General features: G+C 40.3%; 1 long non-coding RNA gene across 1 annotated transcript; it reads left to right on the top strand.

The window, feature by feature from the left end:
* Positions 1-12,014: 12,014 nt before the first annotated feature.
* On the top strand, positions 12,015-66,885 carry LOC143653292 (uncharacterized). Its single transcript, XR_013161227.1, has 3 exons — positions 12,015-12,112; positions 19,294-19,488; positions 66,721-66,885. It is a non-coding gene; the product is annotated as an uncharacterized LOC143653292 (long non-coding RNA).
* Positions 66,886-72,089: the final 5,204 nt, after the last annotated feature.

Raw genomic sequence — 72,089 nt, 5'->3', positions numbered from 1 at the left:
AGGGGTCTGTAACTGAGAAGTTGGAAGCCAGGGGTCTGTAACCGAGAAGTTAGGATTTAAGGACTGATAATGATTACTGAATTATTATATAGATACTCCTTTTTGCTTTCTGGTATACTGGAGTAGACAGAGAGAAATACCTGAAACTTTGAATTGTAATCCAACTGCCTCAATCTCTGACAATGATTGTATAGTCCTTATCTTCTTTCCCCTGTGATGATAAAAATCTTGCGACTGACCTTCACTTATACCCATTTACCCAGCTTTTTGACTTTAGAATCTTGTAATCACTAAAGACGGCCCTTAATGTGTATTAATGAAGGGTCTTGGGTGAGCCCAGAACTAACCCACCCCAAGTCCAAAGTTATCTTGATAACTGAGACTGGATCTAAGCAAAATGGGCCTGATATAAAGTAGCTTAGACTTTAACCTACAAGCCACCTATTCCTCATTATCGCATTAGAGATGACGCCCAGCCTAATATTAAGGCCGCCATTTTCTTACATACATTCTGTGACTAAGCCTGGAATCAGTCTGCACGTGCTCAATAATTAGATTACCTAATAATTAGAGCTAATTACAACATCTGGGGCCATTCTGCTTCTTAGGCTACAACTTTCAGAATTACTGCCGTTTGGGGAGACAGATTTTGAGGCCAATAGGCCATCTGATCTCCGGCTTCATACCTAGCAATAAACTTTTTTCTCTCTTTGAAACCGTGGTATCTCAGGAATTGGTCATTTAAGAGCAACAGGCAAAAGAATCCACCTCCTTTGTCCTGTAACATGTCTGCAGGACCATAGCACTGATGCAGTCAGGGGATGAGGTTCTGGCTCCTCAGAATGACCTGGACAGGAGCTGTCTACGCGTAGCTGGGGAACAGAGGTGACATTGCACATATAACCGAGGGCTGGGTCAGGCTTTCTAACCTGTGAGAGGAGCAGAAATAACTCAAATTACTGCTATCTGGCTGTGGTAGTGATGGAAGGAAGCAGAGAGAGCAGAACTGGCATCACTTGGGCCAAGCTGCCCTGGCTCTGGGGCAGCCCCAGTGCTGCTAAAGGATGCTGATCCACCAGGTAGAGACCTGAGGTCCCACGGAGCTAGAAGAAATGACCACAAGCAGTGTATGGAAAGTATATATAGAGGGAACATACACAACTCAAGATGCGCCAAAAGCTAACATGAGAAAAATCAACACTCGGAAAGTCAGGCAACAATCTCAGAGATCAGGTGTTCTGGTTTTCAGCTGCTGCTGGAGAAAATCGCCACAAGCTCAGTGGCTTAAAATAACATGGACATTAAATATCTGACAGTTGTGTACTTCGTCAGGCTGAAATGGGTCTCACTGGGCTGGAATCCAAATGTTGGCAATGATGCATTCCTTTCTGGAGGCTCCGGGGGAAAAGCCATTTCCTTGCTTTTCCAGCGCCTGGAGGCCACCCGTATTCCTTGGCTCCTGACCCTCTATTTCTGCAAAGCCACTGACAGTGGGCGAGTTCACCTTGCTCCCATCCCTCTGCCCTCCTCCTTGCCTACTTCTTCTCATGTAAGGACCTTGTGATCACAGCGGGTCCTTTGTAATGATTCAGGACCATCTTCCTCATTTGAGGTCAGCTGGTTAACAACCTTAATTATATCTGCTGCCTTAATCCTCCTTTGCTGCGTTACATAACATGCTCACAGGTTCTAGGGATTGGAATATAGACATGGGGGGTGGGGGGAACGGAGATGCTTATTATTCTGCCTAGCACATAAGGAGATTTTCTCCTGAAAAAGTGGGAACAATAGAACAATCTCAAAATGACTTTAAGATACGTGTGTAAGAGCCTCAAAAAGATTAAAGAAAGAATAAAGCCAATTAAAAAAAAAGCTACAAGGCATTTCATGCATAGCTAACCAATAACAGAAAATTAGACTATAAGGTATTGGGGTAGATTTGGTAGATTGATTAGCTTAACTCTGCTCAAGTCTCCTCCTAGTGTGCTTTCCTGGACTGAAAAGACAAGCAAACTTAAAAAAAAAAAGAACAAACAGAACAAAACTACCTTTCCCAGGCTCCCTTGCGGGTAAGGAATGTGGTGTTATTGAGGTATGGCTGAGCACACACCTGCCCACACGATCTGACTTTTGGAACTGAATTAAGTGGCAGGAGAGGCAGTAATGTAGGAGACCTCCCTTTTCTTGTGGATTTAGGAGGCGCACCTGGAAGCCCGTGGTTCTGGCTGCAATTTCTTATCTTCAAATTGCAGCCTTGGTGGCAACTTCCTGGAGCCAAGCTGCAGCCATGCCTCATGATCCCAGGAAAGCAGCCAAAATCAGAGATCTGGACTGCTCACCGAAACCCGGCTGTGCGGGAGCGGCCCCGGGAATCTCTCCCGGGGGCCAGGCGAGACCCTGCGCTTCCAGGCCTTCCAATCAACGTTTCAGTTCCCAACTCCTGGAATAAAATCCTTTTCTGCTTAAAAGAGTGAAAATGGCTCCTATTATTTACACCAGAACCCTGACCGATATATGTGCAACATATATTTCCCAAAGTTGGGAGCAGAATGCTGATCCTGTGCTGTCGCCACAGGATGCAGTGGTACCACGATGTCTTTCTCCTCTGCTGGGAAGGGCACAGACACCTGTTGAGTGGCAGCCACCCAGACCTCACTTTCCTCCACCTCTCTCGCTGGGGAAGTCACAAACACACACTGAGCGGTCATCTCCTGGCCTTTCACTAGCCCCACCTCCTCCTCTACCGGGTCACAACGCTTCGGTCTCTTTCTCTTGTACAACCTGAGGAAGGTATTAAGTCTACTGAAAAGGTCTGGCCAGACTTTAAACCCAAGAACCAGAGAACAGGCAGCCCCAGGTGCTTATCTGAATAGGAATTCTCCGTGTTAGGGTCCCCTCCCCACAAGGTGGAAGCAAACCACACCCAGACAGTTTACAGGGGTCTCTCTTCTCCAGCACGAAGTAGAGTATGTGGAGCTGCCATCTACTGACACTGACCTACAAGAAGTTTCGGGTCTGGAAGACCAGCCTCGATGGAACTTCTTCCCCTGTCCTTTTGAGTTCTTTGTGCTGTGTAAGTAACCAAGAGAGCATTTTCCCTTTCTGCTCTCTTTACATTGTGCAAGTAATAAGGAGAGCATTTGCTAAAAGTCTCTTTTGTGCTCTGAGCCTGTGTTCCCATGACACGCTCCTCAGCTCTGTCATTGTAAATTAGCTATTATGCACAGGTAAATAAGTGGTGCATTAATTAAACTTTAATTTAAATGATAAATGAGTGACTTTACAAAGTTAAAAGTTAATCACTGGACAGTTAGAAGGTGACAAAATGATTTTCGAGGGAGCACCAGAATTTCATTTTTCACTGTAATTAAACAAGTATCTTGGAATTGGTAAAACTGAAAATGTTCCTTGGGTAATAGATAAGGGTCACAATAGCATTTGGTTAATGGTATGGCCAAAGTATTTCTTTCCAATTCTTTGATGGCATGTGTCAGCAAAAAGGAAACTGTCTCCTTGGTGATCCTTTTATTCCAAATGAGAAATTCTAAAGGGAGGCACATGGGACTTAGGTTCATCTGGCGTTCTGTCATCACAGAGCTCCATGGTCATTCGAGCAGGGCTTAGGCGGCTGAGTCACTTTTTGTCTCTGTGGATTACCTACTGCTGTCACAGGAAGGGCCACCCTCGCAGCAATGCTTTAAGAGGATGGGCAGAGCCAGGGGAGAATCCAGAGCAGAAGTCTTTTTTTTTCCCCCATCTTGCTATTTAGAAAAAATAATAATAGCTCCTTTGATTTGCTGAGTAGAATCAAAATAGCAATTACTCATCTATCATTATTATAACTTCTCTTCCTAGAGCCAAAGAAAATTTTAAATTTCAAAGTTTGGGTTTACTCTTATAGTTTTTTTACATGCTATATGGGATCATACTGTATTCTTTATATATTTTTTTCTTCCTTTTCAGATCAAGACTTGAACCCCTCCAGAGAAGGGTTCAATAATAATAGGTTCCTGTTCATTTTTCTGCCTAGCACTCTTTTCCCAGGATCATTATTGCATGCTGTTTGTTTTCTTTAAAAATCGTCATCAAAAAAGAACAACTGAATGTTGCCACAGAGGACGGTGAGTCAATGACAGCAATATTAGAAGCAAAAACAAATAGATAAATAAATAAGTAGAAAAAGGTGAAGCGAGAGCATCAATCATTGCCTAATGGAAAGGTGACTTCCCGTGTTACAAGCAGGGAGCTCAGCTGTCGGTCTCCGCCTTTAGTGAAGATACAGTGTCATCATCCCTGGACGGTAGGTGATGGCATATACCTGTGGTCCCCAGGACGCCTTCCCTCGGCTCCTTCTATCACCCCTTAAATTGTGGGAAAATGGGTTTCCCACCTCATCCCCACTGAGTATTTTGCAATCTAAAATGCATTCTATAGCTCCAACTTGGTTTAGTAATCCTAGGACAGAAATAGGCAGAAATCTAATGAAGAAGTTATTGCTGAATCGGGGATCGGTAGGTAAGAAAAGAACAAGTATGTGTAAGCATAAAAAAAATTCAAAATATAGCCAAGCACTTAATTGACCAACTGTTTACTACTTCTACACTTGAATCTTCTTGGCTACTTGCGCAGTATTGTTATAGCAAAGTAAATCATTTGACATGACTAGATTTTAGGAAAAAGATGTGAGAGTCATTCAGGCAAAAAATCAGTTTGAAATGGATGAAATTTTCCATCTGAGTGGCTTCTACCAGGAAAGAATGTTTCTAGGAGTGCAGTATTTTTTTTAATCTTGTTTTAAAATAAATAATGTATAAATCACTCAGTTGTAAAGGCACTTTGATTTTATGTCTTTTAGTTTTGAGATTTTGGAATCGCTTTGTACAGTTCCAAGTAAAAGCTCTTAGATGAAACACTCGCATGGTGAAAACCACTGTCGCAAATGTGCAAGTACAACTATAAATTTATACAACACTCAAGCTGTTTGTAGTTTGCAAAATTTGCTAATAAAATACAGATACGGTGTCCATTTAATACTCTCTAGCACCAGCACTGCGTGCATATCCTGGGTACAGGCAAAAGATGGAAAATTCCAAGCATGGAGAATCTTTTGTAGTTGCAACAGTTTAATATCTTAATGAGAATTATGATAAGTAGAAAATCTTAGCTTTACATTATATGTGAAGTATGTGCACGTGTGTGCAGCAGCCTGCCCAGGCAAACACAGCTTTCGTAGTCAATAGCATTCAATGTGGAACATTTTTTGTGCTAATAATATAAAATGGAACTTAAACTGCTGCATATTAATCAAATTCATTTAAGTACATTCATTAATTTGTGTGTGAAACAGCTAAATTGGGAATGAGGAGTTTGCTGATTTTGCACAAAATACATATATTAATGAATGCTAAAACTTCAACATGAGTAACAGCTTTACAAATATTTTCATAAAGCAAAATTCTAAGGGGTAATACTGAATAATTGTTTTTGTTTTAATATTTCTACTTTCATTTCATTTTGTGTGATTTGTTTTTAAGTGGAAAAAATAAATATGGAAGAAGAAGACAATGAAGAAATAAAGGGTAAGCCCAAAAGATTGTAAAGAAACAAAAAAAGAATATGAAATCAGCCAATACTAATGTAATATTCAATTTCCTGTCTTTCGTTCAAATCACTTAATTTAAAAATACATTCAGGGCACCTTAGACTTGTTCATATACCTATGTACAAAGAAATATGAAATTAAAACTAAATTAGAAAAGAGCCTTTCACTTCCTGTATGAGACTGGAGGTAAGGTCATTGGAGTGTGTACGTGCATACTTGCATTTCTAAAACTAATGAGAAACTTTCACATTTCCTCAGAAGTCAGGGGGCTCTAAGTCATGTGTTATCAGTTAATGGTAGGCGCACGGGGGGTGGGGTTCAGTGGTAGAACCCCTGCCTGCCACGTGGAAGACCCGGGTTCAATTCCCTGCCCATGCACTCAAAAAAAAAAAAAAATCAACAAACAGAACCGTGATAATGCGATATTACAGTGGACAAAGAATGAAATGGGACCCCCACTGCACATGACACACACACACACACACACACACACACACACACACAAAGAGGTGCATGGGTGACTCAACGGTAGGATGCTCGCCTGCCATGTAGGAGATCTGGGTTCATTCCCTGGGCACATCCTCCTCCCAAGCTCCAAAAAGCAAACAAACAATTAATTACTACCTTAATAACATTTTAATTTTTACCCTGCGTGATAATTACTCTGAAGGCAAGACTCAACCTCCTCTCAGATTCCTCTAGGGCACTTAGCATAGTGCCTGGCATGGAGTATGTACTCCAATATTTAATTTAAAGTAACGATTGTAATAGCAAAATATGGCAAGAGTTATAAGAAGAGTGGAAATACAATACCTAGAGGGTCAGAAGGGTCACGGGAGGGAAACAGAAGGAGAACTTCGAGTCAGAGGCTGCGTGCTGAACTGCAGGTTCTTGGGGACAGTTTTCCCCTCCCATCCTGCCTCCAGTTCTGTGCTCTCCCACATGCCCAGTGCAGGGCATTCTGGGTGAAGAAAGAATAAAATAGAGGTGGAGGGGGAGTTTTGTAGGTCGTGTTGGGTAAACAAAAATAGATGGGTTAGAACCTTGTGTCCCAAGACACCAAGTATGTTTCATAGAACCTGAGTCTTGGGCAATGCTAGGATGGGGAAGCAGTCTATCGCAAAACAGGTTTGAGAACTTGAGAAAGACCCATGTTCTCCCTTCCTATCGGAGAGTCATAACATGCCTCAGCTTATTGAGGCCGTCTAATTTCATTCAACCCAGTGTTTCCTAAATATATTTGACCAGGGGGACTTTTGCTTACTTGCCATTGCCTGACACCCTCAGATCTGGTGTCTCCTGAACATGCTTTGAAATATATTGAGTTAGAGCATGAGCTAGAGATGAAAAGGCTGGAGAGAGAGGTTAGGGCTATCTAGAGTGAGAAGATGCTTGGAGAATCTAAGGAATCTATAATGACTTAGGTTTTTATTTTAAGTGAAGTCATAGAAGATTTTGATCATTAGCATTGGATGACCAAAATTCCAAATTAATATGGCAGTGCTGAGTGTGTGTGGGGAGAGTGGGGGCAGAATGAGAGGCTGGAGGCAAGGTATTTTAAGAATACCTTAGCAATATTCTTAGGAATATCCTTAGAAAGCTCCTGCAGTCATCCACACACTTGGTGATATGGAATGGATAGAAAAGGGGAGATAGGAGAGGCACATGGGAAGTCACAGTTTACAGGATTTGGAAACAAATACAACCTTGAGAATAAATTAGAGGGAAAAAGCAAAGTGGTTTGCAAGGCTCAGTGATCAAAAGGATTATAGTAAAATTATTAAATTTTGTCCCATATATATTTTGTTTTCTTATTAATTAGGAGGTATCTGCCAATTTTGTAACTGTGTATACTCAGTATAATGCCTGTACATCAGCATTTCCCAAACCGTGTTCCCCAAAACTCTAGTATCCTGTGCGATATGAAGAGGTGGGGAAGATAAGCTTCTTTATTTAATGACATTAAATGCTCTGGTTCTCTTCTCCTTGGAGCTTTACACTGTCTATTAGCATATCAAGAGCTCTGAGAAGTCTCTCCTGAGGGCACCTAAATACCTTTTACAAACCTGGTACTAGCCAGAATGACGTGAAACACAAAACCAATTTACTAGCAGTTCATGGAACACTGCTACTGCTGCACATTTACAATTCCTCTGCTGAAAATCCTTTTGCACTCTGTTGGACACAGGGATGATAAAACTTATCTAAAGGAAATCTAAAGGGGCCCATTGGCCCATACCTTTGCCTTCAAGAATAAACTTCAATTGTTTTGGATATATGAGGACTTTTTCTGTATTTAATGAACTTCCTCAGCTTCAGTTACCACCCCATTCTAGTTTTCCACCTTCATTGCCAGAACATTCTCTTGCGTAGCTGGCGTAGATGCCTTGTCCTATCCTTTAATAGCCTGAGACTAGATGACTCTATAATCTTTCATCATTATGCATTTTTGTCCTCAAAATGGTTCAGTTGAAACCTTAGCTTTCTCTTTCCCAGACTCCTAACTGTCCCCCTATATTTCATATCGAAGATCTTATGTTGTGGCTCCTTCTTATTCCACTCCTGGATCCTTCTGGAAGGGAAGGAATGAAGAAATGAGAAAACTCATCCAGTGAACATCGGACTGGTACTGACTATATTTACCACACTCAACATTAAGTGCTGCCTGCTGACTGGTGGGGAGTTGATGATTCTGGTTGCTCCCTGAATTCCAGTCCTATTTAGCACTTCCCGTTTTAACACCAGGCAGTTTATTTTTCTTTCTTAATTTCCCTTTTTGCATTGATCTCTGTTCTAGTTTGCTAGCTGCCGGAATGCAATATACCAGGAAGGGAATGGCCTTTTTAAAGGGGAGTTTAATAGGTTGCTGGTTTACAGTTCTAAGGCTGAGAAAATGTCCCAATTAAAGCAAGTCTATAGAAATGTCCAATCTAAGGCATCCATCCAGAGAAAGATACCTTGGTTCAAGAAGGCTGATGAAGTTCAGGGTTTCTCTCTCAGCTGGAGGCACATGGCGAACACAGTGTCATCTGTTAGCTTTCTCTCCTGGCTTCCGGTTTCATGAAGCTCCCCGCGAGGTATTTTCCTGCTTCATCTCCAAAGGTCGCTGGCTGGTGGACTCTGCTTCTCAGTGCTGCAGCATTCTCTGCTATCGCGGAATCTCTTATTCTCCCAAATGCTTCCTCTTTTATAGGACTCCAGTAAACCAATCAAGACCCACCCAAATGGGTGGAGACATGTCGTCACCTAATCCAGTTTAACAACCACTCTTGACTAAATCACATCATTCAGGGAGATGATTTAATCACAGATTCAAACATACAGTACTGAATAGGGATTATTCTATTTTTTATGAAATGGGATTTTGATTAAAACATGGATTTTCTAGGGGGCATATTTCCTTTCAAATCAGGGCAGTCTCTAATTGGGTCTGTTTTCCCACCGAGGTAACTTTTGATTCTAATATTATGTTCTAATATTTTTTCTTGCTTCTACCTCTTTATATATACAATGGCTCTCAACTAGGATATTGACATGTAATTTTTTCCACCAATAATGGAGTTTTTGGAATATGTGAACTATTCATAAAATAAATAGATTCAGACATAATATCATCCTCACACTCTGGATGCTAAGTATGGTATACGGGGCCAGGGATCCAGCTGGCCAGCCAGAGATCACACACTTCTTGTGAGTGATATGGGAAAGCCACAGGGAGGCAACTTCTGTGGCTGTTGTCCATCCTATTTGCCAAGTTTAGAAGCACTTGTATCTCACAAAAACTCTATCTCATCTTATTGGGATTGTCTGGTAGCCCTCTGGGCATATTTACTGCTTCACAGATGGTATGGAGTAATGGGGAAAACGCTGGAATCAGGTTTGGGTTCAAGTTTTAGTTGTACCTACTCAATAGTTGTGCGTCTGCAGGAAAATTAATTGATCCCTAGTCCTCGCTGTCTATAAGGTGAATGGACCTTAAATAACACCGCGAGGATGAAACAATATATCTGAAACCCCGTACAAACAGAGGGTATTATATATGGCAATAATTTCCAAACTGTATTCCTAGGAATTCTAGAAGGTCCAGGAAAGGGTTTGAGGGCCACTGAGAACAAACCTAGAAGGCTGCCTTTAGACCCTCCACCTCCATCCCTTGCCCCCACAGACATTTCGGAGCACTTAGGTCTATTATATGAATTGGACTTCTAAGGAAGAATTTTTTTCATTGACAATTTAAAAAGGTAAGGAGGATGGTATGAAAATTACTGATACAAATGATCAAATCAAGTAATTACTATCATTATAAAATGGCCATTTCACATTTGTGCAAGTAATATACATATAATGTTCAGATTTGTACATATAAGATTCATATACCCTCTGGACCTGATGTGCAATGCACAAATACTAAAAGCGTATACATCCTTTTGGTGTTCACAACATTACCATGAAAACCTATGTTTTGACTCTCAAAAGGGTGGTGGTTTGTTTTTTTTGTTTTTCAGAAATAAACGTATCCAGTGACGCTGTTCGTTAAATTGCATGGTATGAAATGGTATTGTACACGACACATGTACATGACCAACACAACCAGACATTAAGCTACACAACATGAGTTCTCTTAATTATTAGCTGTCATATTGAGATTAAATTGGGCATTAAATTAAGTTTAAAGAGAGATTAAATTGTGACATGAGGTGCAGTAAAGACACAATAGGCACTGAAAATAAAAGGCAATTATTCAGAATAAAATCACAGTATTAAGGGTCTGAATACTTGCCTGCTTTCAAATTTAAATTTAAGTTTATTTGGGTCTAAAAATAGAGATGAAAAAGTGAATCTCATTATCTTTGTCCCCAGATTTTGGAAATCTTGAGACCATAGTCTATCCCCTGTGCTTGGACTTTTATGCATGTTTAACTCAGCCACCAGGAAGTTTCCATCAGTCTAGACCATACTGGATGCTTTCCTGTGATTATTTTCACTGCCAAAGTTCCTTCCTCATAAATAATAAACAAGCAAACAGGCAAACAGCTTCTCCAGAGCAGAGTAATCTTTAGGACTGCATCTAGACCTTTTTTTAAAAAAAAAATTACCTTATACTTTTCCCTTCTGACATTTATATGTCACCCACCAGCCAAATATATTTTGTCAAGTTTTAATTTCTGAATTTTGTATTAGGAAAGTAAGTCAGCAGAGTAGTCTTTCTTTACTGAACGATGGAGTTTACCCTGGAAATTCCAATATGATGCCCCCTGTTTGGGTTCCCTTCCTCTGTCTGAAGATCAACACTTTTAAGGAATATAGTGTTAAGAACATGATGTACACAAACCTCAAATAACATTGTCAGACAAGGTATTTTAAAGCCTTAGCCCATGAGGTAGGCTTTTGGGGGCAAGGGATTATGGAGTTCCCCTTGTGAATTTTGTTTTCATCAGAAATGCCTTCTTCTAAAAAATATAAAGCAAAATGTAAAGAAACGGGCTTTACTCAACATGTATAAATGATGCATAATATTTTCTTTCAGAAACGGAACAATAAATTCACCACTTTACATGCTAGAAATATTGTGATAAACGTGTTACTTTAATACTTCCAAGATGAAATTCTATTTCCATGATGGAAGTGGCATATTTTTACTGGAAACCTTTCCTCATTTTATGCCATTCGGGGACATAGTTCTACTCCATGTTTTGTATTTCGGTCGGGCATCGATTTGAAACTTTATTAGCAGAACATGGCCTAAGCCCTCAGTCTGAGTCCCAGGGCTATAAAGAAATCGCCCGAATCATAAAAGGAGACTCTGCAAACAATGACACCTGCAGGATGGCAGCACAGGCATCAACTGCAGTGGCTGCAGATCAAATAGCTGGAAACCTGCATGCAATGGCCTCTTGATAATGACACTGGGGTGTCATACTAGCCTTCTGGTATCAGAAACCAAGCAATGGTGGCCAGGCAGTGGCCACTGCATGATGGCATCTGGGCAATGGTGGCCAGGCAATGACAGCTGGATAGTGGTGCCAAGGCAATGGTGGCCAGCAAGTGGCTACTGGTAATGGCAGCTGGACAATGGTGGCCAGGTAATGGTGGCTGGGCAGTGGCTGCTGGTAATGGCAGCTGGTCAATGGTGGTCAGGCAATGGTGGCTGGGCAGTGGCTGCTGGTAATGGCAGCTGGGCAATGGTGGCCAGGCAAAGACAGCTGGGCAGTGGTGGCCAGGCAATAGTGGCTGAGCCATGGCTGCTGGTAATGGCAGCCAGGCAATGGCATGGCAGGCACGGCAGGCAATGGTGGCCACACAGTGACTGCCAGGTAATGGCAGCTGGGCAATGGCAGTCAGGCAATGGTGGCTGGGCAGTGACTGCTAGGTCGTGGCAGCTGAGTAATGACAGCCAGACAATGGTTGCTGGGCAATGGCATCTGGCAATTACCAAATGGTCTAGGTCCCATCCCAGATTAGTGACAAGATGGCTACTTGGACTTTACTTACTCATTGGGTCCATTCTTGGTGAGTGCCCACCATGTATGAAGCCCCTTGCTAAACACATTGACATACTTGATCCATGGAGGAAGCATGCTAATTTCTAGGCAGCTTCTACCACCATTTGCCTTACTACCTTGCCAAATGTAGCTTCATCCTGAATTTATCATCATTCCTTGGGTCAACTTGTAATAGAGAAATAAGGATTTAAGGGATGATTTTGATTACTGAATCATTAGATAGGTATTCATTTTTGCTTTCTGGTATATGGGAGTAGACAGAGGGAAATACCTGAAATCTCTTAACTGTAACCTAGCTGCCTTTTTATCTCTGATAATGATTGTACAACCCTTATCTTCTGCCCCTGTGATTGTAAAAACTTTGTGTCTAACCTTCATTTGTATCCAGCTATCCAGTTTTTCAACTTTAAAGTCTTGTAATCACTAAAAACAGTCCTTAATGTTTATCAGTGAAGGGTCTTGGGTAAGCCCAGAGCTGACCTATCCCAAGTTCTGCGGTGTTTTGATGGCCAAGACTGGACCTAGCCAGGGTGGGCTGGCCTGATATGCACGGGAGATTGAATTTTGACCTGCAAGTCATCTATACCTTATTATAATACTCCACCATTTTCTTACATGTGACTAAGCATGTAATCAATCTGCACATGCTCAATAATTAGATCACCTCTAATTATATCATCTGGGACCACTCTGACCATTATCCTAAACCTTGCCCATCTTTTTCTCTAATAAAACTATCAGAATTACTGCAGTTTAGGGAGACAGATTTTGGGCCGCTAGGCCATCTGCTCTCCTACTAAGCACCTAGTAATAAACTCTTTCTCTCTTTGAAAGCCCAGTGTCTCAGGAATTGGGTCTTGAGCACAGCAGGCAAAAGAATCTCAGCCTTTTTTCAGTAACAATCTAAACTGAAATTAAAACTAAATTTTGCAAGCTCCTTTATTTTTCATCACAGCCCAATTCTTTCTAGACTTGTTAGCAAATTTTAAAGTCTGTAAGCATATGTTACCCAGATAACCTTTCTATAGACTTTATTTGACTCAGTAAACTCAAATGCCAAATGAGAAAATAAAACTATGGAAGAGATTGTGCCACAGTTTCTTTCATGAATTTTCTCTCTACTAGCCATTTTTTATTTTTATTTTTTATTTTTATTTTATTATTTTATTTTTATTTTATTTTTATTATTTTATTAAACAAAACAAAAACAAACAAACTAACTAACAAAAAACGGAGCCTTTATCTGTTATCTTTATCTCTCTTTCGGAGAGGTAAACATTTAAAATTTAGAAACGGTGGCCCGTTAAAATAATTGCCAAAGCTCAGCAGGGAGGAATGGGTGAAACAGAAACAATAACCTGCATATTTAATCTGTTTTCCCACCCAGTGCCTTCTTTTCCCCTCTTGGTATCTATCAGAATTAACATATACCAACTGCAGATTAAAGCTTTATTTTCTAAATCAGAAAAGACAAAACTTTTAGAGAAACCACAAATGCTGTGCCTTTTAAAAGCATAGATAACTAGATTATAATCAGGGGTAATACTCCTTTGAGCAAAAATCTTCCAGTTTTATTCTTGTCACTCCCTGGGGAGCAATTGCAATTTGGGGTGCACTGCACTCTCTGGCCTCCTTTGATCCCTTTATTCAGAGCTCCTGTTTACTGTATTAAAACAATTCACCCAATTCATTGGCCAGTCTTTGTTCATCAAATCAGATTTTTTGTACGTTTGTTTTTGTCAAGTACCCAGGGGTGAACTTTGCCTTGTTTTTCAGCCTTCTGACAAAGATCACATTTTACCTTTTTTGTCCTTTGAAAGAGTTGTGCTAAAGAGATTACCAAGATTAAGGGGAGTATGCATTTATTTTTCCCCTCTCCCATCCCTCCTTGCAAATGCAGAGTCGAGTTTCCCTCGCTGTTTTTCTTGTTCCAGAAAAAGCAAAGATTATCTCTTTGGAGATGCTTGGAGAAGTTAGACATTCCATTTTATAATGATGGGGTCAAGATGTTTGGATTTGTGACAATCCCTGTAGGTCCTGTTCTGATTCTCTCTGGAATGGGGAAAATGTCCTTTTCTTTCTTCCTTGCTGTGCTGTTATTTGTCAGTTGGCTGAAGCTAGAAGGTGGTGCTATTTAGCATGTAAATAAACTAACACTTTTTCCAGTAAATAGCTCTGTCTAGCATTATATGCCAGAACTCTCCTCCACACAATGATGAATTCAATTCCTGTTTTATGCTTTCCTTTCCTGTCCTTTCTCAGTGGGGAAAGGTGATCACACTGTAATTATATAAGTCTTTTCTACTGTATTTTTTTCCGATTGTGCCTCTAATTTTTCTAGTCTCCTAGAAGATAGCATTTCCTATTGCTAAGATCAAATTCCTAAGGCAGTCTTTCTGAATTAATATATTTCCTATAGTCCAGTGTTTTATAGATGATGTAAATGAAGGATGTGGCTTGCAGATCTATTTAAAGAGACGTGCTTATACTTCACTGTTCTGGCCAGATGAGTGGGCACATGCTTTTGCATTTTTATTTGAACCCCACTGAAGTTGGTCATTATATTTGAATGCCACAGCACGTCTATACCATTATTTAAAGGATCTTGTGCATTCATCCAGATAATGATTGGCATTGGCTGTAACTGGATGCAATGTTACACTATTTTAATTCTTTCTCAGGCAATGTTATCTTTGATCACTTCCTATTCACTGGGAAAAAAACCCACACAATTGCAATCCCACATTATGTTTCAACGATGATGCCAAGTACTCCCTGGAATATAGCTATTCAAGACACTTTTTCCACCCTCAGGCTGCTCATTAAAGGGATGGCAGTTTTAACTTGAATGAATAAGGTAGAGAGCAAATTCAACTCTTCTTTCAAAGAGACTCTGTGGTTTAAAAAAAAAAGTGTTTTCTCTTGCCTATTTCTTTGTTTAATTGGAAACGGTGGACACCCCTATGCAACTACGGCCATGACTCAGTATGCAAAGGATTTCCTTGCCACATTTTCCTTTTCTGTGATCCTAGTGTATGTTTTATCAAAGAATTCCAGAGAAAGTTCTGTATCTTCCCTCAAAGACAAAGAACAAAGCACAAACACACACAACATTGAATATCCACAGTACGTCTATATCGCCATCTCCTCTATGGGTAGGATGACTCCCATATTCTTTGGCTTTTCCGCCCCTCTCCTTACCAAAGATTGATTTAGCATATTCTTTTAACTCAGGGCCATTTGCGGCAGCTCCAAAACCTCATTGAAAAGCTTAGCTAGAAAGAGCCAAGTAGGAAAGAATGGCAGGGACCAGTGTTTAGGAAACGCCGCCTTCTTTTCAAAATCTGGTAGCCTAAAACCCAGCCAAACTTGACTTGGTTCCCAAATTTAAAAGGCATACATTTATTTTTAAATAAATTAAAAGGAGTCTAAAAATTTCTATTTATCTCCTAGTGAGCCATCACCAAATGGCTACACCCAAACAGAGTATAGAAGGAATTGGAGATTTTAAGCCAAGTTGCGTGCGACTCAGTCTACATCAGAGTTATCCAGCGATCAGGGAGCTAAGAGGAACAAGCTTAGCTTCCTTTGGATCACACTAGCTCTATGAGAAAATTTTCCTTAACCCCCAGCGACAGGCCAGTTCCTGAGCAGTGGCTTAGTCCTAATAAGGACTGGAGCAGTCAGCTGAGAAACAGGGCTCTGTGGATATCAGGATGAATATTCAAACACCGATAGTAGAAGGGCTAACAGCATCCAAGCCAAATCCTCCCTCTCATCAGAGCTCATTTAGTACCTGTTTTGTAAACCACAGTGTACAGGCATCCAGGAGGGTAGTAAACAAATATATGATCCAATCTATACTGTCATCGGGCTTTCGAAATAGTTGGAGACATGCACCTAACTTTTTTGAAATGATGAGAGGAAAAAATAACAAAGTTAAAACTAAATGCTAAAGTGCCACACTAACGCAAAGTGTTCGCAATACGGAAAACCGGGTGTGTGGACACGAGCTGGAGGGGAACTCGGTGCTTTCTGCGTGAATTTTCTGTCAACGTACAACTTCTCGAGTTAAAAGAAAGTTTTAAGAAACCAAATGCTAACTTGTGCTCAGTTGGCATGTAACATACTTATACTAAAAATAAATAAATAAATAAAAATTATTCATTGTTTAGTTGAAACTCAAACTGAACTGGGCATCCTGTGTTTTATCTGGCAGTCCTACCGCTGTGTGTGTCTTCAAGAGCTGAGCCTTGTGGTCCCAGGACTGCCTCCTGCATGCTCCAGCTCACATGTGCATACTGTCTTACTGTTCATAGTGTTCCCGTACGTTTTTTAAGTTAATCCTCACCGCCCAGTTTTCACATGAGGCACAAAGAGGTCATCCGATTTCCCAGGCAACCATCGCGGGCATGCCCAACCCGCCCTTCCCAGCCCCAAGCCCAGCTCGTGCTTTGCGCTGGCGCTCACGTCCCGGCTTTGTTCGCTGCGCACAGCTTCAGTTAGGTCAGGTTCTCTGCCAAGTTTCCGACTGCAGCGGCCACTTCCTGTCCACCGCTATGGAGTCACCTCCCTTCTTCATCCCTGGCTAATGCCACCATCAGCCTGCTCGGGAGGTGAAGCACTAGGGTTACAGTTTGGGGGGCGGGGCGGGTTGTGATGGTTTTCCCAGGGCTTTTCTCCAAATCACAGGTTCGAACGTTCTTTGTGAATGAACTAGCACTCTGGCTGAACATTTGTCTTGCTTATGACACTGAACGCGTTCAGGAGGATTATCAATCAAGTCCCTGGCCTTCGTTTTGCTCTAGAAATTTTCATTGTGCTACTAATGCGGAATATGGAAGTGAGAAAACGTTAACAATGAATTTTCATTGTTTTCTCCTTGAGTGTATAATGCACCCTGCAGAAATATTCAAACTATAATGTAAGAAATAGAATAGGTACAGATCTCCCATTTCTCAGAAATCATTCTTCTCACAGATTAGTATTTTTCCAACATCCTTTCCTATGCCTATACAAATATACATATTTAGTTATTTTACTGAATTGTGATTTTTTTTGTTATGCAACTCTTTTTCACTTAAATATGCATCTTGGGGCCACAGTGGCTCAGCAGACAGAGTTATCACCTGCCTGCCATGCCAGAGACCCAGGTTTGTTTCCTGGTGCCTGCCCATGAGGAAAAAAAAAATTAAAAAAATTAAAATATATATATATATATATTTATGTACACGCACACACACATTGGACACTTCCATTTCAGTACACATGGGTTTACCTTATTCTTTTTGATAGTGGCAGAAAATTGCATTATATTGATACATTTCAATTTTTTTTAATCAATACCCTATTAGTTATTTTAATAGTGTTCCTATGAGAGTTCTCCCAGATTTTTCTTATTACCAAAAATGGTACAATTTTTGTGAGTGTTTCTAAGGAATGAGTGCCCAAATAAAAAAATACGCACATTTTAAATGTTAAGAAAATTGCTAGATGACATTCCATGGATATTTGACTTATTCTTTGGGAATTTTTACTCATTCTTACTTTTAACAAGGGATATTAATTTTTATCCTATATGTGTGAGAAACATCTTCTCCAGCTTATCATTTACTCTTGACTTTGTTTATGGTATTCTTTATTGTTCATTATGTCTTCATTGTGAAAGTATTTAATTTTTATGGAAACTAATTGTCCAGCTTTTGTGTGATTTCTAATTTCATACTTAAGAAGTCCTTTCCCTTGCCAAGATTATATAAGTCCCTCATGTCTTCTTCAGTACTTTCATGGTTTTAGATTTTTACATTTAAATCTTTGACGCATCTACAATCTATTTCAGTGTGAACAGAGGGACAGAGATTCAACTTGGTGTTTTCCAAATGGCTAGGCTTCTGACTCATCTGTCAATTCCTCGTTGATTTGAAATGTCACCTTTACCCATATATTAAATTTCTACATAAACTTGAGTCTATTTCTGGACACTATATTCTGATCTATTGACATTTCTATCTATTCTGAGTTAGGATGACACATTTTTAAATGCTGAGATTTCTATTATATTCTTCTATCTGTTAGAACAAGTCTTGAACTTCCAAACCTCTTCATTTTCCATTTGCACATGTTCATTTTCACGTTGAGTTTTAGACTCACTTAATCATATTTCCCCAAATCTTTTCATTGAAATTTTTATTGGATCATATTGAATATATATTAACAATTTTTAAATAACAGAATATAATTGAGGAAAAAGCAAAAATTCCTTCTTCCACCAACCATGGCACTGACCTCCCCCTGGCTGCCAGTTTAGAGTTGGTGAGTGAGTTTGCAGACTTTGAAATACATATTTCCAGACTTAAAAACATGGATGTGCATAGACTATACAACACAAGTGAGTTCACACCAGGCTGACAGAGCATACCAGGGTAGCTGCTAATTACTGAACTATTTCCATACTAGTTGATAAACAACCGCTGTCCCCAGCCTCTTTGATGACCCACTTGGGGCTACCCCAGCTCCTCCCCGGGAATACAATTTATTATAATTACATAGGCCTTTGCATGTGTGTTTACAATTAGCATTGGTTTATATTTTCCTTGTTGTACTATTTTTGTCCTGTTTTGGTGGCAGCATTTGCTAGCTCGATAGAATGAGTTGGGAAAGCTTCAATCTTATTTTTATTCTCTGTAACACCCCTAAATGTCATAAGAGTCATCGGTTCCTTTGGCAAAACTTGTTTATTTACTATTTGGGCCTGTTACCTTTTTTTAGGGATTGGGGGTGGAGGTATACAATTTTTACATTTATCTGGAATATTTGTTCTATTTGGGTTTTTATTCCCTTTGTTGAGAAAATTGTTATGATTTTTGTTTTCCTAGAAAATCACTAATTTCTTAAAAGTGTGGCTACAGAATTAGGTTACCTTGTCCACCTCTACTACTTTCCAGGACTATTCCCCTCCTCTTTTTTAAATAGACGTTCTTTGATAGAACAGTCTTAGATTTATGGAAAAATTGAGATGCTAGCACAGAAAGTGCTCATACAGCCTACACTCGGTTTTCTCTATTATTAACACCTTACATTACTATGATATATTTGTTGCAATTAATAAACAAATATTGGTACATTTTTGTTGGCTAAAGTCCATATTTATTTAGATTCCTTAGGACCTAATGTCCTGTTTCTTTCCAGGACCCCACATCAGTTTTAGCCGTCGCCTCTCCTCGGGCTCCTCCTGGCCGTGGCACTTCTTCTGGCCATCCTTGGTTTTGAAGACCTTGACCTTCTGAGAAGCACTGGTCGGGTGTTCCGTAGGCTGGCCTCCCATTGAAATTTGTCAGATAGTTTCCTCCGGAATTATGGGTTATCGAGAAGAACACCACGGAGGTAAGGTGCCTTTTTCATCACATCACACCCAGAGAACAGACTGACCACGTGATCCATGACCTTTGATTCTGACCTCGATGACCTGCCTGAGATAAAGTTTGTCAGGGTTCATTACTATAAAGTTACTCTTTATCACCCCCATGCTCCCGCCAATAATATACACTTTGAAGTTACTACTTTCAATTTTCTCAACAAAGGGAATAAAAACCCAAATAGAACAAAAATTTTAGATAAATGAAAAAATTGCAAACCTCCACCCCCACATCCTATGAGCTTTGATGTGTAATGTTTTGATTTTTGTCTATTTTTAAATGTTCTATAATTCAGTTTGTATTTTCTTTTAAGTGTTACCTAGGAGAATATTCCTAAATGTCCTAGAGTTTAGGGTTGTTGATATCTAGTGTAATTCTATCGTGGCCAAAGAAAGTGGCATTTATGATTCTACCTTTGGGAACTGAGGTATTTCTTGTGGCATACATAATACATGAACATTTTGAAGTGCTACCCATTATTCTAGTTTGTTAATGCGGCCAGAAGGCAATATACCAGAAATGGGTCCACTTTTTATAAAGGGTATTAAATTACAAGTTTATAGTTCTAAGGCCATAAAAATGTCCAAACTAAGGCATCCAGAGAAAATACCTTGACTCAAGAAAGGCCAGCGACACGCGGACTACCTCTGTCAGCTGGAAGGCACGTGGCTGGTGTCTGCTGGTCCTTTGGTTTCTGGTTTCACACAGCTTCCCCAGGGGTGTTTTCTTTCTGCACATCCAAACATCTTTGTCTGTGTTAGTGCTGAGTTTTTCCAAAACAGTTCCCTCTGAAAGAAGTCCAGAAAGCAGATTAAGATCCACCTTGAAGGGCGGAGACACATCTCCATGGAAACAACCTAATCAAAGATCCCACCCTAAACAATAGGCCTGCCCCACATGGCCTTTCTGGGGTACAACATAGTTTCAAACCAGCACACACGTATTTAAGTAGAATGACTTTTTTCCACTTGTTGGGTTCACATCTGCATATATGTATTAAATTGGGATTGTTTGTTTTGTCATTCAGTTCCGACATGTCTGCAATTATCTTTCAATTTCTGGGAGAAACATCGTAAATTTCCTCACTATCATTTTGCTTTTGCTAGTATTGCTTTGATTTTCTAATAGTTTTTGAATTATAAAATTCAAAACAAAAATTTGTAACTAATTGTATCTTCTTATGGCTTGCATCTTAGCAAGGTGAAGTACCCTCTGTGTTCCATTTAATATTTCTCCTCATATATCTATTTTTGTTTACATTAATATTTACTCTCTAGCTTTCTTTTTATTAAGATTGCATTGAGTTTATAATTTATGTGTTAACTCATATGGTAATACTGAACATTTCCTTTTGAGAACAAGTAAATTTTGAGTCATTTTTTACTTGTCTCATTTTTCAAGTGCATTCTCAGTTATTTTATGGCTTTGTTTCTTCCTTTGTGAATGGTATCTTTCCTTCCTTTGTATTATATTTACATAATAAATCCACTAAACGTACAATCCATCTGTTATATTTATTTTATAACCAGTCACCTTATTAAGTTACATTTCTAATCATTTTTCAGTTGATTCATTTGGGTTCTTTAATTTCAGTCATAGCATCTGAAAATAATGACAATTTGCCTTTTCTCTCTTTATTGCTTTTATTTCTTATTTAGTTCTCTTACCTAACTGCATTGGATAACACTTCCAGGACAATGATAAATGACCATAGCTATGCAGCGCTCTTGCTCTGTTCCTGTTTTTAAAACAAATTCAAAACACTGGCTTTGTCATGGTAACAGGTCTATGCCCCGGTCAGAAAAAAACGTCCCTTTTCGTCCCTTTATTAGACGGCTGGAGGTTAGACAGGTCTTAGTTCATTCAGTGGCTCAACTGTGTCAAATGTACCTGAGTCTCTTGGCTTTTCCCTCATGGTAGCAAGAAGATTGCTGCAGCTCCTAGAACATCCTTCATTTGATGCAAAAGAAGGCAAAATGGCACAGAGCACCCAGGTTTGTGCTTTTATCAGGAATACAATTTCCAAAAAGCTCCCCAGCAGATGTGCACTTGGAAAGGGACATTGGAAAACTTGGTGACAGAAATATAATGACCAACTCTACAATCAGATTTTCATTTTAGCTAGAGTTGTGCAAAATATTTTTTTGAATTATTTTAATTCCCTTTGTATCTACAGTTATTTTTCTACTGTTATTTCTAGTTTTGCATTGTTGTGCTTTCTCACTTTTTTCTTGATTAGTCTACAAATAGTTTGCTTATTTTGCTGTGGATTTTTCTTTCCTCTTAATGAATCTGAACTTGATTTTATATATCAATCCTGCCAGTTCACTTACATCTGCATTTATCTTTAATAATTCCTTACTTCTGCTGTTTGGGTTAACTTCATTGTTATTTTCCTAAATACTTAATTTGAATGCCTAATTCATTTAATTTCACCTTAATGATTAGTAGTGAAAGAATTTAAAACTGATTTTCCTCTGAGTATTGCTTTAGGATATAATTTGTTGTCGTTGTTGTCATTACATTTAGCTATGTTACATTGATTGTTTTGATTTTTGTTTCTTTGGCCTAAGGGTAGTCTGGAAAATATTTGTACATTTCATAGTAGTTGAGATTTTTTTAAATTATTCCTCTTTTGCTGTTTATTTGTAGTGCTATTGCATTGTGATCAGAGAAGCTGTACAATTTATGCTTTCGTAGAATTTACTGAGGTCTTTTTACCTGAATTTTGTAAAATACAGGGACATGTGAAAGGAATATATTACATTAGATTAATTAGGTTAATTAATTATATAGATCCAGTGTTTAATTTTTTAATCTATTTATTTACTTATTTTCAGTCTATGGAAATTGTTACAAGAGAAGTGTCTTTTCTGATACTTTGTTTCAAACAATTTACCCTGTATTTCCTGCAATTTTTACTTTATCTATTTTGATGTTATATTGTTTGGCCTATAAAGATGAATAAAGCATATGTTTTTATAATGGATTGCATACCTCAGCATTACAATCCTTTTTTCCTTGAATTCAACTGTGTCTAATATTAATATTGCAAACCCTCCTTTTCTTTTGTTTGTTATTGCCTGGTATATCTTAATCATCCTTATAGTTAAAATTTGTCTCTAATAACATGTGGTTGGATTTAATTTTATCATTATTATTAAATTATTTAGAGAAGTTGTACATTTGCAGAAAAGTGATATAAAAATACAGTGTTCCCATATACCCTCCTATTTTGTACCTTTGTTACAAATTGATGAAAAAATATTAAAATCATACTATTAATTGTAGTCCATAGTTTATACTAGGTGCATTTTCCCCCCATACTACCCTATTATTAACACCTTATATTAGTGTCATACATTTGTTATACATGAAAGAACATTCTTATACTTGTACTATTAATCCCAGTCCATCATCCACAACAGGATTCACTGTTATACAGTCCCATGTTTTATCTTCTAACTTTCATTTTAGTAACACATACAACCCCAAACTTCCCCCTTTCATCCACATTCACACACATAATTCAGTGCTGCTAATTACACTCACAGTTACTTGCCACCATCACCACTATCAATTTCCAAACACTTACCATCAACCTAAATAGAAATTCTGTACAAATTAAGCATCAGCTCTCCATACTCTACCCCAAGCAATCCCCTTATAATCTTATATTCTAGATTCTAACTCTATGAGTTTACTTGTTACATTTGTCCATATCAGTGAGATCATATAGTAAGTGTCCTTTTGTAGCCTGACTTATTTCAATCAGCATAATGTCCTCAAGGTTCATCCATGTTGTTACACGGTGGGACTTCATTCCTTTTTACAACTGAATAATATTCCATTGTATGTATATATCACATTGTGTTTATCCATTGATCAGTTGATGGACACTTGGTTGCATCCATCTTTTGGCAAGTGTGAATAATGCTGCTATGAACACTAGTGTGCAAATATCTGTTCAAGTCTCTGCTTTCAGTTCTTTTGGGGATGTACCTAGTAATGGGATTGCCGGGGGATATGGTAATTTTATATTTAGCTTCCTGAGGAACTGCCAAATTGTCTTCCATAGTGACCACACCATTTCACATCCCCACCAGCATCGAATGAGTGTTCCTATCCCTCCACATCCTCTTCAACACTTGTAATTTCCTGTTTTTTTTTAATAATAGCCATTTTAGTGGGTTTGAAATATTTCATTGTGATTTTTATTTGCATTTCCCTAATAGCTAGTGATTTTGAGCATCTTTTCTTGTGCTTTTTAGACATTTGTGCATCCTCTTTGGAGAAGTGTCTAAACAAGTTTTTTGTCTATTTTTTAATTGAGTTCTTTCTCTTTTTATGGTTGAGTTTAGGATTTCTTTATATGTTCTGGATAGTAAACCTTTATGGCTATGTAGTTTTAAAATATTTTCTCCCATCGTGCAGATTGCCTTTTCATTTTCATAGCAAAGTTCCCTGATGCACAAAACTTTAACACTGAGAAGGTCCCATTTATCGATCTTTTCTTTTGTTGCTTATGCTTTGAGTGTAAGGCAAAGAATGGTTAGAAACCATTGCCTAACACAAGTTTCTGAAGATGCATTTCTCTACATTTTCTTTGAGGAGTTTTATAGCCCTGGTTCTTATATTTAGGACTTTGATCCATTTTGAGTAAATTTTTTATATGGTGTTAGAGGTCCTTCTTTCATTCTTTTGCATATGGATATCCAGTTCTCACAGCACCATTTGTGGAAGAGATTATTCTTTCTAAATTGAGTGATATGGGCAGCCTTGTCAAAAATCAATTGGCCATAGGTGTGAGGGTCTATTTCTGAACTCTCAATTCAATTTCATTGGTCGTTATTTTTACTCTGGTGCCAGAACCATGCTATTTGGACCATTGAAGCTTTAATATGCTTTCAAGTCAGGAACCATGAGTCCTTCAAGTTTGTTCTTCTTTTTCAAGATATTTTTAGATATTCACAGTCCCTTACCCTTCTAAATAAATTTGAAAATTGCTTTCTCCAATTCTGCAAAGTAGGCTATTAGAATTTTTATTGGAATTGTATTGAATCTGTAACTCATTTGAGGTAGAATTTATATCTTTATGATATTTAGTCTTTCCATCCATGAATATGGAATGTCTTTCCATTTATTTAGGTCTTCTTTGATTCTTTAAGCAATGTTTTATAGTTTTCTTATACAAGTCCTTTACACCCTTGCTTAAATATATTTCCTAGATATTTGATTCATTTCATTGCTATTGTAAATGGATTTTTTTCTGGATTTCCTCCTCAGCTTGTTCATTACTAGTGTACAAAAACACTAGTGATTTTTTCATGTTGAATTTATACCCCACCACTTTGCTGAATGTTGTTATTAGCTCTAGTGGCTTTGTTGTAGGTTTTGGGGGACTTTCCAGACATAGGATTATACATCTGCAAATAGTGAAAGTTTTAATTCATCCATTCCAATATGGATGCCTTTTATTTCATTCTCTTGCTTAATTGCTCTGGCTAGTACAGTGCTGAATAACAGTGGTAACAGTGGGTATCTTTGTCTTGTTCCTGATCTTAGAGGGAAAGCTTTCAGTTTTTCCCATTAAGTATGATGTTGGGTGTGGGATTTTCATATATGCCCTTCATCATCTTGAGGAAATTTCCTCTTCTATTTTTCTAAGTGTTTTTATCAAGAAAGGATGCTGAATTTTAACAAATGCCTTTTCTGCATCAACTGAGATGAGCATGTGGTTTTTCCCCTTCATTTTGTTGATGTGATTAAGACAGTAATTGATTTTCTTATGTTGAAACACCTTTACATACCTGGGATAAAATTCACTTGATCATGGTGTGTACTTCTTTTGATGTACTATTGGGCTTGATTTGCATGTATTTTATTGAGGATTTTTTGCATCTATATTCTTAAGAGAAATTGGTATATAATTTCCTTTTTTTGTAATATCTTTACCTGGTTTTGGTATTAGGGTGATGTTGGCTTCATAGAATGAGTTAGGTAGAGACCCCTCCTCTTCAATTTTTTGGAAGAGTTTGAGCAGAATTGGAATTAATTCCTCTTGGAATGATTGGTAGAATTCACCTATGAAGGCATCTGGTTTGGGCTTTTCTTTGTTGGGAAGTTTTTGATGACTAATTCAATCTCTTCGCTTGTAATTGGTCTATTAAGGTTTTCTGTTTCATCTAGTATCAGTGTAGGTTGCGCATGTGTTTCTAGGAATTTGTCCATTTCATCTCAGTTGTCTAATCTGTTGGCATACAAATTGTTCATAAGATCTTCTTATGATCCTTTTTGTTTTTCATGGGGTCAGTAGTGTCCACTCCACCCTCTCATTTCTGATTTTATTTATTTATTTATTCAATTTATTTATTTGTGTCTTCTCTATTTTGTTCCTTGTCAGTCTAGTTAAGGATTTGTCAATTTTATTGATTTTTTTAAAAAAATAACAACTTCTGGTTTTGTTAATTTTACTGTTTTTTATTCTCAATTTCATTTACTTCTGCCCTAATCTTTGTAATTTCTTTACTTCTGCTTACTTTTTTTATCATTATTCTTCTATTCTTCCAGGTGTTTGATTTCAGCTTTTTCTTCTTTTTTACAGTGAACATGTAGCGCTATAAACTTCCATCTCAAAACAGCCTTCACTGCATCCCATAAGTTTTGATATGCTCTATTCACGTTTTCATTTGTCCCAATATATTTACTGATTTATCTTGCACTTTCTTCTCTGACCCACTGACTGTTCGAGAGTGTTATTTAACTACCATATATTTGTGGATTTTCTAATGCACTGCCTGCTATTCATTTCCAGCTTCATTTCATTATGGTCATAGAAGACACTTTGTACGATTTCAGTCTTTGTCAATATATTGAGACTTGTTTTGTGACCCAACATGTGGTCTATCCTGGAGTATGATTCATGTGCACTTGAGAAGAATGTATATCCTGCAGTACTGGGGTGCAATGTTCTCTATATGTCTGTTAGGTCTAATTCACTTCTATATTATTCAAGTTCTCTGTTTCTTTATTGATGTTCTGTCAAGATGTTCTATCTATTGATGAGAATGGTGCATGGAAGTCTCTAACTGTTATTGTGGAGGTGTCTATTCCTTCAGTATTTAGCTCATGTATTTCAGAGCACCATGGCTAGCTGCATAAATATTTATATTTGTTACTTCTTCTTGATGGATTGCCCCTTTTATTAATATACAGTTTCCAACTTTGTCTCTTTTAACAGCTTTTGACTTAAAGTCTATTTTGTCCAATATTAGTGTAGCTACCCCAGCTCTTTTTGGGTTATTATTTGCATGAAATACCTTTCTCCATACTTTCATTTTCAACCTATTTGTGTCTTTGGGTCTAAAGTGAGTCTCTTGTAAACAACATATAGTTGGGATTATATATTTTTTATCCATTCTGCCAACATGTGTCATTTGATTGGGGAATTTAATCCATTAACATTCAATGTTGTTACTGTAAAGGTGTACATACTTTGGCTATTTTGTCCTTTGGGTTTTATATGTCATATCTTTTTTAGATCTCTCTTTTACTTTATTGCCACCTCTTTTTCTGTATAGTTGATTGTTTTTTATGTATCTGACTGATCCCTTCCCTCATTTCTGTTTTTGTATATTTTTAAAATACTGTCTTTGTGGTTACGCTAAGGTTTATATTATACAACCTACATCTATTGTATGTACTAATTTTAAAAGATGCCAACTTAGCTCCAATAGCATACATGTTCTCTGCTCCCATGTCCCTCTGTTTCCCCTCTTATGTTGTTTTTCTCCTATTTTATCACTTTATATTTTGCATGTTTGTTATCAGGAAATATGCCTTTTTCTTGTTCAATTGTATTCAGTTTCTTATATGAATTAAAGAGTAGAGCTGTATATTGAGGATCCAGTACTATTGGGTTTTGCATTAACCTTTTCTGTCACCCTTACTGATGATCTTTATTTCTTCCCACTAGTTCAACCCACTCTCTCCTGTCTTTACCTTTCAACCTGCAGAACCCCCTTTAGTATTTCTTGCAAGACATGTCTCTCCTGTGAACAAACTCTCAGTTTCTGTTTACCTGTGAACATTTTAAACTCTCCCTCACGTTTGAAGGACAGTTTTGCCAGATAAAAAATGTTTAGCTGGTAGTTTTTCTCTTTAAGTACTTTAAATATATCATACTACTGCCTTCTTGCTTCCAAGGTTTCTGATGAGAAAATAGTACAGACTTACTGAGGACCCTTAGTATGTGATGAATCATTTTTCTCTTGCTCTTTTCAGAATCTCCCCCCACTTTGGCATTTGACTTTCTAATTAGTATGTATCTCAGAGTATATCTATAAGAATTTATCTGTCTATAGTACATTGAATTCCTTGAACATGTATATTTTATATCTTTCATAAAAGTTGAGAAGCTTGGGGCCATTATTTCCTCAAATGTTATTTCTGCCCCCTTTCCCTTCTCTTCTCTTTCTGGGACACCCATGATGCATATGTTTGTGAGTGTCATGCTGTCACTCAAATCTCTGAGACACTGCTCAAATTTTGTCTATCATTTTCTCTTTCTGTTCTTCTGATTGCATGATTCCTCTGGCCAGTCTTCTAATTCACTGGTTCTTTCTTCTGTCTGTTAAACCTACTGTTGTATGCCTCTAGGGTATTTTTAATCTGTACTATTGCATCTTTAATCCCCATAATTTATCTTATGTTTCTTTTTATACTTTCAAATCCTTCTTTGTGAGCACACATTGTCTTCTTAATATCATTTATCTCTTTATACATATTTTCCTTTATCTCTTTGAATCTAATTTAGGAGAATTGTCTGAATATCTTTGATTATTCATTATCTCTGAAGTTTTTATTTGTTCCCTTGGCTGAGCCATATCTTCTTGTTTCTTAGTATGACTGTTATTTTTTGCTGATGTCTAGGCATCTGATTATCTTGATGAGTTAATTCTGAAGGTCCATTTCTCTCCTTCTTGTCTAGGGTTTTATTTGTTAACTGGCTCTGTGTTAAGGCTCTTCTTTGATACTTGATCTAACTTATTCTAGACCTTTAGAATATAGACTGTGTTTAAATGTTCACATTTTCTCAGCTCTTCTTCATCTGGTTCTTGCTCTGGATATACAATGCAATTTTTTTTTATTAATTAAAGAAAAAAAAGTGGCTAAACAAACTGTGGTATATACATACGATGGAATATTATGCAGCTTTAAGACAGAATAAACTTATGAAGCATGTAATAACATGGATGGACCTAGAGAACATTATGCTGAGTGAGTCTAGCCAAAAACTAAAGGACAAATACTGTATGGTCCCACTGATGTGAACCGACATTCGAGAATAAACTTGGAATATGTCAATGCGATTTTTAATATTGCACTTTTTGTGCAATTGTTTTACCTTCAGAAGAGAGTTTCCTTTCCTCTGTCCCTTCTCCAGGAATTTTGTCTGTTCTGTTTGTTTTGTGAAGACTTTTCTACCCAGCTCCTGTGATTTATTTAAATTCTTTCCCTCACTTACTGTCATGTTTTCCTTAAACTTTTCATTTATGGGACCTATCTTACAGCAGCTCAATTTAAAGCCCCCCCTTTTTTTTTCTGTGAGGCTTTTCCACCCCATTAAATTTTTCTGCCCTGGGAAGCCAAACGGGGTTGACCCAGAAAAATGGGTCACTCTGGAAAAGTCCATTTTACCTTTACATGTCTAGATGACTGAACATGGATTGAGTAAAAGCAGAGCAGTTCGTACCATTTTTTTCTGTTGCTCTCTCTGTGTGTGTGTCTCTCTCTGTCTCTCTGTCTTTGCCCTTGGGAGCCCTTTTTTATGCTGCACTCCACGGTGGCTTGTGTTCCACCCTGTGGCTCTACGATGTAGGTCCCTGTGCCTGAACATGTGTGGAGTTCTAACTCACTGCTGTGACTTGCTCTACAGTCTCAGTCCATTGGGGCTGGGACCTGGACCGTACGGCCACTGTGTGATTCTCAAGCCATGCAGGACCAATTGATGGGGAGAAGAATGGGGAAGCAACCAGCATCCAGGATGGAATTCTCCTGCCTGACATTTTTCTGTTTCTTCCGTTCAGCATTTGTAGAGTTTTTCTCCAGTCCCTACCATCCTCCAGAGTTCTAAGCAATTGGGATTTGTCCTTTTATTTGCTGAATCTCTGGGGAGCCTTTTCAGGGCATATCTGACATCCCCATGTTGATGAGATCATTCCTGGATTTTTGTTTTTGATCCAGTGTGTAAGTTCTTTTTTTAAAAATAAAAATTAGCTTTTATCACATCTGCATTTATTTTTATAATAGCTCTCTGTTTCTTCTCAATTTTGTAATCTCATTTAATGTTTTCTGGGTTTTTTACTTCCTTTTTTTTTTCCTTTTATGCTTTCTTTCTCTATGTTTTGGCTTAGTTTTGATTGCTTATTTGCCTGGCAGCATATGGAAGACACATAGTCTATTTTTATTTCTAACTGATGGTTACCTTTACAACTTTAAACAGTATGCATAAATCTTTCTCCTTTTATCTATTTAGGAAATAAAACAGTATGAGGAAATTAGTTCCCTTACATTTCTTTTGTACATTTTACTCCTAATTTTAATTGATATATTCTGGTATATTTAATTAGCATATATTCTTCCCAGTCTGTTAACATTACGTTTTCATTTTTGCACAAAATATTCATTCTTTTATAATAATAAGTTTCATAAAAATTTTTCACTACAATTTTTTACATATACATTTTTTTTGTTTTGATCAGCATAATTACCATGGCAATTTAGCCTTATTTGCGTGTGTTCAATGCTCACCTGTAATCCTTTCAAACAATGGCTTTCCTGTTTTACGTCCTCTGTGGGTTCACTGGATTGTCTCATTAACTAGACTTTTCGGAAGCACATATGAAGGTAATACATCTCTTTAGTCTTTGCACATTTGTAACCGTCTTTGTGTTGTCATAATATACAACTGTCAATCTGGCTGCATCAGAAAGTCTTGGGGCACTTATATTTTGCCTCAAAATCTGTAAAGGTTGCTCTACTGTCTTTCGTTGTTGAATATTGCTGGGCTGAAGTCTGAAACTGGCTGAATTTTCTCCCATCTAAGAGACTTATCTTGTCTTCTTACTTGTGTGGAGTGATCTGTTATTTCTAAAGTTCAAAAAAACCCCTAAAGTGTGTCTTCCTGTCGTTGTCCATTGTTTGATCATTGAGTTTGGTGAGTCTGTTTGATGGGCAGATTCAGTTCTTTCACTTCAGGAAAAATTTCTTCCCTCATCCATTGCTTAAGTTTTTCTGCTCCTTTTGGTATAGTTTCTGTTCCAGGAAATTAGTTATTTGTAGACAAATTTCTATTGCTTGCACTCTATATCTATCATCACATCTCTTACCTTTTTATTATTTCTTTCTGCATTGTTCAATTTTATCAAATCTATTCTCCATGTTCCTAAATCAGTTCTCTGCAAAGCCAATGTTTCTTCTTGTTTTTGCTTTCTTTTGTAATTGATTGATTAATTCTGCAATGGGATAATTTTGCCTTCAATTTCTTCCCTTAATTTCTCAGCTCCTTTTTCATATTATTCCTTTATTTTGCCATCTCACTGATGATCTTGAGTTTCATGGGTATTCTGTTTTATTTAATGTACTTGAGAATGTGACTTTGATAATTTTATCATTTAAACTGAGACCCAAAGCATACTCCAAGTGAATCATAGGGAGGCACAGGAGATTACTCAAAGTAAAGAAAATAGCATGGGTAGAGGTACAATGTGGGAGGAAGATTTATGGCAGGAAAATAAGACCTAAAAAACAGGGGAAAAGTGAATAATATCTATCTTGAAGCTTAAGAAGTAAGTGGAGGACAAATTGTACAGGAACTTGTAGGTCATGTTAGGAGTTGAATAGTTTTGCTTTGTTTTCAAGTTCAGTAGGAAACTATTGAAAGGTTTTTAAGATCCAGGAGCCATTTATTTTGTAGTATCCATAGCACATGGTAATTGATTGATGTGGAGATAAAGGATGTATGTGATTGTGAAAAACAAATGTGGGACTCAATTTTAGATGACTGTGAAAAGAAGCAGAAAATCTCAGACTTGATAGTGTAGACATGGGATAATTTTTTAACAGAACAACGACTAATGAGTACCATTTGGGGAAGATTAATATGTGAACAATTTCAGGATGGAAAACAAAGAAAGAAAAGATCAACTGTTCTCTACATTAGAAAGGGAGCAGTTTGTGCATCAAGGAAGGAAGAAAGAGTACAGTCAGAGGAAGGTGTTTGGGACGTGCAAACAAATCTCAATGTAGGCAGTAAAGTAGAAAGCACACTCAGTGGAGACACAATAAACAGAAATGGAGAAACCAAAGAAAGAAAAGAGAAGATGGGAGTCTGGATGGGAGATTGCAAAACCTGTTTAGTTGAAAGATTTTCCAGGTGAAATCAAGCAGGACCACTGATACCATTAGGGCACACAGCCTTCCTAAAGTCAAACATACTGTACTTTTTACTTCTATTGAGCGAAATATTGGATGCATAATAAAAACATTTCAGAGCTGCTCCTTAAATGCTTGTATTCTGCATGAGCCTTCTTAGCCTGTAGACTTGCTATTCCTCCAGTCCTTCCCACCTAATGCGAAAAAGAGAACCTGACCTCATCTTCAAACATTCACTAATGGAAAATAATCTAGTGTTTTTAGGTGCAATTTACTGAAAACATGCACACAGTACTGGCTAAGTGGCATGTCCTCTATTTAAAGAATCAATTAAAATGTCATCTAAATCTCTTCATACTGAAAGTGTGTTTCTTACATCTCCAAGGCTTTGTCAAATTCAAGCAGCAGTATTGTCCAAGTGCAGGTAGGTGTTTGCATCTCCATCACACTTACAGGACCAGACCTTGAAGTCTTGGATCCTGGCTTTAGCTAGACCTGTGGCAGTCCTTTTGGTTGAGTGGTGTCACAGGCTGGTTCTAGGGGGGAAACCATCTCAGGACCTTGGAAGCTCCCTCTGGTTCCCTGGCTCCCATTACAGATGTTGCAGTTTCCCTTTGCCCTTCCTTTCTCCAGAAATCTTTTCAGGCTCTGCTTCTTGGACCCATGGCCTCTGCTCCAATCTCTTCCTGCCCTCTACCCATTACTCCAGGTGTTTGGCCCTTCCTTTCTTCCTGGGCCTGCCCCTGTCCCCTCCCACACCCTGGCCTGAGTTTTAGAGTCCGGGCTGGACCAAGTCCCAGGCTTCTACTCACTGAGAAGGAGGGGCGAGGCACTCTCTGGAACAGTGCAAAGTACACTTCAGAGTTCTAAGATGCCAGTCACACACGCTCGACAGTTTTGTGTGACTCTTATTTTTGGCCTGGGTCATGGTCTGTTGAATTGGAAGAATTTTCCAGGTTTTGAAAACATATACTGATGCCCCATCTCTAGATCTGTCATTTCCAAGTCATGACTAGAGAGAAAAAAAATGAAGTGAACCTGAGCCCTTGGTGCTGTGGACCCACGCAGAGCTGCTCTGTTGATGCCTGAAATGCCACCAGAGGGATTGCTGTGGGGAAACGATTTTCTGAAATAGAGAAAGACTCATGATGAAGTGTGCAATGAAATGAAATACAGTTTTCCCTACATCTACATCACCATTGCCTTCCTGGAAACACTGGTGTATATAAAATCCAGGCAAAAGGCATTTTGTGCTTATATGTTGAGCAGAGTTGGATCCAGGATCAATTCATCATAAATAGGTTTGCTTTTTGTTTTTTCTTTTTTTTTCTACATGGCTGTGTAACAGGATATATACAAGTTGTGCCTGCCGAACATAGGATAATTCTTTTTGTGTGGGACTGTCCCATCCACCATAGATCTCTTAATACCTGCCAGTGCTGCCCACCAAACATTGGAACAACCAAAAAATCCCACTGCAAATTTCCAAAATGCCCCCTAGGGGGTGGTACAACTCCCCTTGAGAACTACTGATTTAGATAAACTGAGTCTTCCTCTCGGATACCTTAAATAGAGGTTTTGGCTACATCCTGGATAGATGGGTTATAAATTCATATTTATCTAGAGTTTAGAACAATGCCACGCATATGGTAAGTTCTGAATATGTGATTACTGCATAAATAAACAAAAGAAGTCAGTTACAATCAAAGTATTCCCAAGTTTTTTAAAGTTAATGATTAGATAAATGCAATGGTTGAGCCCATAGGACAAGATTTTTTTTAATGATATAAAATGTGCACATCTATAGGAGATATCATTCATGTAAAAGGAGGGCAATCATCTACGTAATTGCTTTCTACAAACAAGGACATGTAAGAAACTAGTAATGTTCTTTGCCTCTGGGGAGAGGAACTGGGTAACTAAGGGACAGGGATCAGAAGGAGACTTTTCACTGTATATACTTTTAAACTTTGGCATTGCCAGCAAAATGAATGAAGTGCCTAGTTCAAAAGAAAGAAGTGAATACATATTTTTAAAAATTTGAACAATTTAATGTAGCACATATTTCAGGATAGAAATATTTTGTGTGGTAATGAGATATAAACAAGGGTTTAACATAAAAGACTATTATTTACTTTTTAAAGCCAAATCAACTTTTGTAGTTTTTCTATTCTTACTTGGGTCTCCATTTTTGATTATTAAAATCAATGTCCCCAAAGAAAAATCAATGTCACCCAGTATTCCCTGATATTACATAGTTTAAATTTCATTGCACATGCAAGCACACCAATAAGCTACACAGAAATATACCTACTTCATTGACATCCAAACTTAACTCACGTCCTTCAGTCCCTACATGCCTGGGACTTTGGAGATAATGAAAATGTGATTCTATACCCAATTGGTCAGGCCTTCTGGGCGGCTAGGACCATGGTCAACACCCAGCCAATAGGTGGGCGAGATATATGGGACTTGTAGAGAGCACAGCAGACATAGATTGTAGCATCTGGGAAGTTCAAAGTCCTAGAATCTCAAGTTTGGAGGAAATCTTTAAAGAGTATCCAGGTCACTCCCTTTCCTTCCTTCCAGCAGATGATGAAACAGAGCTCAAAGCACAGAAGAGTTTTCCCCCCAGGTCACTCAGTGAGATGGCAGAATTGGAACTCAAACCCCAGAATTAGGGTGGACAGATAAGAGGCTATTTCTACTGTCTCCATACTTTGCTAAGTGTCTGCCTTGTTTTCTTTCTGGTATGTATGTGGTGGGTATTTTGGTTCGTTAATGCTGTCTGAATGCAACATACCAGAAGTGGGGATTTGTTAGTTTACAAATTTACAGTTCTCAGACCACGACAATGTCCAAATTAAGGCATCAATAGGACGATACCTTCTTGGAAGAAAGGCTGCCGGCTCCTGGAACACCTGTGTCACATGGGAAGGTACACGATCAGCGTCTGCTGATCCCTGTCTCTGGGTTTTGAGGCTTTCAGCATCTGGCTTCAGTGGCTTCCTCTCTGAGCTTCTACGGATTCTCTCTTTATCTTCTCTGGGGGTTTCCCTGTGAGCATCTCTCAATTTCATCTTTCTTAAAGGACTCTAGTTAAGGGATTAAGATCTTGGATGGCATGGGTCGCATCTCAATTGTAATAACCTAACCAAAAGAGCCCACCCACAGCAGTTCTGCACCCACAGGAATGGATTAAAAGAACGTGACCTTTTCTGGGTACATAGCAGTTTCAAACTACCGCAGTGGGAGAGAAAGAAAGGGTGAAGACATTACACATGGAATTATTTCTGTCCTGTATTGAAGCTTAGAAAACTTCTAAGCATCTCAAGGGCCATATTTTTCAAGCAGAGGTGATGTGACTGCAGCCTCGGAGTGATAAACAAGGCATGATCCTGATGTGACACCACAGGAACAGCCTTTGGGGCCCGTCTGGTCCTTCCTGTGTGCACCCAGGGGGCAGTCTCAAATTGGGAATACCATCTTGGCCCAGGTGCAAGCATTCTTCTCAGTGTTAATGCACCACAAGTCCCAGATACATCATTTTGGTACAGCATTCTTCCCCAAGCACCAGATTCTAAGTCAAAGGACCGCTCTTGCAAATAAAATGCAAAAATCCCTATTTGTACAGTCCCGGTCCTTTCAACAAAAAGTGAGATATAAATCTAGCATTCCAGTGCCAAATTCATCATGGATTTGGGAAAACCAGGTGTTTCCCTTTCCTGGTTGGAGGGTGGGGAGACATTTAGAACAAGTGTTCCCCTGAGGTTTCCTTTCCTCTCCCTCCCTTTTCTACCAAAAAAGTATAAGATTATTAAAAAGATTCCCATGTCTATTTTCAAATTATACTAGAAAAGTAGATTAAAGTTTTTGTGTTTAGGAAAAGGAGGATACATTTTCAAACATAAATTATGGCAGTATTAATAATTGCACATTTGTGCTAAGTAACTAGAAAATTATTTGAGCATTAAATCCATTTACATATGTTCACTCGGGTTTCTCTCCCTGAAGCTCGCAAGTATTTGGGGTTTGAAACATTTAATCACTTAGTAAGCAGCCCTCAATGGGATTGCCATTTATTTATTGTCTTTATTGATTTTCTTACACAGGAGAATGCTTGTGGTAGAAAGGAACTGACTGCCGAAGTGAAAGAACTCTATCTTTTCTAGGGCAGAACAAAAGCTCCTTTTTCCTTTTTTATTTTCCTTTACTTATTTATTTATTTTTAAAAAGAGCAACCTGTTTTCTCCAGATTCTCCCAGCCAGGGCTGGAAAGCTGCTGCTTCATTCATTTGCTGGATACTCTCTTCCCATCCGTGCGACATTTTATTGGTTTTAGACGGACGCATCAAGCAGTATTTGATTTTCTGTTCAGGTCTAATGATCAGACTTAACGCCCTTATCTGAAGCATTTGGACAACGGAGAACCCCACCCCCGCCCCCACCTCGCCACAGCCCTCCAGAAACACACCTGAGTCTTAGTCGATCTAGGAGCCCCTCCCATGTACATTTATTATAACGTTTTCACTAAAAAAGGAACCTGAAATAACCCAGGCTGCCCTAACGGCTAGCACATGTTATTCTCTCTGCACGGGCCTACTGTGAATTGGCATCCAGGCTCTCATTTCATCTTCCCGCCAACAGCAGGTCCATGAGGCGGGGCCTACTGATTAGGTTGAAGCTATGAAATTGATGATTTTATCATTTAAAATGGTTGAATAGCAATAATTTTATGGATTTCATCACAACCTTATCCCCATTTTGCACAGGAGACCGTGGGATTAGAGAGGTTAGTCATTCGCATAAAGCTGAGCAGTTAGTAACGCTGGAGCCAGATCTCTACCCCTGCCTTAAGGTCCCCCCCATATCCACATGACGAACCATGATTCCAACCACCCCCGCCAGCTGGCCTCATCCCGCATAGTGGCCATCTGAACCTTCCCAAGTGGTCTGAGGGTCAAGGGCACTCAAGAAGACAAAATTGGTGTAAAAGGAGAAGAGAGCAATGGGCAGCTAGAAAACCTGGTTTATATAGTACAGTCAGTTTTCTGGCATTCAAGGATCCAAGCCTGTCTTTCCGGAAGCCCCTGAGAAGACATGACCCCCTCCTCCTCCCAAGGCGTTTCTCTCTGACCCTCGGTGCATTCTCCTCCCACGAGGAGGTCACTATCCCTTCCTGTAAGGTCCTCCATCACACAGCTTAGTCATGGGTCCACAGCCTTTCCCAGCCTAAGCTCTGTCAAGGGGTCCCACTCACAAGGAGCCAGGTGAGCAGTGCAGAGGCAGGTCACTCCAGGGACCAGGGGACAGAGCCAGGCAGCTGGAATCAGGGAGGAGAGCCAAAGCCGGGGCCTTCCCTGAGGAGAGCCCGCTGGGAGGACCACACAGCCTTCTGGCAAGGATGACATCTGGATGCAGAGAGGACAGTCTGGGCTGCAGAATCAGGGGCTCCCAGAGAAGGCCAGGTAACTGCAAAGGAAAGGAGCTGTGATGAGAGGCTCACCCAGAACTGAGAATCCTCATCAGCACCACTTGGGGTTCCCCAAACCCCAGTTCAAGCCAATTACATGAAAATGAGATTTAAAATTTCAGAGATAACCCTTCAAGGTAGTGGAGCATAAGCCCTTACCCTTTAATCATGGCTGTATTGTGTGATTTCCTTCCAAAAGTCTCAGCATGGAAAGAGGTGGAAAGTAACTAACTAGTGGAGAAACCTGGCACACATAGGTGATCAACGTTAGCACCGAGAAGAGAAAATGCCACAGCCCATGACATTCAGAAGCTGGCCTGGTTGTCCCAACAGGGCCCTGCTATTCTCCTATTAGATGCAAATGGTGTCATAGAAATCCATCCTCAGACAGAGCTACTCTGAGGCAATGATTAGATGAGCAAAGCAAGGCCATATCATAATCTGGTCTAAACCCATGTGAAAACAAGGTCACTGTGCCACCCATGAAGTACCAAACACCCTGTGCTAGTTTGACATGATGTATGTACCCTAGAAAAGTCATGTTTTAATCCTAATCCCATTTTGTAAACACAGCATTTCTTCTAATCCTTATTCAGTATTGTATGTTTGAATCTGTAATTAGATCATCTCCCTGGATGTGTGATTTAATTAAGAGTGGTTGTTAAACTGAATTAGGTGAAGACATGTCTCCACCCATTTGGGTGGGTCTTGATAAGTTTCTGGAGTCCTGTAAAAGAGGAAACATTTTGGAGAATGAAGGAAATTTGGAGAGAGCAGAGAATGCTACAGTACCACGAAACAGAGAGTCCACGAGCCAGCAACCTTTGGAGATGAAGAAGGAAAATGCCTCCCAGGGAACTTCTTGAAACCAGAAGCCAGGAGAGAGCACTAGCAGATGACACCGGGTTCACCAAGTGCCCTTCCAGCTGAGAGAGAGAAGCCCTGACTGTGTTCACCATGTGCCTTCTCACTTGAGAGAGAAACCCTGAACTTCATTGGCCTTCTTGAACCAAGGTATCTTTCCCTGGATGGATGCCTTAGATTGGATATTTCTATAGACTTGTTTTAATTGGGACATTTTCTTGGCCCTTGAACTGTAAACTAGCAACTTATTAAATTCCCCTTTTTAAAAGTCATTCCATTTATGGTATATTGCATTCTGGCAGCTAGCAAACTAGAACACATGCCGTCTCTCAGCCACAATGCTATTTCTTTATCAATTCCAGCTTTTTCTTTGTGCTAATCCCCCCTCCCTGTGGATAAGTTTTATTGAGATGCCCAATCATTGAACTCGCCCACTTTCTTGCAGTATACAATCTAACATGAACCTCCGCACCCTTACACTTTTCACCAAATCCAACAAAACCCCAAATCCCATCATCTGTTCTTCCTAGCACACCACTGGGACCTCCTCCCTTGGGCATGTGTTCTCCCTTGCTGCAAGGAGCGCCCAACTTGTTTGGCTACAGGTATGTTTCTGGAGGTCTTTGGTTGAAGGATATCAACAGTATCTCCAGCAATAAATCATGTACATTTGATAGGCTGTGATGAAAATGGCACTTCACAACTGTGACTTTTCTCTCTGAAACTCATAAACCCAGTCTAACTATGAGATCAGATCAGACAAACCAAATGGAGGTACATCCTACAAAATACCTGCCCAGTATTCTTCAAAACTGTCAAGGACATCAAAAACCTGGGAAGTCTGAGAAGCCATCACAGTCCAGAGACGTGTAAGGAGAACTATTGGCTAAATGTAACACATGATCTTGGATGGGATCCTGGAACACAACAAAGGCATTAGGGAAAAATTGATGAAATCCAGATAAAGAATGGAGTTTAGTTCATTAAAAAAAATTAGCCTCGGGGAACAATTAAAATGATATTGATAGCATCATGTCTTTCTCATCTTTCAGCCTACTTTTCTCATGCAGACTCACCTCACATGGGGCAGGACGACTGCTCAATAACCCAGGGGGCTGGTTTTCTGATTGACCCAGCCTGGGTCCTGTGCTCTGAGATGAGCCAATGCATTCATTTCTGGACTGGGATCCAGTGGCCAGCTCCATTCAAAGCCCATGGACCCAACACCCAGCAAGATTACTGGAGCTTAAGGGACAGCTGGTCCCAGAAGAAGCAAAGCTTACCTACCTACCTACATACATACACATACATACAGATTTATTTTAAGGAATTGGCTCATGTGGTTGTAGGCCTGGTATGTCAGAAATCTGTAGGACAGGCCAGCAGGCAAGAAATTTGTAGGGAAGGCCAACAGTCTGGACACCCAGGCAAGCATAAATGCTATAGCCTTATGGCAGATTTCCTTCTGGAAACCTCAGTTTTCATTCTTAAGGCCTTCAATGGTTGGATGAGACCCACCCACATTATCGAGAATAATTTCCTTTATTCAAAGCCAACTGAATTGTAGATGTTGAATCCCTTTACAACAGCTACACCTAAATTTGTCTTTAAATAACTGGGTACTAGAGCTTAGTCATGTTGACCCATAAAATTAACAATCCATTAACTGGAAAAAGTCCATATCCGGTACCTTCCAACTCACCAACAGTGCTTTGACAGCATCTCATTAAGATACAATCCACTCCTAGCCCGGTGATGAGGGTAGCTACTCAGAAGCAGAGCCAGATGTGTGCCTTGTCAGATGCTATTCACTCACCATGTGGCCTTGAGAAGTCTTATACACATGCACCCCTCTTTTCCCTCATTTGGGGATGGGCAGGTAGCCACCTTATAGCACCAAAGGAAAGATCAAATGATCTTTTCTTCCAAGTGCTTAGGATACAGTAGTACTCAGTGAATGTGAGTTTAATCTGAGGCTCTCCTTTTCATAGCCTAATAACTAACTAATAACTCCCTCTATATGAAGAGTTAAGCAATTATTATAAGAAGGCCACTCTAGTGCATTTATGGAACTGCTTCCCTGCCATGAGTAATAGCAAAGAGTCTTTTATGCTATTAACCTGTGTAAATTTTAGATTTTTTAAAAATAGTAAGTTATATAGGTCGCTGCACTATACCTCTAACAAACTGCAACATTAGCTATCAAATTCTCATTGTTGGCTAATTTATCTTTCCAAGACTCAAGAATGCAATTCAAGGTAATTACTACCTGTATGCCATATTTCATTTATGGCCTCTATGAGTCATGAATCTTCTTCCTTTAACTGAAAACATTTAATGCAATTAATTCAAGAGGTCTGCCACATATGTTGTATAACCAAACTCAACGCAAATTGCGTAAGTGTGTGTTGTATTTTATGATCGCATTCCGGAATTCTCACATGAAATATGATGTCTCCTAGTAACATCGGTTGGAGGTGGGGGTGACGTAGGAATAAAGAAGAACTGTGTTCTTTCTCTGGATTAATGAAAATTTTATTAATTTTCTTTTAAGCAGAGGGGCTAGCAACCATTGAAATATTTTTGCAATGCATTTTTAATTTTTTTGAACCACTGAATTATATAAACACACCTTGCTTCTATTTGATTTTGATTGCTTTCTTGGCCTAGTTTCTTTGCAAGCATTTGGTATGATTGAATAATTTTTAGTTGTGTTTTCTTGCCATGCCTATGCTAATCTACTAACGGTTGGTTTTGCAGCATTGCCAGTCTTCGTTAAAATCTTTACCTTTTGCTGGGTTTTTAAAAGGGTATTTTATTGCCTGTTTTTACCATTCACAGCAGCTTCTGGACACTGCCATTCCACCAGCTTACCTCTCCTCCCTGCCACCCACTCACTGGGACCTCCTGCTCTTCAGAGAGAATCTCGACTCCTTCCCCAGCCACCACGTCATGACTCCATCAGCAGCTCTGCTCTTTGGCATGCTTTTGCATTTTCATATTAGATGAGTTGTTAACGTTTCAACGTGAGGGATAATGCCATTTAAGATGAGAATAAACTCCTTAATGGCTGAGATGATTTAATTTGCACAGTCTGTTCCCGAGCCTTTGCCTAGACTGCAGCATGGCCAATAATGTCACATCCTGCATATGGGGACTGCTCTGGAGCTTCAGAAACTCCCTAGTAACAGCCCAGTGATGTTGAGAGACCAAATCGCTGTGTGCCTTGCTTGCTTTTGTGTGGCGAATGGGGTAACAATGTTCTTGTGCAAAGTATGAGTTGAAATCTTTCCATACAAAATGTCTTAATGTGGGGACTTCCTAGCGAAGTTTGGCCTTCTGTTGCTTGGGGCTCTGCTGAGTGAACTTTCCAGGGCTGGGCTGAGCAAGGGATTCAGGCAACACACCTGCCTCAACCTCAGCTAGGCGGGCTTTGCTGCCTGAACATTATAGGAGGAGAACTCACATTCAGATGAGTTCCACCAACATTTATTGACCACCTACTATGCACCAACCAACAGAGATGGGGCAGAATGTGGCATGTAAGAAAAGGGCTGCATTTTTTAGGAGCTGGCATGCTGATGGGCTTGCAAGGTGGCATTTCTGTCATCATTTATCCATTCACTTGAGAAATACTAGTTGGGTGCTTACCTCGGCTGGGTGCTAGGGATACAACAGTGAACAAGGCAAACTTTGGCCTTGAAGCTGATGATCTAGTTCAATTTCTAGGTTAGGAAAAGACAAGGCAGAAACGAGTTTAACTTACAGCAATAATAATGATCTGTCATGCCATTGTAAAGAGTGACTTGCTGGAGAAAAATCAAAATAGCTTTTTCATAGCTCTATTAGTCTCATGGCCATAAGAAAAACAAAGTAGATTTTCTTCATAGCAGGTAGACACCTGCTACTTCAGTGTCTCAGAGTAAATGCAACTCTCCCTGCTTTTGTCTATAATTTGCAAAACATATCTGGTTTTCTTTTTACATCTCCCCCAGTGGTGAAGGTATTGAACTTGTATTTTGCTGCAGTATCTTAGGAGGGTGCTCAGTCTGTGGTTTTATTTTGTGACAGAGAAAGCATTGCTTACTACATAAATGGATAGGAGACCAAACACTTTCCCAGTTGTTTCATGATAGATTGGAAGAAAAAAAATCAATAATCAGATAGTCTAGAACATTCATAAAACTGGTTATTTTAAACCACTATTGAGTTATTCTCTGGATTAATTTGGTGTGCCATGGGATTTTTGGACCAAAATCTGTGTTTTATTATAACTATTGCTCTTTGAATGGGGAAGAGTATATGATTGCAAGGTGAAATTAATTCACTCAAATAGTTTATGGTGTTGCTTTCCTTTAAGGTACTGGTTCTTAAATGGGAGCAATTTTACACTCCCCCCACCCTGGGGGGACATTTGGTGATGTTCAGAGACATTTTTGGTTGACATAAGTCGGAGAAGTTACTGGCGGAGAGTTGAGGCCAGGTATGCTGCTAAACATCACACACTGATAGAACAACCCCCCATGGGAAAGCATTATCCAGCCCAAACTATCAATCGCACCAAGGTTGAGAAACCCTCCTTTAAACCATCCAACTGCAGGGACATTGCTACATGCGACATGCAGGTGAAATTGCCAAAACCAGATGAATTCTGGGAAAGCAAGTCCACTTGCTCTTCCTGCTCTCTGATTATCTCCTTTGTCTATTTAGCCATCATTTTTCCCCCTTGGGCTGCAAAGCTTTTTGTGTTTTTTATGGACCCAATACTTAACTATATGGGCTTTTCATTACCCATTCTAAAATCGTGACTGGGTGGAATGTAAATTGTATAACACATCTTTCTGCAGCTCCAGATTCTGCAACTTAAACCTCTTAGGCTGCTTATCTGTCTCCCACCACCTACCTGCGTTTTATGCACTGCACTTGGCATTCTTGATTGTTCCTTTCATATTAATTTCAATGGTGCCCAGAGGGTCCCTCTCACCATATAATAGGTTGCTTTGTGAACAATTCCAGTAAGAGAACCATTCTGCCCAACCAGCGAGATACTCTGAAATGTAAAAAAGATACCCTAAGTGTATCATTCCCTGTCCTCCTGTACACTATATCCTGCAATTGTATTGAAATTAAAATGAAGATGAATTATTGTCTCCCCTTTCACTTTAAACGTGCCCCCACTGTTTCAGGTAATCCGCTCAGCCATCTGAAATGGTTGGAACTTGGAAGTTACCAGTTGGACATGGTTGAATATTTATTTTGTACTTAAATTTGCAAATCGTTAAGTATCCCTTGTCCGGAGATCATTATTTTCATCATAATAGACTTCTGTTACATTCAAGTTGTTCCAGCTTTTGATTGACCATTTGGATTATGACAGTTGTTGGTCGCATTTCATTTGGCTGCAGTTTCCCTTAGTTCATTTGCAATCGTCCCTTGAGCGTAGTTTGCTTTATGCAGTGCCTAAAGAAGCTTGCCTCTGTCTTTTCAGAAATCTTTGTCCTGATGGGAAAACTAAATAGACTTTCTGAAAATGTTGCTTTTTTAATATAATGCCTTTCATTGGCAGGGAAAGCGGGACGTTTCAGATTTTCAAAAATGCTGGATTTGAGCTGTTCACTTGAAAATCAAGTCTGCTGCAGCAAACAACCAAGCTGGCATTGCCATCCTCTTACGGGTGGATTAAGAAAAGGCACAGCAAAAAAAAAAAAAAAAAAAGTTTAAAATCAGACACTCTGATTATGTTTAAGTTGGGTGTCTCTTGGTGGGAAGGCTTTATTGTCATCTTTCTCTCTAGTTCCTGAATTTGAGCCTTTAAAATTAATTGTAACACTGCTGACACCATTGTCTGCTCACACCCTGGCTGCCCACATACCACCAAGACTCCACATGCTACCGATTCTTCCAGTGAGACGTGTTGCCACCTTCCTGTCCCTACTTCATGTCCTTCTCTCCAGGGCTAGGGGGATCTCTCCACTCAGCCACTACTGGGTTGACTCATCCATCCTGGCGCCATATCTCTCACTTTCCTTGTGTCCATGGAAACTTGAGTGGTCATCTTAAAATGTTGTTTTGATTTCCTCACTTCCTATTCAATTCCAGCAAAATAAAGGCCAAATTGTCCAGCTGTCATCTCAGGTTTTCTGCAGTTTGGCCCTAGATTACCCTTTCAGTTGTTTCATTTACTCCCTTTCAAGAACATTTGGCACTAGACAAAGTTCTTTATTCTCCATCCTACAAAAATGACTCTCTGTCTTATCACTTGTCCCCACTTGAAATGGACCATTTTTTACAAAATCCTATGGAAATTCAAATATAACCTTCTTCATGAGTCTTTCCCCAACTACTCCAGTTGGCAAGGAAAGGAAATCTCTTTCTCTAGAATTTTTGAGGTTACTGTTTTTACTACTTGCCTTCCTGAATTCAGGTTTCTGGTCAAATAGGCCTGCTTCAGAAAGCAGCCCAGTCCTTTTTAAAATAACACCCCAGTCCTTCTCTCTCCTCTTACTCTGTTTTATCTTCCTCCCTTGCTTTCATCACTTCCTAAGAAGTGATTTCTTTGTTTGTCTGCTTATTGTCTGTTTTCCCATTAAAATGTAAGCTTCAAGTTTGTGTCTGGCTGGTTCACTGTCCCTCTTTGTAGCATCTTGACTAGGTCTTCAATATATAGTAACTGAGTAAATGCCTTTGTGTCTTTATACTCATCTTTGTATTGTTAATCATCTTTAACCTGAAAGTGACTATATCGTGTCTTCCCAACTCGACTGTGAAGTCTTTGAAAGCGGTGATCATACATGACCACTTTGTATTTTACCTCCTTTCCCTTTCCTATTGTTCCTTTTCATACACAAAGATATGAAAAAAAACCACAGCATCTAGTAGGCATAGTGCCTTGAACATAGTGGGTGTTCAATAAAAAGTTGTAGAAAGAGCTTTTTCAAAAAGATGTTAATCAGACTTCCATTTCTGATCATAATGAAGTAGCAGATACTGGATTTACTCTCTCACATGAAACAACTAAAAAATGAGACAAAATACATGGAACAATGACCCTCAAAACACTGGCTGTCGAGTACTGAAGGGAAGAGGTCCCTGAGAGATGGGGAACTGATGAAATGAGTCCTCTAATTGCCCCAGCTTACAGCCCAAGGCTGAATCCAGGCTGGCCCCAATTGTCTCTCTAAGAAGACTCTAGAGCATGGAGCCAAAGCAGCTAAGAGATAGCAGAAAGGACTGTCAAAATGGATAGAACGGCACAGAAAGAGAACTACAGAGAATTATAGAGATTCCCACCAGAGTACTCAGTTGAGTACTGATCAGCATATGCATACAAGGAAACCATCCAAGGCAAGGGAGTCACTTGAAAAGATTAGAGAACAGTGTCAAAAGTTCCTGCAGGGCAGGGAATAGTGCCTGCTCCCAACAGCCAGTGTGGAGAGCCTCATCATTCATGAGGCATTACTTAGAGTACTGCAGAGGTTTTCTCTCATTAGTGACGTTATTAGCTTAGCAAAGGGTACAAGCAAGACCCAGAAATAGCAAACTGTTCTCAGATAATTTAACTGGGTTCCAGATCAAAGCTCAAGAATATTTTTAGGAATGAATAAACATCCAGCACCGAGCAAGGTAAAATTCACAATGTTTTGACATCCAATAAAAAATCAGTAGGCGTAGAAAGATGCAGAAAAATACAACCCATAATGAAGAGAAAAATCAATCAATTGAAACTAACCCATAAATGACACCAACAATATATTTATATATACATACACAGGATATTATCTTTTAAATAGAGTAAAACAATAAGGTAAAAACCTTATATTTTATTTATATAGTTACTATCTCTGGTGCTCCTATTTCTTTATGTACATACCCATTTCCATCTGGTATCATTTGTCATCTGTTTGAAGGACTTTCTTTAATACTTGTTTAGGTTTTTTGGTGATGAATTATTTCAACTTTTGTATGTAGCGTCCATTTGAAAAAAAAATAAATACAAAGTATTGTGGGTTTATAATATATGCAGAAGTAAAATGTATGACAAAAATGGCAGAAAGATCAGGAAGAGAGAAATGGAAGTATACACTTATGAAATTCTTTTGATGTATGTGAAGTAGTATAATATCACTTGAGGTAGACAGTGATAAGTCAGATAAATATATTATAAACCCTAAAGCAGTCACTGATATAACACAACAAAGAGTTATAACCAACAGGCCAATAAAGGAGATAAAATGAAATTTAAAAAAACGATTAATCAAAAAAAGGTCAGACAAATAGGAAAATGAAAACTAAGAATGGATGGGACCAAAAATACACAGAAACAAAACAAAACAATAAAATCAGCAAGATAGTAGATTTAGATTTCTGAATGGCTGAGCAGGCATTTCAGCAGATCCTCTCTCTGAAAAGAAATACAAAACTAGGCACAATTGCACAAACAACCATTTTAGAACTAAAGTTTTCCCTCTAAGTTCAGGAACAAAGCAAAGATGTCCACTATCACCACTGTCATTCAACATTGTTCCAAAAGTTCTAGCCAGAGCAACTAGTCAAGAAAAAGAAGTAGAAAGTATTTAAATTGGAAAGGAAGGAGTAAAACTTTCTATATTTGCAGATGACATGATCCTTTACAGAGAAAATCCTGAAACATCCACAGCAAAGCTCCTAGAGCTAATAAACAACAGGGTAGAAGATCAATATGCAAAAAAATAAGTAGTGTTTCCATACTTGGTAATGTAAAATATGAAGCAGAAATTTTTTTTAAATTCCATTTGCTATAACAACTAAAAGAAACAAATATCTAGGAATAAATTTAACCAAGCACGTAAAGGACTTATACACAGAACACTAAAAAATATTGCTAAATCAAAGAAGACCCAAATAAATAGAAGAACATTCTGTGTTCACGACTTAGAAGACTAAATATTGTTAAGATGCCAATCCACCCAATGTTGTTTACAAATTCAACACAATCCCAACAAAACTTCCAATAGCCTTTTTTTTTTTTTGTAGAAATGGAAAAGCATCAAATTCATATGGAAGGGTAAGAAACTCCAAATAGCTAAAACCATCTTGAAAAAGAAGAACTAAGTTAGAAGACACATTTCTAAATTTAAAAACTTATTACAAAGCTACAGTAATCAAAACATCATGGTACTGGCACAGAACAGATATATAGACTGATGGACTCAAATTTGGAATTGAAAACTAAATCCTCATATCTATGGCCAATTGATTTTTGACAGAGGAGCCAAATCCACTCAATGGGGAAAAAATAATCTCTTCAACAAATGATGCTGGAAAAGCTGGATATCCATATGTTTAAGAGTGAAGGTGGACCCTTACCTCAAATCATTTATGAAAATTAACTCAAAATGGATCAAAAACCTAAATATGAGAACCAAAACTGTAAAACACCTAGAGTAAAACATAGGGAAGTATCTTCAGAATACTGATGCCAGGCAATGGTTTCTTAAACTTTACACCAAAAGCATGAGCAGCAAAAGAAAGAATAGATAAATGGGACATCATCAAAATTTTAAAAAATTGTGCATCAAAGGATTTTATCATGAAAGTACAAAAGACAATCTACAGAATAGGAGAAGGTATTTGAAAGCCAAATATCCGATAAGGGTTAAATATCAAGAATATATAAAGGATTTCTACTACTCAACAACAAAAAAGGCAAACCACTCATTTAAAGTGGGCAAAAGACTTGAATAGACATTTCTCCGAAGAAGATATACAAAGGACCAAAAAGTACACAGAAAATAAGTATTGGACAGGATGTGGAGAAATAGGAACTCTCATTAATTGTTGGTGAGAAGGTAAAATGGTGCAGCTGTTGTGGAAAACAGTTTGGCAGGTCCTTAAAAAGTTAAATATAAAAGTACCAAATGATCTGGCAATCCTACATCTTGGTATATACCCAAGAGACTTGAAAGCAGGGACTTGAACAGATTTTTGTATATCAAACTTCACAGTGGCATTATTCACAATTGCCAAAAATGGAAGAACCCAATGAATGGATAAACAAAATGTGGTGTATACACACAATGAAATATTATTCACCTATAAACAGGGATGAAGTTCTGATACAATGTGGATGAACCTTGAAGCCATTGTGTAGAGTGAATTAAGCCAGAAACAATAGGACAATATTGTTTGGTCTTACTGATATAAAATAACTAGAAAAAGAAAACTCATAGAACCAGAAGCTAGAGTATGGGTTGCTAGGAGTTTGGGTGGAGGTAGGGGATGAGGAGTTCATGGTTAATTGGTACAGAGTTTCTGTTTGGGGTGATGGAAAGGTTTTGTTAATGGATGGAGGTGATGGTAGTACTGCACTGTGAATGTAATTAACATCAGTGAATTATATGTTAGAATGTGAAATTCTAACATATTTAGAATTTCTTCTTAAAAATTTTAAGGGGAATGTAATGGAGAGGCTGTAAGGAACTGCCTGAAAATGTAGAGCTGTGTTCCAGTAGCCGTGTTTCTTGATGATGATTGTATAATGATATAGTTTTCACAATGTGACTGTGTGATTGTGAAAACCTTGTGTCTGATGCTCCATTTATCTACGTTGTCAACAGATGAGAGGAACATATGGAATAAAAATAAATAATAGGGGGAACAAATGTTAAAATAGATTTAGTTTGAAATGCCAGTGATCAATGAAAGGGATCAGTAAGGGGTATGGCATGTAAAAATTTTTTTTTCTGTTTGTTATATTTTTCTGTTGTCTTTTTATTTCTTTTTCTGAATTGATGCTAATGTTCTGGGAAATGATCATGATGATGAATATGCAACTATGTGATGATATTGTGAATTGCTGAGTGTATGTTTTGGGAATGTTTGTGTTTCTTGTAATTTTTTTAATTAAAAAAAATTTTAAGGGTAAATTTTAGAATGTATTTATGTTTTAGAATAAATTGTTGTATTGTATATACAATACAATACAGTACAAATACAACAGGGAACCCTAATATAAACTATGGACTAAAGTTAATAATATAATGATAATAATATCATTTCATCAATTGTAAAAAAGGTAACACTATAAAGCAAAGTGTTAGGAATAGAGAAAACTGTGTGTGTGAGGTGAGAATATGGAACTCTGTATTTTTTGAAAGATTTTTCTGTAAACCCACAATTTCTCTAATAAAAAATGTTATCTGACCATATTTTTAAAAAGATCCAACTATTCTGTGTGTGTTTTTTTTTTTTTTTTTTTTTTTTTTTTAAGAGAGAGGGAGGAAGGGAAGGAAAGACAGAGAGAAGGAAGGAAGGAAGGAAGAAAGGGAAACATCTTTAAACCTTTTCTTGTTTTATTGTATTTTGTTTGCTTGTTTGGTTTTTTTACATGGGCTGGGGCCGGGAATCGAACCGAGGTCCTCCGGCATGGCAGGCAAGCACTTTGCCCGCTGAGCCACCGCGGCCCGCCCCTATTCTGTGTGTTTTTGATCTTCAAAAGACATTGTTAAGAGAATGCAAAGATGAACTATAGTCTTTGAGCAAATATTTTCAATTCAAATATTTGGTAAAAGGCTGGTATCTGAAATATATAAAAAAATAAAGCTCTCAGCAGCCGTTCTCTCTCTCCTGAAATGCTGTCTGGGTGGCTCTGTTTCTTCCTGAAATAAAACTTTGCCTGAACTTCTTCATTTCATCTTTGGTGAGTTTGCTGAGTTTGCCTTTCATCTGGTGCCGAAACCAGGGATTCAGTGCAAGGCAACCCCTCATTGCCTATCCTTGCAACCTGGGAAGCAGGGGGCAGAAGCACCACATCCAGGGCTTACTCTCAGATCCTGGTCAGTGGATCCTGGGTGCAGTGCCCCCCCCCCCCCCGAGTCTCTCCTGGCAGTCCATGATGCAAGGGACTCCCACTCTCCCTTGCAATTGGGAAAGTGGCAGGCAGCAGCACTTTGGGTTTACTCCCCAATCCTGGTGGTCTGGTCAGGAGCAAAGTCCCAAAGTACACCTCCAGACTCACCCTGCAAACTCCATCTCTGATGACGGCCATGCCACCCATGAAGGAACTGGAACTTCACCCACTCCAGCTCGCCAAACTTTCGGAACCAAAATTCTCCTCTCCCAGTTCATATACTGAGTCATCTGGTCAATAACTCAAGAATACGTGAATGATGTCTCCCAATATGAGAAGGAGCAGAAACAACTTTTACTCCTGTCCCATGGCACCTCTGGTCACCCCCCACATTTTTCTCCTTAGGACAACTCTGCCCCATTTTAGCTGGAAGAAGTTACAGAAAATGGACTGTTACCCCATTCTCCTATTACCAAAAAGACTGCATGTTAGGCCTGAAGGACAGGATCCCTTCCCCCCAGGATGTGACCTACCCTTTGCAAATATTTCAGAAAGCCTCTCCCACCCCAATCCATGCCAGCCTGCATCTCCTTCACCCTCCAGCAGTTCCCTTCTTGCAATAGCCTCCCATTACTCAACCTCCACTTTCCAGCAGAGGCATTCTTGCAGTAAACTCCCCTTACCCAATATCTACCCTCCAACAGATAATTCTTGCAGTAAACTCCCCTTACTCAATATCTGCCCTCTAAGTTACAACCCTACAAAACTAAGTCAGCATTTTCATTTTAACTTTTACCAATGGAAAGGTGCCAACTCCTAACTTAGCCCCCTGTTCCTGAAAACTAACCAATAAGAACCTGCTTAACCCTTGCCCCCAACTCCTTAATCCCAAGCCATAAAAATCTTAACCCCTGCCACCTCACTCAGCTGTTTCTCCCTTGAAATATTTCCCAGGAATCTCTGTTTCTTCCTAAAATAAAACTTTATCTGAACTTTAAAAATAAAGCAAATCTCTCAAAACACCAAAATAGGAGAACAGACAATTCAATAAAATAAACACTAAAAGATTTGAACAGATAATTCAGTAAAGAAGGTATATGGATGGCAGATAAATGCATGAAAATATTCTCAACATCATCAGCCAATAGGGAAATGAAAATTAAAATCATAAGATAAGACTTTACGTCTATTAAAATAGCTCAAACTGAAAATATTATAATCATTGAAAGTGCTGGAAAGAAAGAGGATTAACTGGAACTCTCATTGCTGCTGGGAACGTTCCACAGTTCAACTAATTTGGAAAACAGTTCGTTAGTTTCTTACAAAGTTACACATATACTTACTATATGAACCAGCTATTCCACTACTAGGAACTTACCCAAGAGAAATGAAAACTTAAATTCACACAAAGACTCATACACAAATGTTCATAGCAGCCTTACTTATAACAGACAAAAACCCGGCACAGCACAAATGTCTGTTAACCAGTGAATGGATAAATAAAATGTGGCTTATCTCCACAACAGAATACTATTCAGAAAAAAAAGAAAAAATATCGATATATACAACAGCATGGATGGATCTTCAAATAATTTTGCTGAGTTAAAAAATCCAGACCAAAAAAAAAGTACATAACGTATGATTCCATTTATAATGTATAAAATCCTATGAAATGTGCACTACCTTAAAGAGACAGAACCCAATCAGGGTTTGCCTGGGCATGAGTATGGTTAGAGAGAGATGAGATGGAAGGATTACAAAGAGCACAAGAAAAAGTTGGGGAGTGGCAGGTATGTTGACTGTCTTAATTGTGATGATCTCACAAGTATATACAAATGTAGAAATGTATCATATTGTACACTTTAAACATGTATAGTTTATTGCATATCAATTATATCTCAGTAAAGTTTTTTCTTAATAAAAGGATACTTAATCTACAAACTACACTACCTCCATCTTACCCCATTTCCTCCCAAATCAACCTAAAGCCACTTAGTAGTGACCCCATAAATGTTGCTTGAAAGTATGACTGAGCAAAAGCATGAATGAATGGACCCAGTTACCAGTCTGCCATATGTACTAAAATAAATTCCTCAGTATTTTCTTTCTCCTCTGAAAAATGGGGACGTATAATTTACTCTTTTAGGGCAATTTTCTTGTGGAAGTGAAAATTGATCCCAATTTCAGAATACTTTAGAAATATAGAGGTCAGAGTAGCTTTTGAATTTATGGCTATAAAATGTGTAGCAGACAGAATGGGTGTCATGCTATTAGAGCTATTCATTTTGCTGTATGAACGTATCAAAGAATTGCCTCTGTCTCCAAACCTATTTCTTAAAATCAATAAATTGATATCTTTTAGACTATGATTCACATAAAATTAATCTACGTGATTGGTGCTTTTATAATATTACTGTAGTTACTTTACAGAATTTAAGCTTCCCTCCTAGGTAGTCTCTTAAATATAACTGAATATGAAGGTTGTAAAAACTAGAATTATAGGACAAATAATAACTATTAAGCCTATGCAATATTTATAAACCACTTTTATTGTGGGTCTTTCCTATTGGCTTCTAATATACATTGTGTTGTCATTTATTTGGTTTCTTCCAGATATTGGCTTCCTGCTCTTTAAAGGGGAACAGATGATTTATATCCCAGGGTGATGTATGCCACAGCTATTAAGTGATCAATAGCATTTCACTTTCTCAAACATTTCCTTAGCTTAGTTAGTTTCATGAAGCACCACTTTCATACTACGTAAACAGCATCCTCCCTGAGAAAAGATTCAGATCAGAACTGAATTATGTTGAAACTTGAACTTGCTGATGGTCTGATGATGGTTAAGTTAAAACCATGGGCTAATATGATGGGAAGCATGCCTTAGGAAAAGAGAAGGAGCCCTGAACCCATTTGTGGGTTCAAATTCTGGCTCTTCTACTTGTTGGCCATGTCACCTTGGGCAAACCTCCATCCTGTGTCTTCATTGGTACAGAAACTGGATGTAGATAAATAGACATCCAGTTATTATGCAGTTATTATGTAAAGTTATTATGAAGGTAAAATAGGGTGATTACTATTTAAAAAGCTCCTAGCACAGTGCTAAGCACATAGGAGGCATTCAATGCATGTTAGCTTATTTATCTCTTTTCACAGACTTTTCATTTAGAGTAGGCAAGCCCAAATCTTAGCTCTGCCACTCATCAGCTGTGACCTTGGATAAGCTTGACCTTGGTTTCCTCATCTGAAAAGTGGGAATGATCATCTTGTTGTAAGGATCAAAATTAGAATTGAATAAGTTATATGGAAGACTTGTGTCAACTGCAGAGTATATATATATCAACGTGAGCTAGTCATTCTCTTTCAAATTTAGGTCAGAGATGTATTTGCTATACTCAGTGTCAGTGGTCCCAGGCTGTCCTCCAAGTGGACACACCTAAATACAGATTTTCTCCAAAATGTGTAAGTCACTTACCTGGGGTCTGGATCTGTGCGAGGTACCGGGGATCGAGGCAAAAGCAAAGCTGGTCCCAGGCCCTGAGGTACTGGCAGAAACTAGGTAGATCCTTTCCGAGTTCTGTTGGTTCCACCTTCTAAGTGGCTCCTTGGTCCATTCGGTACTCTCTCTCTCCACCCCAATGCCCTGATAAAATTGTCCCTGCCTACATGCCACTATTACACTATGGCACTTGCCATTCATTTCTAAATTATATTTATGCATATCAATTTATAAATAATATATAAGAAATTTAAAGGATGCATTTTACCCCCATTTCCAAAGTTGTTCTTTTCTTCCCTTATCCTTTATTGCTAATTTCAGATTTTAATGCATTGCACCAACAAAGATGGCCTCTGATTTCTGGTTTTGGAATTTGTTAAGATCTTATTTTCAGCATGATTCACATTCAGTTTTTAGAAATGTTTTGTGAATGTTTGGAGAGAATGTGCACTCCCTATTTTGGGTTTAGAAAATTCTATAGACTAGAACCACAGTTAGATCAAGCTTGTAAGTGATACTATTCCAATCTGCCACTGCCTCACTTTTATTTTTTGCCTCCTTGATCTGATAATATCTAAGAAGCATCTCCTGCGGCCGTGGTCACCTCCACACTTGTTTCTCTATAAATCTTACCCCATCTGCTTTCTCTTGTCTAGGAAACCATTAATATTTCTTTCTCTTCCCAATACTATGAAGTTGGTATCTTTTAAATATATATTGTTCCTACCATATTGAGAATTCGAAAGCAGGAGGAAAAATAGGTACTGGCCATTTTTGTCCAACCTCCCCGCTATCGGTGCCTGTGTCCTCAGAGGGGTGAGGTGCGTGGTGCCTGTGTTGGTGAGAGAGAAGGTGGGTGGGGGATCCTGGGAGGAGAGCATGCAGCGAGATACGCCGGAAGCAGGCGGGGGGAAAACAACGTGGCCCTCACCTGAGTTTGCATTTATTAGTTGTCAAGTTAAATACCTTGACAAGATATTTAATCTCCCACTGCTCGATTTTCTGATCTTAAAATGGGGATATAATAGGAGCAGCCTTATAAGGTCATTGTAGGATCAAATTCAGTGGTACGTGCAGAGGGCTTAGAGAAGACCTGGCCCAATGTGAGAGAGAAATAGTTGCCGTGCTGTGAAGCATTTCCCCGAGCATGCACTAACCTCTGGGGCTGCAAGAGTGAGCAGCGAGGCACGCTTAGAAATCCGTGCATGTCTGCCGAGCTCAGTATTGACTGCAATTAGGCACTAAATAGATATGTTTGGTGGTTAGGGTATGAAGAAATACGGTTCTTACACTTGAGAAATATCACTCTAAATGAGAGATGAGAACAAACAAAAAGCCAAATCCCAAGAAAACAAATTAGATGTACATAAATAGGCATAAATGTATCTCAGCGAATTGCAGGCTGAGGAGTTGCGAGAATAGAGAACAGTGAGACTCACCGAAATGAAGGGGGGCCCACATCCAACCTAGAATCAGTTTTAGGCTCTTTTAAGACATAAAGATGAAAATGAACTGCACACAAAAATTTAATGTGTATATCTTTAAAAACTTAATTTTGAGTGTGATCTGATAAAGATACTAACGGGGTGTGAATAGACCTGTTAGAACTAACTCAGCACTAGCTGGCACTCACTGACAGTGGGCCCCAGGCATGCTCCATTTAGGCAATATTACAAAAAGTGTTTCTCAGTTTCTTACACGAGGCCATTTCTCACATTCATGTTACCTGCTTGGAGACATTAGAATAGACCACTGGTTCCTCCATTGCCTTTAGAACTTGCCAGCATATACATGTGTGTTTGTGTGTGTATGCCAGGCACATATATTAACCAGAGTACACTGTGCATGTGTGCATATGGTTATATGTATATGCATGTCTATTTACAAAATATATATGCATGCTGATTAATATATGTACCTGGTATACAGTGAACACTTTACATAAGCGGTAGCTCTTATTATTACATTTTATTCTCATTTCACATTATATTTCACAGATCGCATTATATTCATGTATCGTATATATTAACAACCAACCCTCACAGAAGAGATCTGTGCGGTCAATCCATGATTATTTCTGCTTCATTGATGCAGACCTGGGCTCTGGCCCCAGCAACGTGCCGCCAATGCTTTGCTTTCCCCATTGTGGCACACTGCCATGTGTAAGCAATTAGATCAGTTTTCTTGTTTGACTCGTAAACTGGTTTGAACTTGTGACAGCACTGGGATTCTCAACACCATGTACCATAAAACACGTAAGCCAAGCAATTGTCTTAGATTGGTGGAAATTTGAGATGGGGGTTTATATTGACTTTTTAATGGGATCACAACTGAACTTCAAGATTATCAGGTTTCATTTTACTTTATAGTGGTGGTTTCCTTTGGAGAAAATCATTTGGCTCTTGTCCCGTTTCCTTATTTATAAGAGGCAACTAGCATCTGCCTCCTCCCTGTTTTATGATGATGTGAGGAATAATTGCGCATTGTGTGCCTGGTTTTGAAAAGAGCTACGTTAGAGACCTGATATTCATTAATTATGTATCGGCCTCCATTGCATGCTTTATGCTCCTTCTGAGACTACAGTCTTGACTTCTTTCACTGATGTTGTTGTAACAAACACAGAAGAATTAGTTCTCTTTGATCATTGACTGTAGTGATTAGATAAAATTTTTTCCTGAAATATTTCTCTATGGGGACTCACTGGAAAGAGGGCAGCATACCAGATTGGCTGGAGACCTGCTACCTTCCTACAGCGAGATGCAGCCAGGTCAAAGGAACCCCAAATCACCAGGGCAGGGGTGGTTAAAGGGAACAGCCATGTGCTCCCAAACTGTGTACCTGAGGAGTACTCATCCCAGCTCCAATTCTGGAAACTTTGGACATCCAAGCAGGACAAAGGGACCCAGCAAAGATGAATCAGAATCCAGGCAGGGGCTGGTCTGACCAACAGTCATGGATAAGATGAGGACAGGAAGCAACCCCAGTGGAAGGAGCTTAGCAAGAGCGAGACAGGCCAAATGGGTTGAACTGCAACCTTGAGTGAGGAGTTTGACTTCTGAGCGCAGCAACCAGCCATACCCAAGGAAGGAAAACTGAACCAGAAGACCCAGCCAAGAGCCCAGAGCTGACCATAGTGATGGGGAAGGGGCACTGTAGCTCAGGCGGTTGTGTGAATCCAGCTCACCCCAAGTGCCATTGGGGTCAATGGAGATTGGAAGCCACAAGCCAGTTCCCACATGCCAGCCAGCAAGGGGATGGAGACACACCTACCTCTGAGTGGGCCGATTTGGAAATTGAGCTGTCCACCATATTGCACAATTCTAGGAGTCCTGGTCACATGGTCATCTGTGTGAATCCTGCCCTACCCTCTGCTTTCCACAGTGTTCCTGGGCCTTCATTTTTGTTGGGGGAAGCCCTCTGCAGACCTTACTGCCAGGAAATGGGGACGCAAGCAAGGGACCAGCAACATCACCCATCCACAGGATACACCCAGCTCCAATGTGCCAGGTGCCATATTTGTTTGTCCTTCACTTTGTCTTCTCTGGCCGTAGAGCAAAGAAAGCACTCCAGGGTAAAGAAGAGTGAACACTGGGGGTTTGGGGAAGGCAGTTTGCCTGCAGACTGGATCAACACAATTTTTTGTTGTACCGGTTTCTGAATCACAAATATAAAACTCTTTCACTTATACCATATAACAGAGGTATAAGGGACACTTGTTTTAATAATTCTGTTTATTCTGTAGTTGAGCTTTTATTTGCATATTTAAAATAAATCCTTGAACATGAATGGTCACAGAAAATTCAAATGGTCTAATTGCCTATAATCCCTAAATTTCATCCAAAAACAATTCCTGGGTAGCAAAAAAACTGTCATATTCAATTGTGTTTCCTCGTAGCAACAATCATTGCAGGGAAAAGCAATTTCATTTGCTTCATTTTCATACAGAGCGGAAGTCCAATTGCACTTTTGTAATTAAGTTCCCTCACATCAAGAGAAAAGGATATGTCTATGAAATGTGCATTGAACCCAAATGGAAAAGTTAATTCAAAATAAAAAGCAATGGTTATCTTGTGTTTATTAATGAGATAAATATTTAATTTATAAAATCCCATGTTTCATCATTCTATTAAAAATATGGCAATTTGAAAGCATTTTTTGGACGTTATAGAGCATTAAGAGCTTGAGTTACTAATTGGATTAAGTACTCCAAACTTCTAAACAAAGTGTTTCTTCTGGCTCTGTCTTCACGGGTACATTTTGCTTAAGTGACAAAAATCTCACCAGAGCCCCTTTTTGTTTGCTTTAGGATCAGGTCTCACCTCAAGGGTAGCGTCCCAAAGTGGCAACTTTATAGAACACTCTGAGAAATCATGGCGTGTCACCATGGCTGATGTCATCAACTATTCATTGGGAGTTTTTAAACAGTCAAAGTTTGGGCAAGATTTTTTACCCACTTCCACCCATGCCAGAAATCATCCTCCAACAGCCGGCCCAGGAATCCTCAACATGGGATTTAGCAAAACCATTGGAAGGGCTGAGCCAGGGACCAGGCTTTCCTGAACCCCCATCACTGCCACCACAGCGGGAGACTGATCTATGCCCTCCCTTCTTGAGTCTCCACATAGCTTTCTTTCTCTCCTGCCTGTTTCTTCTCTTTTTTATCTGGGAAGTACCATGGATCAGAGGAAAAAATAGGGGCTTTGAAGTCCTATAAGGCAGAGTTCAAATCCTATTTCCCTTCAGTGGTGACAGTCAAGCCCCTAATAGCTGTGATTATTATCAGAAGCAGACTCCAGCCATAACCAGCCAGCACAGCAGGCCAGTACCAGCCCCACTTCTCCTGTTCTCTGTGTGACTCTGAGCAAGTCACTCCATCTCTGTGAGCCTCTGTGTTGTCATCTGTAAAATGGGTTAACAATAGGCCCATCCCACTGTCCTTGAGAGCATTATATAAGACAGCGCATATAAAACAATTTGCTAGAGGGAGGTTGAGAGCTCTCCTTCTGATGGCTTCTCCTTTCTCAGCGGAAGTAGGAGGCAAGGCCATCAGCTGAGAGTGAATGGGAAAGGAGCATTGGGAGATGGAGACAAGTGCAAACGTATGAGATGGTTATTTTGGAGGTGAGGAAAGGGGATATGCCAAAGAAGGTCAGGGCGATTGTCAGGTGGTATTGTGTGCTGATTTTGAGGATGAAATTTAAAATGCGACCTGTCTGCCCAGTTCTCTAGTGCCTTTCAGCTGTTTGGGGGCTGGCCTGGAAGAAGCAGATGGCTGAGCATCCCCAGGGCTTGTGTCTAGGCAGGCAGGTGAGAGGGAAGGAGGGTGGGAGGTGAGTGATTGGAAGGGACCATGGAATGTAAGCCGGAGAAGGAGGTGTGCCCGAGTCAAAAACGACAAGACGAAAACTTTCAGGGTTTGACTGGAGGAGAATTTAACAAGGGGCCTATTTGCAGAGGTAAGGGGATGGTTGAGATAACAACCAAAGAAGGGTAAAGCACCCAGAGACTAGCAACAGTGAAAAGCCCGTCCTGCCTCTAGACCTGATGGGCCCAAGGGAGGGTCCAGTGCTCCAGAAGCCCAAAGAGAGCTAGGAAGAGGGGCCCCCCAGCCGGAGCTGTCACCACAGCCCACAGGACTGCGATGGGACCGGGCCTCCTTCCCCGCTAATCTCCTGCTGATACCATCCATTCACCCAACTGAAAATCCCAGGGCCAGGACTCCAGACGGTGAAGTCCCCAGAGGCAAGATTCTGCCACAGGGCAGGCAGAGAAGAGCCCAGAACAGAGCAGAAGTGGGGGGAGTGCATGAGAAACGACAGGAGGGAGGCGGGGCATGAGGAAGAGGAGGGTGTTGCAGAAGGGTTCCCGTGACAAATCCCAGCTGATAGAATAGGTGCCACTTGAGGTCAAGAGCTGCGTCATCAATCTCATCCTCCCTCAGAGGCCGGCACAGGACAGGACATGTAGTGAACCAGCAAATGTTGGAGCGAATTGCTTGGCTGGAGCAATGAAGTGCTTCTGGCTGCCTCGACTACCTACCGTTAGTGATTTATGAGCTAAATATCCTCTAAACACGCCATGAGTCTCAAGAGCTTTGAGACTTTACCTACTTGTTAACTCAGCAATCCCGTATCTCGTACTCAAATCAAGTGAAGAACCTAATATATAAAAACTTAATGCACAAATATGTTCTTTGTTGTGTAAGTTGTAATAGAAACAAATGACATTTGTCTAAAGCAATAAGAGAATGGTCATATAAACTATGGCAGATTCACTAGATGAAATGTATAAAGCGATATTTATGAGGAACTTATAGCAGCAAGAATAAAAGTATATCCTGTGCTGTGAATTGAAAGTGCAAACTTTCATACACAATAAAATCTAAATGGGGGGGAGAGGGAAGAGGGGAAGAAAAACTGTGCATAAGAAAAGGATTGGGGGTAAAATTCCAAAACTGAGAATATATGTGAACTGCTTTTTCTTTCTATTTTTACTATATTTTTCAAATCCTCAGTAATGAGTGACTTATTTCATGACAAAAATAACAAACTTTATTCTAAAATTCATATCTTTAAGAAACAAACGGGAATCTGGAAGAAACAAGACTTATCTTCTACACAATAGTCTCCTTGGAATTAAGCAAATGAGTCTTTTCTAGCTCCTCCCTCTCTGCCACTTTTGCTGGTGTATATGTCTTGTCTTTGATTCCTTGACTCTGATTCTGTAAAATGGTCTAATGTACATTAGAACTTGGGTAAGATAGCACTTGACATTTAGAACCTCAATATTCCAATATTTGCACCCCCAAACATGTTCACCCAACACAGTAGTGAAAACTCTAAGCTGGCTATTTGGCCATTAAAGTAGATGACAATCCGCACCCATGAGTGAAGTGGATAATATTACTGGATATTTAATTATAGCCTGATAAGGGATGAAACTGCGATAGGATGTTTGGTCAGCCTATTGTAAAAATACTTCTATTGGATGTTGTTCCTGGAAATACTTCCTTCGAGAACCACTGAGTCAGCCACATGTCGCTCAGCGGGAGGGAGGCTCCTTAACACACCAGCGCATTACAGGGCAAAGAAAAATACCAACCCCAGGGGGCCCAAAGCAATTTACCCTGTGGATTCCCAACAATCTCAAGTGCCCACAGGGACCGAGCCTCTTTTCGCTTTCAGTGTTGGGTGGGCATTTGAGTCAGTGTCAGATCATACCAGGGCTCTTGGAAAGTGGATACATCATTCTATTAATACAGCCACCTATCTTAAGGTGCATGATAAGATCTTAAAAGATTTTGCCAGCTGGTCGCACCTGATCATTCAGAAATTCAAAGAAGACATTGCTTTAACGTTTAGCTGTTAGCCCCCAGCTCCTTCACAAAAACAGGCCTGTGTGTGTGTGTGTGTGTGTGTGTGTGTGCGCTCATCTCTCTTTTCTATGCATCAGTCTTAAAGATTATATCCTGTTGGATGAAGGGTGCCATGGTTTCCAGAGATTTCTATTTCTGCACTAACTCTTGGAAGAATTCCCAATTTTGTTTTGTGTGTATAGCCTTTTAATAGAGTCACCCTGAGGCTAAAGGAGCTTCCAGCACGATGTCCCACCTACTGCCATTTACTGAGCTTAGCTTCTGTACCCTGGGCCAATTGCTAGGCACTTCATAGGCATTTTATCATTTTGGCTTCGTGGAATGTGGGTGGCATTTTCTCTGTTTTATGGAAGAGAAAGCTGAAATTCTAGAGGTCAAATAACTCGTTCAAAACTCACCCAGCTAGTTATAAAATCGGACCTTGGTATGACTGGCCTCTCAACCCTTCTCACACAGCCTGGTGCCCCACCTCCTCCTCACTCACCCACCAGCCCAAGATCACCAGCAGCAAGTGGTAGACAGCAAAGTTAGAGTGATGGAGCCGGCCACTCCAGGGAGGGTGCACCTGAGGAGGGTGCAGCTGGGGAGGGTGCACCTGGGAGGATGCACCTGGGGAGGGTGCACTGGGGAAGATGCACCTGGGGAGGGTGCACTGGGGAGGGTGCACCTGGGAGGATGCACCTGGAGAGGACGCATCTGGGAGGATGCACCTGGGGAGGGTGCACCTGGGAGGATACATCTGAGAGGGTGCACTGGGGAGGGTGCAGCTGGGGAGGGTGCACTGGGGAGGATGCACCTGGGGAGGGTGCACTGGGGAGGGTGCACTGGGGAGGATGCACCTGGGGAGGGTGCACTGGGAAGGGTGCACCTGGGAGGATGCACCTGGAGAGGATGCACCTGGGAGGATGCACCTGGGGAGGGTGCACCTGGGAGGATACATCTGGGAGGGTGAACTGGGGAGGGTGCAGCTGGGGAGGGTGCACTGGGGAGGGTGCAGCTGGGGAGGGTGCATTGGGGAGAATGCACCTGGGGAGGGTGCACCTGGGAGGATGCACCTGGAGAGGATGCACCTGGGAGGATGCACCTGGGGAGGGTGCACCTGGGAGGATGCATCTGGGAGGGTGAACTGGGGAGGGTGCACTTGGGAGGGTGCACTGGGGAGGATGCACCTGTGGAGGGTGCACTGGGGAGGGTGCAGCTAGGGAGGGTGCACTGGGGAGGGTGCACTGGGGAGGGTGCACCTGGGAGGATGCACCTGGGGAGGATGCACCTGGGGGGGGTGCACCTGGGAGGATGCATCTGGGAGGGTGAACTGGGGAGGGTGCAGCTGGGGAGGGTGCACTTGGGAGGGTGCACTGGGGAGGGTGCACCTGGGAGGATGCACCTGGGGAGGGTGCACTGGGGAGGATGCATCTGGGGAGGGTGCACTGGGGAGGGTGCACCTGGGGGAACCTGGGGAGTATCTCAGTAGGAGGGAGCAGAGAGGAACATCATATAGGATTTGGGTTTCTGCTGGTGGTTCTAAAGAGGGATAAGGGGAAAGGTGGGCAACCCTGCAGTTGAGGATGTGTGTGGGGGGGTAGTTCAATCAGCATCTCTCCAGTCTTTGTTGGGAGGTGGGAGCCATAAAGCAGGTAAGGGCTGTTATTAGCAAGAAAGCAGCAATCCCCAGAAGAAAGGATCCTTGGGAGGTCTTTTCTGGTTGAAACATTGATTATGTAGCCTTGTCAGGGACAGTGGGAAACATTGTTTAGATTTTGTTAGCAGCCAGGAAAGTCTGACTCATCTGCAATCCTGTTTCACTTTCGGAAGTAAACGTTACTGACAGACCCTGGGCCAGGTATTGGGATTCAGCAGGAAAGAAGACATGTCCCTCCCATGAGGGAGGTTGTGGAGGGAAGGTGAGGGAAGTAGGACCATTTCCGGCCTTCTTGCATTTCCTCTCCTTCCCCTGCTGAAAAGAGAGGGGTCTTAAACCTGCAAATCTGACCATACCGCTGAGCTCCACTGGGAGTGGAGGCCGAGGGGTGGAGGCTGCTGGCCCCTGCTCACTGTCCAGCCAGGGCCGGAGGGAGCTATTCAGAAGCCAGAAGAAAACCCCAAGGCTCTACTAAACCACACCACAAATGTAAGAAATGTAAGACCTCTCAGTAAAGTTCTGATTTTCCACATGATCACTCTGATGCTTTAAGAAGTACATATCAAACATTGAGTTCTTTAGAACTAAGTGTGTTTTTCTCTCTCCTTGGTGGCTTTGCTTAGCCGGTCCCTGTGCCGCTTCCTCAGGAAGCTTCCCCTGGCTCCTGGCGTGGGGGGCGGGATCCTATTCCAAGACCTCTCTGCACTGGCCACAGCCATCATTAGATGCCTGTGGAAGCACTGGGTCTCCTGCTGGACACAAGAGCCCAAGGAGACAGGTGACCTAACTGTCCACCCCGTATCCCTGTGCCCGGCAATGCCCGGGATGGGGTTGAAGACTAGTCGATTTTTATTGTAAACGTGAAGTCTGGGCACTGCTCTCCTCTTGGAAAAAGGACCACAAGCCTTCATGTTACTGTCCAAACATTAGCTTAAGTAGCGCAAGGGTAGCTCGGTGGTGGAATTCTTGCCTGACATGCTGGAGACCCAGGTTCGATTCCCAGAGCCTGCACATGCCCCCCAAAATTGAAAACAAAAAAAAATTAGCTTAGGACCTGCCACACTAGATATGGCCTCTGAAATGAATGGATAAAGGAACGAACGAACACCTGAGACACCAGCAAAAGGAACAAAACCATCCTGTGTTTTTCGGGTGGACTTGAAGAGAAAATTTTAATCTCTCCCACATTCAGTCGTTGCCAAGTCTCAGTGGGCATATGAAATTTGGGGAAGCCATGCATTTTGAATTTTCATCACAGCTCAAATCACTGTGCTCCAGGTAAAATGGAATTTATATGTCCTGATCAGTGTGTGGCCTCAGGCTCTCAGAAGAGAAACACGGCGCTGGTCACTGAAGAATGAGCCCAGCCACTGCCCCCCTCTCTGAAGGAAGCCTTTGAAAAGCAGTCATTGAAATTATTGACCTAGCAAATAAACCAAGTACCCTAGAGTTAGCCCTCCTCGCCAGGCCCTAGGAGCCTCCGACAGGACGTGGCTGTCCCTGCAACTGGGGCACAGTCCTGGAGCCATGACAGTGTGCTCCTCTGCCCTCCGTCCCAGCCTCAGAGTACAACCTCCAGGGTGTCTTGGACAAGTAAATTTCTGGGGAACCTGAGTGGGTTCTTTCACAATGGCTTGAAGGGGTGCAGTTTCAGGGGCCAGATCGCTGGGGGCAGAGAGCTCAGGCCAGCCCCGGGGCTGCCCACCTGGGGGCCCCGCACCCCTGAGAAGGACCTCAGAGGCCCCCCCGAGCGTGGGACACTCACTCTTCTGAAGATTTTTCTCGTAGGTTTTCCTCACAGTTTGTAGAGCTTTGCCTTTCTTACCCTTACCTGAGAAGTTAATGTTGCTTATGGTCAGAAATTATCAAAAAGTGAGAACTTTGGTTTTTTCTTTTCTTTTTCTTTTTCTGCTGTGTTGCTGATTTTCTTTCAGTTTTCTTTGAGCTGTTTGAACAACGGAGGCTTGTCATTAAAAATCACAACAGGGAAGGCAGAGGCAACCAGAGGATGGGGAGAGTGTTCACACCACTCTTGGGATAATTTAAACCTTGTTTCGGGTCTAAAAATGAAAATTCCTCATACTCGTCACCTGTTTCAATAAGGTAGAGAAACCCTAACTGCCACTTCTCATCCTTGCTTGACAACCAGAGTGTCCTCACTTATGCCCATGTGGCTTTAATTTGCATTTTCAACTAAAGGAAATGGATTAAACATAAAGCCGCAGGGACGAGATGAACCTGTCATTAATTGTGCTTTTCTTCTCTTTCCTTGGGGGCAAGAAGATAGAGCAGGAAATCTTCCAAGTTCCTAACTCACACCACCGCCGGTGGCGGTGATCTTTTTACTGACACCCATCATTTATTCATCTTCAATAAATATTTGTAGAAATGATGCTGAGTCAGTGAGAGTAGCACATCTCCACATCCAAAGGACAAAGTCGAGGAACTGCGTGTGCATGGCACTGTGTCTCCAAGGCTGGTCCTAGGGCAGTGGTCTTAGCCTTAGCTATTTTGATGGTTCTTAGCTTTGTTGTCCTTTGTACAGTGTTTTGCAATGGCATTTCCTCTCATGATTCTCACTGCTGAGCATGGGGACATGATAGCTTTCAATTTGCCCAAAAAAAGCATTTATGGTTTTCCTGTTACAGCTCTTTTCAAACACTCTGTAATGGTCAAGAGCATTTAAAAAATAAGTCACTGGTCATCCCATTACACCTTTTTTTTTCTTTTCTTTTCTTTTCTTTTTTTTTATCCTCCCATTACACTTTCGGAAGAGAGTGCTACAGCAGAGGGAAGAGCACCATATTCCCTAGCACATTTCAGTACTGTGGGATCCCGTCATATTCTAGCTTGTCAGGAGACCGATGCTGGACACAAATAGATGTTCAGTAAGCACTTGCAAATATTTGTAGACATGGTGCTGATTCAATAGACTGCAGGTCACAGCCTGTCCCTGTTGCACATGATGTGCACAGAGCAAAACTCAAATGCCACTTTCCCATGAAGCGGGTGTAGACACTATCTACTGACATCTGGGTTAAGATCCATTTGGTCTCCCATGCTGAATTTTCCCTAGCAAATATTTCATTCCCCACCCACTGAAGCTGCACAAATTAAGAATTTTAAATACAAAGAGAATAATTTATATATAATACTTAAATAATGTACAAATTAACTGAATGACTCATTATCTCTTAATAAACACTTTTAATCAAAACCTTAACCATTTCTCTTATCGACCAAAAAATATGAATGACCACAGAATTTATGTTAAACTGTACCAGTTTACTGTGAATGGCCTTGGACAGTATTTGAGAAACTCAATCTCATGTACAAAATTAATATACCTTAAGGGATAAGGTTATCGGTATCTAACTCAAATCATATAGGAAATACAACTGGTTGTTCATAATAGTCAAAACAATATATTGGTTAAAAACAAAATATAAAAGACACTCTTAACATTTAGTTACCAAACAAAATAATGTGTACTGGTTTTATTTTTGTTTAGTTTATCTTGCATGGAGATAAGTTTAAAACTAAATGGAGGGAAGGGGAGGGGGAGATGTAATTAAAGAAAATCAACATATTAAAACGTAGCAACAATGAGTATACCCATGCATTTATGGTGACAATGAGTATATAGATACTGTAGCAAAACATAGTGAGACTATATTTGCTTCTAAAGTTCTTACCATCCCTGAAAGGAATTCTTTCTCCCTTAATTTATTTTCTGCTGCTGACATTACCCAAGCAGTTCTGACTTATTCTACTGATCAAACAGGCTGAGTAAGGTAATTATCTATGCGTGCATGCTTTGGAGTAAAAGGCATCTCAGGAGTAGTTCAACTTTTTAATTTAAAAAAAAAACAAAAACAAAAGGGGCAAAAGAAGGGGGGAGAGGAGCAACCATGCTTAATATACAACTAATGAAATGCTAATGTGCACAAATGAATTTTGAAAGAACACAAATATTGCCTGGAAATTAATTATACCTCTCCCATTGTCTTAAAAAAAAAAGGGAAGATTAAAACCTGTATGATGATGTTTACCATGTTTAATTTTCAATTGTTTCTTTGCTGTTTCAGATAGGAAGGTTTGCACCTGCAAAGAAAAAAAGGCTTTGAACAGATTGCAAACACTCTGCAAACACTTCATCAGGAATGTTAGTTGTCAGCTTCCCCCCAGCACAAGGGAGCCGTGATGATATCTTTGTGTGCCTTTGACTCCTTTTGATTAATAAATGCAAACAATTTTTCTCAGTAACCTCTGTTGCAATCTATGCATGACAATTAGGGGACAACCACTGGTGAAGGGACACACCGAAGTCTGTTTTCTCTTCCTCTGCTGCAAAATAAATAGTTGATGCTTAATGCTTTTTGACAATTAGAGAATGAAATCTCTGCAGCTATGCAATTTCAGCAACTGTTTATTATTTCTGTTCCCTGCAATGAAAGATCAATGTTTATGACAATTTTAACTCTACTCTGGATGGACAATTTGATTATTTCTTTCCCCGAGTTTCATGTCCTATTATTAAATTCTTGGGCGCGAATATCATTGGCTTTTCACAAAATGGATTTGTGATGTTTCCATCAAAACAATCAATTGAATGGGCATTATAAAGAAGCCAAGTGTGACTCTCATGGAATATTCCATTGTTAATTTGCAATGCAGAGAATGGCTGCTTCAACTTGCACAGACAATCTAGTTTGGCCCTGTGCTAGTTCTTCTGTCCTCTTATTTAGGATTGGACAGCAATGCCTTGGCACGATAAGTCCCTGTGTAGGTGTGTCTAGCCACCTGGAGCTATAGAGTTTAGACTATTTGGCCTACTAGGGACCGTTTGTCAAATATGGCAGAGGGAGGACAGGGCTGCAAGGACGGCTGGTGGGACCTGAGGCTGGGCAATGCAATGGCCCCAATGAAGCATCATTGATCCGGCATGTTTGGGTGTAACCCAAGAAGCCACAACGTGACAACAAAGCCGGGGACAGGGAAAGGAGTTCAAGCTTTGAAGACTGACGAACTTGGGTTTGGGTCTAGCTGTGTTATTTACTAAGGTGTGATCTTGTTATCTGACCTGCCCTTGCAGGCAGAGCCCCTGCGTCTGCTGGTCCTCCATTCATCCTTCCATTCTGGTGATTTATTCAGTTATTCAGTACATATGATTAAGTCACCCAGGGACAGCCATGGAGAGCTGGCAGTCCGGTGGGCAGGAGAACAGGTTGGCCAGGCTGGGCAATGGGTCAAGTCTTAGATCAAGGTCTGCTCAAGGTGATGGGGGCCAACAAGGGGTCGTCTGAATGCCCAGAGGCTGCACTGATCAGAGGGGAGGGAGGTGCTGGACAGAGCTGCTCAAAGTGGGCAATGCCAGGCCAGGAAACATGGTAAGCTGGAAAATGCCAAGGCCAGAGGGGTGGACAGAAGACAAACAAGGAATCCAAAAGGATGGATTAGCCTCAAAGAAAGCAGAGAAAAGGAGCAAGTGGTTGAAGAGGCAAAGCCTGGAAAGAGATTTCCTGCAATGTGGTGGGCAGACAAGGCTGTAGTACACAGTTTTGTGCAGCTTGTCCAGGCTGATCCCTCAGACTGGAAGGGGACCTCTGGGGGCCTGCAAAACTTTGGGTGCCGGGCACATTACCATAACCACTGAACCGCCACTCCATCTCAAAACCAGGGATAATAATATCTGCCCACAGGCTGGTAGGGAGGCCATAATGAAATAGTGCCTGTAAAGCAACTGGAACAGAGTATGTGCTAGCAAATGGCAGCTGTAATGATGATGATTATTATAATTAATCTCTGCTGGACATATCACTTTTGTGAAGATCTCACTTGGAGGAATACCATATGTTCCCTTCCATTTCCATGATCTTTAATGTTTTTTTACTTGTTTTAATAATGTTGGCCTCTGTGTATTTTTTTTTTTACCATAAGTTACCTTAAATACTTTTCAGAAGTGGATGGGGATACATTATAAATAAATACAGTCATCTGGGATCACAAGAGCGCATCAAGTTCTATTGACAGTTTAATCCATTCGTCTTGGTTTCAAGGTGCTTCCCACTCTGAAAAGGATAAAATATCTGGGAGAAAAACAAGATGGAAGAGAAAAGAGTGCCAATTTTAACTTTTTGTTTTCATTGGATGAATTAAGAGGAATAAGTTCTTAAATTTTATGCAAAATAAGATTGATGTGCTATGAGTGCAGAGCTGCCATTATATACAGTCCCATCAGGTTCCAGCTAGTAAGTAATCAGCACGGCAAGGGTTCGATGTGAGGAATGATTGCAGAGGATAAGTACTCCATCCTTCATACATGGAGCCAATATTCTGGATCCTTCCACACTTTACTCTGACTCACAAGCACATTCTGATCCTAGCAGACAAGTACAGGATTCTGGGGGCTGCAGGGAGTGAGGGACCTGGGGGATCGAGTGGGACGTAAGAGACCCTGTCCTCTCCCAGGAGGCAGCTTTGGGAGGAGATAGCTGACAGCGGAAATCAGGCGAGCTCAGGCCTGCATCACCACTCTGCCACTTACTTCTAGCTCTGTGACCGTATAAAATTTTTAGCCTTTTCTCAGCCTCAGTTTTCTTATCTGTAAAGTGGGTGAAAATAATACCCACATCACAGGGTTTTAAAGCTTAAGAGGACATGTCAAGCATCTTGCACTTTCCCTGGTGTGTAAGTAATATGTAATATGCCATCATTATTTTTAAGAACAATAGTGATAATACACCAAACTTGGCCTGGTTGATCCAGATTCTTATGAATGAAATTAAATTGACCCATGGACATGTTTTTGAAAAACGGACTTCAAGGCAAATTTGGATTCATCAGATCAAGTGGAAATTTGGTTTGTAAACGAGTTGAGGCAAGCCTAAAAGTAATCTTGGATCTGCATTGTTGAGTCAATGCCCATGCTTCTTTCCCTGGAATCATTCGGTACCAGCAGCAGTTTTCTGGTGCCAGTTTGCCCACGGGCCAGGCATCAGCTATGGTGGGCTTTGAACTTTCTTGAGCTTGAGGCAAGCTGAGCAAGAGAAGCTTTTCGTGACAGAAGTCTTCCATTAGAACTGATGGAATAAGAGCCCATGCTCCCAGCACCGCTCATGGATCATCCGATTATCTCATTTCGTCCTCAGGATAATCCCAAGGGAGGAGCTATTATTATTCCCATTTCACAGATGAAATGGAAAACTGAGACTCAGAGAGGTGTGAGAGGTCATGGGCCAGGTCAGCGGTTGAGAGGGAGGGACCCACAGGCAGTGTGACCCCAGAGCCTCCCCCCCCACCTGGGTGCCATGCCTGAAAAGACCCCCAGGGAGACACAAAGCATGCATGTGCTGAAGCCATTCCACATAGCCGCGCTTCATCACCGATTTTATTCCACATATATGAATGCTATTGTAGAGAGAGATAATATTAAATGCATGGCAATAGATTAAAATACCTTTAAAGGAGAAAGGTAATTAAGAAGCTGGGTGAAAATGACTTGATTATTTAAAATAAAATTTTTATGAAGGGGCCATTCTCATGGCAGTCAAGAGAAGAGTAAGAAAAATCAGTTCTTTGGGTAGGAGAAATGCGGCTTTAGGAAGGTGATGATTTGGGACCTGCTAGTAAAGAGGGGTCTGCGGTCATTATGGGTTGAGGCCGCCGTCGGCTCCTAGTGTGAACTTGTTATCCAAGTATTTTATAGTCCACCTGACCGAAAAGAACAACTGGACTGTGAAATGATAGAGCAAATAAAAAAAGCCGTAAAAGAGCCAGAGTGATAGTAATGGGAGATTTTAAGTACCTGAGCACAGAGCAGAGTGCATTAAGAGGATGAAATAAAGCTTGAAGTGTGTGTGCAGGAGGCATTGGGGATGGGAGAGTAGGAAGGAGGGGAGGGGACCGGGGAGGGAGGGCAGTTGGTCCGAGGGGAATGTTTAACTCAGCATCTAGCATAATACTATATAACACAGAAGATATAATTAAAATGAGAATCTGCAGGGGCATACTTGTCCCTGCAGCACAGCCAGCGCAGATCTTTCTCCTGGCCCCCGCATGGCATAATGGCCCTGGCTTCTAATGACTCTTCTTCCAAGGAAAGTCCCCCATGCCCAGCTTTTTGTATCCCCAGAAAGTTCCCACACAACCTGCAAGCCATCCAACCCTCAACCCAAGGATTGGAGGTGGGAACTGAATTCCAAGACGAATGTCAGCATTGACTTTTAAATTTACCACATCACGGCGTTGCTCAAATTGTGTGAACTGTTTAGTGTATTTATTTACAATTTAAATTACATTTCTGGATTATAGTTTTAAAACACATTTCTGAATAAGTCTCAGTGTGACAGCTTCCCACACCAGTAAATTCATAAATGTATTACTGCAAGACAAGTGCCAGGCCAGGGTTGTCTCAGGCCTGTGATTTGTCAAGTGTCCATATCTTGCACTGAGAGACTGTGGATGCTGGAGAGAACCACGTGCAATCATGGCTAGATATGGGCTTGGGACGCCCAGCGACAAATCCACATTGATGCCAACTCAACTCAGAGTGAGGAAATCCAGGGGAGAGGGAAGCCACTGTCATCTCCATTTTTGGAGCGATGTTTGAAAGCGACTGCCCCTGATTCTGGGGTGAAGCTGATCCAAAATCTCAGGCTGGTGCCACCTAGAATGGGCCAAAAACCAGGAGATCTAAAAAGCGGGTAGGAGGGTGTGGGCAGAGCACCCAGCCCAGCTCTGACCAAGAGAGCAATGAGTTAGAAGAGTTGATTACTGGAGAGGGTGTGCTGGTTTGCAAGTATTACGTACCCCAGAAAAGACATGTTTTAATTCTGATCCAGTCATATGGGAGCAGCTTTTTCTTTTAATCCTGATTCAGTACTGTAGGTTGGAAATGTGCGATTAGATTAGCTCCACAGAGATGCGACACACCCAATTGTGGGTGTGACCTTTGATCAGTTGGGTGGGTCTTAATTAGTTCACTGGAATCCTTTAGAAGAGGAAACATTTTGGAGAGTCACAAACAACAAAGCCAACAGAAACTTCAGAGCAGAGCCTACAGAAATGGCAGAAGCCTCAGAGTGGACGGAGAGAGCAGATGTAGACACTTGGGGAACAGTTGCTTCAGAGAACAGAGACACGGATGTTTGGAGATGCTTGGAGCCCAGCAGACATTACCATGAGATATTAAGCAAACCAGAACCTGGAGAGGGCCAAGGGAAGCCAAGAAATAAAAGCCAGCCCTGGAGAAGCAGAGTGAGGAACTCCCACAAGAACTGAGGCTGAAAGCAAAGGAACCCAGGAGCAAGGGATTAGCAGATGCCAGCTACATGATTTCCAGCTGACAGAGGGTTCCTGACCCATCGTCCTCTTTTTTCAAGTGAAGGTAACCTCTTGTCGGTGCCTTAATTTGGACACCTTCATTTCCTTAGAACTATAAACTTGTAACTTACTA

Source organism: Tamandua tetradactyla, chromosome 13 (genome assembly GCF_023851605.1).
Source record: "Tamandua tetradactyla isolate mTamTet1 chromosome 13, mTamTet1.pri, whole genome shotgun sequence".
Taxonomy (NCBI): Eukaryota; Metazoa; Chordata; class Mammalia; order Pilosa; family Myrmecophagidae; genus Tamandua; species Tamandua tetradactyla.
The sequence above is the reverse complement of the archived record's forward strand: the minus strand, read 5'-3'. Positions and strand labels throughout refer to the sequence as shown.